The 69175-nt window shown below is 45.9% G+C and overlaps 2 protein-coding genes across 6 annotated transcripts in view; both read left to right on the top strand.

Annotated features, from left to right (window-relative positions):
• The first annotated feature begins 9703 nt into the window (after window positions 1–9703).
• Window positions 9704–16071, top strand: ZBTB42 (zinc finger and BTB domain containing 42). Of its 2 annotated transcripts, none has more exons than XM_085061211.1 (2): window positions 9704–9964; window positions 11333–16071. In XM_085061211.1, exon 2 carries the CDS (start codon window positions 11347–11349, stop codon window positions 12772–12774), a length of 1428 nt encoding a protein of 475 aa, XP_084917337.1. In that variant the 5' UTR covers window positions 9704–9964; window positions 11333–11346; the 3' UTR covers window positions 12775–16071. The 2 variants fall into 2 exon arrangements, with proteins under 2 accessions (XP_084917337.1, XP_084917335.1); XM_085061209.1 differs by lacking the exon at window positions 9704–9964 and adding an exon at window positions 10324–10605.
• A 34202-nt stretch (window positions 16072–50273) lies between these two features.
• Window positions 50274–69175, top strand: part of CEP170B (centrosomal protein 170B) — a 57666-nt gene continuing 38764 nt past the window's right edge. For all 4 annotated transcript variants that reach the window (XM_085061208.1, XM_085061206.1, XM_085061207.1 and 1 more), the window contains exons 1-4: window positions 50274–50374; window positions 51617–51752; window positions 63543–63632; window positions 66636–66716. In XM_085061208.1, coding sequence (XP_084917334.1) covers window positions 51648–51752; window positions 63543–63632; window positions 66636–66716 — 276 coding nt within the window. In that variant the 5' untranslated portion in view covers window positions 50274–50374; window positions 51617–51647. The remainder of the gene's footprint in view (window positions 50375–51616; window positions 51753–63542; window positions 63633–66635; window positions 66717–69175) is intronic.

The following is a 69175-nucleotide window of genomic DNA, read 5'->3' as shown; positions in this document are numbered from 1 at the left end:
CAGAGCAACAGCAAGCTTTCTTCCCTGTCTCAGGATAATAATATAAAAAGGCATCCTAGGGCAGACCAGAAGTACATCAACTCTAGTGTCTTCTCTCCAAAAAAGAGCAGCAGTGAGGTGGTGGGATGAATGTAAGAACAGAGAAGCTAATCAGTGATGCTTTGCCAGAATATTCTTCACACTGTCAGCAGTGTGTGGCTTTCTAAGCCCAAACCTGTGCATTGCATTTTGGTGAATTCATTGACCATGAAATTTTCTCATGGTCTTCCAAACCCATGCAGTCTTGGCACCCTGAAGGTGCTGTATCAAGGAGATGCACAGTTTAACTACAATCCCATAGAGAATCACCTCATTTAATTCATCCTAAACCCGCAATCTTGCTGAGTTTATCTACTGTTCCTGGTTCTTATCCTGGAAGAAAGGATGGAAGGCCTTATCTCCCCATAATGATCTGATTCTGCAGGCTGCTGCCACCCCTCCCTGAGTCACCTCTCTCCAAGGCTGCAAGAGCTGTCCCTCTGCAACCACCCTGGGACTACGTGGCCATGTCCACTAGGCAGAACAGCAAGTCTGGGATCTCAGACAGAAGCTCAAAGACAGTCTCTTGTCTGGTAAGATCTGAAGCCTCACTCAGGCAGTGTGGCTTAATTAATCAGCACTCACAAAGAGTGCAGGTACCCAAGTGCCAGGCATGAGAGCCAGCAGCATGGCAGCAGATGGAGCAGACGGTACTCCAGTCTCTGGATGTGTTTAGACAGACAGCACTGTTTTGCAACCATAATTTTTCCACAATTTGCCCAACCTTACCTCCTCTTTCCTTCCAGACTTTGAGGTAAGCAACCTTAAAAGCAGGTCCAGAAGTGGGCAGGGGCTAAAGAAGAAAGTCCCAGAAAAGGCATCTGGGTAGAGAGAGGTGGGAGGGAGGCACATGCCCATACCCACCGTCACCAGCCTGCCTGAAAAGAGAACTAATATCATTTGTGTGGGATTTTCCTCCCCCTCCTGCAGATCAAAAGGACAGCAGCAATGCAATCTGCTGTTTGTGTAGGAAATGTGTCAGAAGAAGGAAGGAGGGGATACACATGGGAACATCTGCTCTAAGAAGCCACTTGAAAATTAACCATTTAGGTCCTGATCCAGGGAGCACCTGCCTAGAGTTAAGCCTCAATGACACTGGGGCTGTGCATGTTCATGGCACCATCTTCAAAGTCCTGGAGGAGGGTGAGGGTGATAGGTTCTTCCTTAGATTGGGCTTATGTTGGCAGAGTGGAGCCCATCCTGGTGCTGCTGGGCAGGTAAATGGAGCATCACTGTGATGGCTCTGCTGAAGATGGGAGTAGAGCTCTAGCTGGCCAGAATTCTGCATCTCCATCAAGGAACACCTGGGCAAATGCAAAGTTTGCAACGTGGCTTCCTAAATCACTGGTGCCAAGTGCAGGGCACAGGGGAGACAGAACTTTTTATCTCATTTGTCTGTCAGGCTTTAAGCACCAAACTCTTCCCTTCTATTGCTCTACTTGTTTTCTCCCTCTTTCTGCATCAGCTGGAGCTGGCAGCCCACATAAGAACCCATTGCAGAAAATTAAATGTGGAAGCAGCGCATCTGTCTGTGATTATTACAAATGCCCTGGTCACTCACAGCTGCCCCTTGTGACCTTTGCACAAAAACTTGCCACTGGAATAAAGTATTTGCTGACCTGGCCTTGTAACACCACCACACATAAAGATAAGTACAGTGGAGAAACACAGAAGAAAAAAAAAAAAAGGAAAAGGTCAAATTCTTTCTTCCCTCTGCGTATAAAATTAAAAATCTCACATTGTCCCAGTGCAACAGCGTTGAGCACAAAAGGGAAAAAACAGCCCTGTGTTGTTCTAGGCCAGGTGCCAGAACAACTTGTGTGAGTTTGTGCTGGCAGCCGTGTCCTCCGGCTGAGGGTCTGCGCTCAGCCGCCACCGACCCTTCCTCCAGGTCACTGAGTCACCTTCCTGCCAGCCCCTGCCACCCCCAACCTCCCGTGAACTTAGGCAGAGGTTGCTTTTATTTTTTGTTGTTTGTTCATTTGTTTGGTGTGTGCTGTAAGACGTGTCCCATGATTGTCATTTACTAGCCCGGGTGGCATACGAAAGGCTGTCTGTGAAAACATCAACCTTAACCCAGCTTTGGATGCACTCCAACAGATCTTTTACCCACAGAAATACTTTTACACAAGTATTTAAGTCAACAGGAATCCTTGCATGAGTAAAAGATTGTGGGATTTTGCCTTTACCCATCTTTTTTCCCATTAAATAAAATGTACCTTTTTCAGCCTTTCTAGATAATGTCATCATTTTTATCCTTTCACTGTTCCTTGGTGTTTGCCTATTTCCCCAGAGTTCCCTATGATTTCAGACATCATTTACCTTGCAATTCCTTTCTTTCTCATCTCTGTTCTACGTAAATTTTGTTATTTTTGCCCACCTTACCTGTGTACATGAATCAAATGGGCAATCTGATCTCCAAGTTAGCAGAGAAAGATTGTTTGGATTTCAGCTTGTGCATCAGAGCCTACCTTCTCAGTGTTGACTCCACATCAAATGCAGTGCTGGAAGAGCTGGTGGAATTCAGGTAACTCCCAATAACAAAACAAAAGAAATTCCTCTTCAATTAAATTTTTGTTAGAATTGATCTTGAAAGGACCTCTGCTTTCCTTTTCTATCCCTGCCTTCTTAGGAGTCTTGTCTAAATGCATGTAGTCACAAATCCTCTCCCATATTCATCCCTAAGGTGCAGCAGAGAACCTGAGAGTATCCTGATTACAAAGGTGTAGTTTGAACATTGCTCTGGACTAGAGCTGGAGGCTATCTCTGCTTCACTTGGCTGAAAACACTTAGCCTTTTGGACTATGGAATTAAAGGCAGGCACGAGCAGCAGCAGCACATCACACCACGTACACTGCTGGCTACACAAACCTTGGCTCCTTCAGTCACCCCAGCACAATGGACCCTCTAGGCACATCATCAATTCTGGCTCCTGAAGGTCAGACAAAAAAAGTGAGGTGTAAAAACCACCGGGTTTTAGCCCAATGCTACTTCTTCTGCAACTCTCTCAGTCAATTTAGTTTTACTTTCAGTAGTTTTTACTTACCTTCTTTGTCTTCTGCAAAGATGCATTCCATCTTTGTGCCAGCTTCTACAAAACCCCTTTGCCTACTGAATGGTCAGCAGCACCATTTCCACAACACTGCTCCATTCATCCCATTCTGCTGTGACCAGGTGACATCCTACCAGTGACACCCACAGGTCCCCAGCAGGTGATCACCATTCCAGGTTGTTCCCTTCACTTATTAACTGTCATGGGCTGGCCTCCAGGTTAAGTGTAGTGCTGAGTGTCTTTTGCTCTTTAGCAAGTGTCACCAGGTTCACCAGATGAGAATGACACTTCGCACAAGCATCGGGAGTGATGCTTTTATGCTCTTAATGAGCCGGTGTTTTTTCCCAAGGCTTTGTACATTTTCTGACATCTGTACCATCCCACTTTATTTCCAGGAGCAAACGACTGAAATCCTTCTCCTCCCTGGCTGCAGGTGGAGCTCAGGCTGGTCACTGTGCTGCAAGAGGAACTCAGTAACACGATAGCCTGGATCTCAGCCTGCAGCCTGAACTTCCTGATGCAGTGAAGTCTGTTGCTTTGTTGAGAAGCTGTGATGCAGGAGCAAAGTGTTGAGTACACAAGAACGAGCTCTGAAATCAAAACTCTTGCACAAGCAGGGGTCTACCTGAAGCTAAATTCAAACCTACTCAGGTTTCAGGGAGTCTGTTCCCCCTCACTGCACCTTCTTCTCAGTACTAAGTGCTCATCTTCTCACAGACCCAGTCGGGTGACCAGGTATCCAACTCTGCAGCCACATTCTGGAGCTTAATGTTATTCACATCTTTCAGTGATTCATTAAAACAGGACTTAGACTGAAAGTCTAATTAAGACTGAAGTTCCACATTCATTTCCAGAGCAGTAAAAGGCAAGTTATGTAAACTCACAGCAAGTAATTCTTCTTTTACCAGAAGAGCAACATAAAAGTATATAATACATCCATAGGCAAAGCAGTAAAAGAGGGGAGTGAAGGTTTGGCAGACAGTACGTAAGAGAAGGAAGTCTAGAAAGATATTTTTATTTGCATTTCTTACATGACATTCTCTGGACTTCCCCTCCACCTGGAATACATCAGAGGGAAGTGGAGCAACCAGTGTGATGGCTACTGTACAGCCTGAGACAAAAGCTGTTCATTTTGACTAGAAAAAATGGCCTGTCTTGCTTTCCTCATCCCCAGCCTCCCATTTCTCTCTCCATACATGGGGCTGGACTGCTCTCAGAGGTACAGGCTTGGAATTCAGGCTTCCAAAGGAGTCAAGCAGAGACAGCCTGACGAGCCCAGCTTCTCTCTGCACAGAGCTCCCTGAGTCACCCCAAAATCTCCTATCCAGTGTCACCAAAATCTTCATCCCAGCTCCTCTGACTGGATTGTGAGCAAGGCTAGATTGGGATTGAGGCATGGCAAAGAGCAAGACAGGCCTGTGCTGAAGGGGCCAATATAACAGCACGAAAAAGATATGAGGGTGAGGGAAGAAGAAAACATCCCAGGAGGGTAGGGAATAGGATTGGAAGATGATGCCAGCGTGAGCACTCCAAGTTACAGAGGGTGTTGGAGGTGGGAACAGGGAGCTTGGTTTTGATTCAGTACCTGATGAAAGGGTAAAGGAATTGTGGAAGTGATTGCTGCAGCTATTGGGATGTGTTTGAGAGGGCTGGAATGGGTATCACCAAGGACACCAACAGATGCTGTAGTAATGACAGTCTGACCTGTGTAACACAGGGAGGTTTTAGTCTGGGCAATAGAGAAAAGTGAGATGTTTGGGATTTTCTTGTTATAACTGGTATCTGGGATGCTTGTTTGTTTCTACTCAGGCTGGGTTGATTTGGAAACCCCATGGAAAAGCAGAAGTCAAGAGAAGAATGATAGTATATACACCACACATGTGGGATAAGATAAACTCTTTTATGCTCTGAGATTGCTGATATATCTAATGAGAAACACAACATTTGTTCTAAGAACACGTTCAGCCAACACCACAAGTCCCAAGAGAGGAATGGATCCTGCATAAGAGACCTTTTGCAGATAGTAGGATAAACATGCCAGATCTCTGCCTTACAAAGCTCAGGGCAGTAGTTGGAGCTAAAATTGATTTGTCCTGGGATGAAATGTTTTCTGAGGAACTGCTGCTAAAGTTGTATCAGAACATCTCTAGTATGAAGCCCTTTATTCTAGGTAATATTTTTTGCTTAGCAAGTATTTTCATCCTGAGATTTCCCAGTCCTAATCTAGCAAAACACTTCTGCAGTATTTAGCTTTCTTCTGGGAGTTACCAAAATAAAGTGCATTGTTAACACAGTGCATTATTTGCTTACAAATAGAGCAACGCCAATTAAATTCTCTCCTTTAATAAGAAATTAGTAACTCTACACTGGACCCTTATTGAGGATACAGCAGCTTCTGATTTAAAGACTTTTGTCTGGGTCTGATAAATTTTATGTCTGGTCCCAAAGCAGACACCAATTTTGTGTCTTACTGTCCACTGGTATTTATAGCCTTTCACTGTCAATCTCTATATATCCTGCTATGAACTTTTCTATACACCTGTTATTTTATAATGTGGGTTCCTGGACATTGATAAATAAATAAAAAAATATTAAAGAGGAAGGAACATGCTTAATTGTGTTTGAATTTTAAAATTAATTTGGCAAAGAAAATCCAAGCAATGTAAAAATACAGCTGCCAGGGTGATAAACAAGGGTGAAAGGAGAAAAAAATCCCTCTGAAAGAAGGGTGTGCCTTATCAATGCCATGCAAATTTCCTTCACCATTGCAAAGCAAGAAGCGTGCTCTCTTTACTGAAAAAGCAATGGATTTATAAAGGCTGAAAAGGTACCTTCATTTACAACTTCTAGAAAAACAGAACACAGCAGATTGTAAAAAAAAAAAACCAAACCAAACCAAACCAGAAGTTAAGGGTTAGGCAAGCTGAGTGAAACTATGGAAGATGAATAACTAAGTGAAAGCTGCCTCCCAGACACTGACAGGGGAGCCAAGGTACAGGTGTGATGTTAAATGCCTGGCTGGCTCTGGCTCAGACAGGGATGTTGCAAGCTCTCACTGCAGAGTCGAATGTGACCTGTGCCAGGGGTACCTCTGCAGAGTCCTTTTTGATTTTAATGCATGTTCCGAGACTGATGCAGCCTCATTGCCAGCCACGTTAGGGCAATCAGAACAATATGTAATTTATACATGCAGCTGAGTGCCACCAGCCTCTCCACTTGGTAGGATGATTTGACAACAGCCCTGGCTGCTCCAATGTACACTCACAGATACTGCAGCACACGCAGGGTCTCGTTATCAGGGAGAAATCAGCAGGACAGCCATAAAACAAATACGACTCACAGAAGCACACTGCTGAGGAGACTGTCTGCAATATATGCTCTGATTAATGTGTGGAATGGCAGCAGTGCAAGTTAATGCTTTCTGGAGTCTTGGATGGCATGCTTGAAAAGATTTTTGGGAAAGTCGTGCCCACTTTTATGACTTGACTGCAAACTGAGCAATCCCCCAAATGCTGACCTTGGGTTTGGCTGTAGGGTAAGTGCTGGAGGAGATTGATAATTGGGGCAGCTCCTTGTCTTACCACCATCAGCTCTGCATCTTTTGGGGTTAAATTTCTCCCTGTTTCACAGGAGGGAATGAAGCATTCAGTCCTTCTAAAGCTCACTGCTGTCTGCAAGGGATAAAACAGCCTTTGAAAAAGTTTGGAAGAACTTCTGCAAATAAACCTCACTATGACCAATGCACTTAAAATAGCTTCAATCCTGCAAGTATTAGACTGTCTAAGGCCCTGACTCTCCCTCTGAAATGCAACTGGACTGTCACAAAGAAGATGCCCTATTAAAAAAATAAAAGAACATAAAAGCACTGAAATCGTGTAGAAACAAACACAAAGAGGCTTCTGCCCAATGTGGTGAGAGAGAAAACGATTAAATCACATGAAAAACCTGTTGCTACTGCTTCTGCATCTGGCCAACAAAGAGGGCTAGAGAGGCCCCACTCAGTAAATACCTACTCTTGTTGGATCAAAGGGGTAAGAATGGAAGCGAGTCCTCAGGCTTTATGGACCTGATCCAGTTGGTTTTTCTACTAATTTCTGTGGGCTTTGGCTGGTGTCCAGGCAGCAAAAACAACCAGGAGCAGGGCTAGCCTTGCCTGGCAAGTGGAAGCCCTGCCAGCACCACTGATTTTTACTCTCTCTGCCCTAAAGCCGGGTTTTCTGCTAAACTCTGGAAGGCTCCAGAGGCAGCAAAAGCCTTGTTGGAGCCCAGGAGGGTTTCAGGCAGACCCAGGAATGCACACAGCTGCCCAAGGATGCCCAGCATGGTTGCTCCCAACAGCTTCCATCAGTCCCCATTCCCATTCAGCCATCCTGAGGTTTGGAGGCACGGTGGCTGTGACTGGAGCAGGAGCACAAGTGACAAAGTTCTGTGTTGGCCAAGCAGCTCTGGCTGGCTCTGCTCCCTCGAGGAAGGACTGAAAACAGAGCCTGCTCTGGGCTGGCTGGGAGGGGAGCCCTCAGCCTGAGAAGGGCTCAGGGGCCAGGGAGATGAAAGCAGATAGTTTGCTTACCCTGCCGTGCTCTCACCAGGGCAGTCAGAAAGGCAGGAGCTCCCAGAATAAAGTTTCTGGGGCAGTTCTTCCTGTTGCCTTGCTTCCAGTAATGACTTTGTGCTTGTTTACATTAGAGAGTTGTACTACCAGTATTTTATACAACCGTGGCTAAATCAGTACAACACCTGTATTGTACCTAGCGTTGCCTTGGTGTGAAGGTGAGTATAGTATTTCTGAGACCTGAAAAAGCAAGGCAGAAACATGCCAAGTGGACACTTAGGGGAAATGGGAATGCTGTTGTATTTTCTGACATTTCAAACTCGATAATGACCACAGAGTTACTGTGAAATTGTAATTGGTTTCCTAAAAATAAGACACTGCTAGATTGCAGACAATTATACTTAGCTTACAGCACCCAAACAGGAATTTAAACCTTAGTTCTTTTTATAATCTTTTTTTTCTCCACTTATTTATTAAAGGGAAGAGAGTAAAATGAATTATTAATTACACAAAATAAGGGATTTCTGCCAAGAAGCCTAGTTCATATGAGTACAAAATTCTGCCTAACATTTCCAACGTACAAAGACAGCAAAACTCCACAAGTTAGCAAATCCATAGAGTAACTTCATGGAGATTGCTCTTGCACTTTGGGGAAGAAATTGCTCCACTTTTAGTAGAGCCTGTGCAGGCTGTGAGTGCAGGATGACACAGTCTTTGAAAGGACAGAGCTCCCCAGTTGTGTCTGCCATGGTGGACAAATAGATAAAGCTCTCAGCTTTACTGACCAATGACAGATTTAACCCCAGGACTTTTAACTCTTTCACTGGAGCTGGGCACCTCCACATTCTGGGCTGGAGTTTTCTAGTTTGAACCTTACAGCTGACAGTATCACCAAATACTGTTATTCTGAGAAGAGCTTTGTGACAATGCAATCATTGATGCTCAAAACCACCCAAATATCCTGGTGTTCACTGCCAATAAGGTTAAACAGTTGAGGTTCATGGGAGAAAAGTGCTGTTGGTGATGCAGACGCTGGCTCCATGACAAAGAACCTAAACATAACATATCATAGATCCAAATAAAATTAATTTAAATCTAAATTAAACCTGATGTTTTGAGGTACTAATGCTACCATTGCAGAAAATTGTGGGGGGAAATGGATTAATAAAAAAAAGTTGCTACTTTGCTTATATTACAATCTAGGCAAGGCAACCTGGAGGAAGGAAAGGAGTTTCCCTGCTGTACTTGTTGGAGGCTGAAGCACAGTCTGGAGACTCCAACAAGCACCACGCAGGGCGTTCGCAGGGGAGCTCTGAAGTACCCGCGGTGCTCCGCTACCCCTCCATCCCTCAAAAACCTCAACATCCACCTCCACCCGGAGCCCCAACCCACAGCCCCCTGTCTCTGCCGCTCCTCCCGGCGCTGCTGCAGCCCGGCGGCTCCGGGACAACCCACGGCACGACATCCCGGGCTGCTTCCAGGGGAGCCAGAGCCGCTCCGGCAGCCGCAGCTCCCCAGCGGGTTCCGGCCGCGTCTGCCGGGTCCCTCCCGGCTGGGAACCCCGGCGGGAACCCCGCGCCCCGCTCCTGGCAGGGCGCTCACTTCTGATGCGATTACAGCTAATTAAAATTTAAAATTCAAATCAACTATCGGAAAGGTCATCTTGAAAAATCCGCCGGCATTTGGTATTTATCAGCTGGCGCGCAACTACAAATAAACCCGGGGTGGGTGGGTGTGTGTGGGGGGCGTGGGGGGATCGCCGCGCCCCTCGCCCCATCCCCTCTCCCCATCCCCTCTCCCCATCCCCTCGCTCCATCCCCTCGCCCCATCCCCGCGGCCGCGCTGCCCCGGCTCCGCGGCACGTCGGGCTGCAGCGGCCGGGCGGGCGCGCCCTGTCCGCGGCGGCGCAGCGGAGTTGGGAGCGGGACGGCGGCGCTGCCAATGCAGCGGCCGGGAGGGGAGGGCGGCAGCAGCAGCAGCAGCAGCAGCAGCAGCAGCAGGAGGAGGAGGAGGAGGCGGCGAGGGGGAGGGCGCAGCCGGCAGCGCGCACCGGCCGGCGGCGGCGGGGCTGGCCGGGGCGGCGGGGCCATTGTGTGCTCCAGACGGGGACACGGCCGCTCGCTCCCGCACCCTCGCCCGCACCCGCGGCTCGCAGCAGCGAAAGTATCGCGAGAGCGGCCGGCCGACAACCTGCTCCGCCACAGCCCCGCGCCGCGCCCGCGGAGCGCCCGCGCCGCCGCTGCCGCGCACATGCGGACGCCGAGCGCCGCCGCCGCCCGCCGGTGAGTAGCGCGGGGAGAGCCGCGGAGCGGGGAGCGCGGGGAGAACCCTCCGCCACGCCACACCCCGGCGGGGGAAAGTCCTCCCCGCAAAGTTGGGGAGCGCGGCCGGCGAGGGGGGAGATCCCGAGAGCGGCTCCGCGGTGCTTCCCCCCGGCGCCCCCCCAGCGCTGCGCGGAGCCGGGCGCCGGCGAAGGTCACCGCGGCGGGCTGCGGGGAGCAACTTTGCGGCGGGAGGTGGGGTCCGGGCTGGGGGCCGGTGGTGCGAGATTGCCGGGGGGGAAGGGCTCGGGGCAAGTTTGTGGGATTTAATCGCGGGCTATAAATGGGGCTGCTGGAACTTTAAAAGGCAGCAAGCTGTGGTTGGCTGGTAGCGAGATTTGGAGTAACATATGGCATTAAAAGGCGCACAGCTGGAGGTAGCATTTCCATCGCAGTGAAGTCAGAGCAGCTGACTCTCCAGCTTGCGGTGTAATTAGCAAACCGAGCACTCCTCCTTCCCTCCCTCCTCCTCCTCCCTCCCGCCTGCCTCTCTCTCCTCTCCCCCTCCCTCCCTCCCGCCGCGCCTCGGTCGCACTCGCTCCGCGCTCCTGCTGCCCGCCCGGCTCCGCGCCCGCGGCCAGCCCCGCCGCGCCCCGCGCAAGGTAAGCGCCCGGCCGCCGCACGCAGCCGCCTGCAGCCCCAGCCCTGCCCTCCCGCCGGCCTTCCGCCGCTTATTTTCCTCCTTGGCTTTTAATAACTTCAAGGGAAACTTTCTTTTTCCTCCCCCCTTTATCCCCCCCGCCCTTCCCGCATGCGGGGCCGGGGCCTCTCCCCCTCTGCCCCTCTGCCCTCCCCGCAGAGCCGCCGCTCCCCCAGCGCCAGCCGCCGCTGTTTTGTTGTGATTCGGTGCATAACGACTGAGGATAAAGTTTAAATGTGCGTGTGTGTGTGTGTGCGTGCGTGACGCGGGGAATATGCTTTATTAAAAGATGCCCCAAGTTTGCGTTGCTGGGAAGACAGTCTGGGAGTTGATGCTCTTTTTCTTTTCGGGGGGGTGTGTGTGTGTGTGCTTTCCTCTGCTTAATTTTATTAAAGTGCTTAGTGGGAGAAACAAAGGTTGGAGGGGCTGCTGCTTTACTAGCTTTTGTTTACTTACAATCAAGTTTTTCCTGTTCGGAGCAGGTGCGAAAGGATGAGAAGCATGTTGTGTTGGTTTGGGTTTTTTTTCTCCTCCCCCCCCCTTAATAAAACTATTACAGACAATTAACAGTAAATGTTATCTCCAAGGCTGTTTCTTTGGCTTGGGTTACCAAAAAGCCGATCTGTTTGTTACAGCTGCTAGGAGGCTTTAGTTTACAGTAGCATTCAAGTTTTTCCTGTTTTGAACAGGTTATGAAGGAAGAATGGAGTTTCCAGACCATAGCCGCCAGTTGCTGCAGTGTCTGAGTCAGCAGCGTCACCAGGGCTTCCTGTGTGACTGTACTGTTTTAGTTGGAGAAGCTCAATTCAGAGCTCACAGAGCCGTTCTTGCCTCTTGCAGTATGTACTTCCATCTTTTCTACAGGGACCAGTTAGACAAAAGGGATATTGTGCATCTGAACAGTGACATTGTCACAGCCCCTGCCTTCAGCCTGCTGCTCGAATTCATGTACGAGGGAAAGCTGGAATTCAACAGTCTCCCGGTGGAAGATGTGCTGGCTGCGGCGAGCTACCTTCACATGTATGACATTGTGAAAGTCTGCAAGGGCAAGTTGAAAGATAAAGAATTATGTTCGGAAGAGAAGATTAATGATGAGGCGGCTAGTTTGGAGAAAGCAGAGCATTTTCTAGACGCCGGAGTGCCCCTGGTCCACGAGTTTGACCCAGGAAACAAACAAAAATTCAGCGTTGCAGAATACGAGAGAGCAGCAGGCAAAGAAAAGGTCAGCAGTCACCCCGCCTGGTCCTCTGATCATATAAGTGTCAGCTCTGTGCCGACAGAGGCAGAACCGTGCGCCACAGCAGCTGGAAAAACAAAGGCTAATGTCAATAGTTCCACAGGACCTTTGTCCCAAAGGTCTGTTAACCATCCCCTGGCTTCGAGTGATGTGGACTGCGCGCTGGATTTGTCTTTCAAGCCCGTGCCGGGGAGAGATTCCTTACACCCCTCCTATGTCTTTGGACAGCTGGCTTCCGACAGCCAGCAGCAGGGTACCGAGCCACTTGTTAAAGATGAACAAGACTTGCTGTCAGATCAGGAGGACAGCGAAGCCAGGAGTCCAGAGAGTCAGCATTTTGGGAATTCAGCCAAAAGCCTAGTGACAGGGTTAGGACACATGTTCGCGGGGAATGGCAGCTCTCATGCCCGAGAGGAGGATATAGATCAAGAGCGAGACGAGAGCGAGGACGACATGGATTCGTCGGACATCTCCTCGGGTGTCCTCGTGCCTCCTGGGCATATCTGCATTTGTCCCCTCTGTAGCAAGGTGTTCCCGAGCCCGCACATCCTTCAGCTGCACCTGAGCTCTCACTTCCGCGACAAGGACGGCTCGCGGACCCGCCTGTCCCCCGACGGCTCGGTCCCCACTTGCACCCTGTGCGGGAAGACTTTCTCCTGCATGTACACCCTAAAGAGGCACGAGAGGACTCACTCGGGGGAGAAGCCCTACACCTGCGGCCAGTGCGGGAAGAGCTTCCAGTATTCCCACAACCTCAGCCGCCACGCGGTTGTGCACACCAGGGAGAAACCCCACGGGTGCAAGTGGTGCGAGAGACGCTTCACGCAGTCTGGGGATTTGTACAGACACATCCGCAAATTTCATTGTGGCCTTGTAAAGTCCTTGGTTGTCTGAGATGTGTGACTTTTGTTTTGCTTTGGTTTTTTTTTTTTTTTAAAATATCTTCCCCCCCCCACACCCAACCCTTTCAAAACAAAACAGGAAAAAAAAAAGGCAGCATCTGAATTTTAATTTTTTTTTTCTCCCTTTCCTTTATTTTGTTTTGGTGATATTCACTTCAGGTATATGATATTTAAAAGATGCAGAGGTATACACTCCAGAGGCCTTTTAATGCAATCCTTCCACCTCTCCATCTCCCCACTTCCCCTGCCACCCTCCCTTCCTAGCACAGTCCTTTAGGTCTTCTCTTGTGCACCCATGTTACATTATTAATGTGAAATGACCTTAAGTAATTCTGCAATGATTTAGCATCAGTTTTCACACTGGAAGTACTTGCTTTGTGGTCAGGGTTTTCTTGGTTTCTTTTTTTTTTCTTTTTTAAAAAGATTATCAGCAAATTCTGGAGAAAAATTTGGCTTCCATTAAGCTCCCCAAATACCCTCTGTGTGTTGCAGAGAAACATCTAAAGCAATGAACTATGATTTAAATACATTTTGGTGTAGAGAAACCTGTCTGCACATTGCAGAGTGGGCAGATGTACTTTTATTTTATAGAACTAGATGACACATTGAATTGGCCCAAATTTTAAGGGGGTTGAGGATTCCTGGCTGACTCTTTGGTACTGGTCATTTTTTATTCTCTTTATTCCATTAATACTGTTCTGCAATTGGTCCTAAAATCTAAATGAGAAGTTTTTGCCTTGGGACTTGACTTAAATTTTCCCTTCCCACCCATCCTCCTCACTGGGCTGACCTGCTGAAAAGCTGCTTTTGAGCATAAAATGTGGATGGAAAAACACTTTCTGTCTGCAGCATATTCACTCCTGAAATGTTGAAGGATGCACGCTAGGACATACAAAAAAAATTGTATACTATGTGAATATTTGCATTCCCATATCAACATCCAGAGGCTGATCCATCCCCCTTGGAGGGACAGCAGCTGTACAGTGGCCAAATACCCCTCCTGATACCAGCTTTCTGGGGTTTTGTAGTTCAAGGTAAAACATACCTTGTGCATTAGGAGGTGCCCTGCTGTCTTGCCCAAAGAATTTGCTGCTATGCTAAAATCAGCAGCATGAAATTATATTTTCTTTTATTTTTATGAAGCTGGTGATTCCCTCTGAGCCAAATTTTGTGTAATTGCTGGTGTTTCCAAGGGGCAGCGTGAAGATGAACTGCTGGAGGGAAAGAATGGCCTAACTTTCTCCCCAAGTCCCACCTTTTCAGGGGAAGTTTTTGGGGGCAATTTTTTTTTTTTTTTTTAGTTTGTAACTGAGGCTGCCTGTAACTATAGCCAGTTTTACTCCAGATGATTCAGTTTCTTGCCTAATAGATCATCATTTGGTCTGTGCATGTCAGTGGATATCACTTTGTTCCCTTCCAGTCAAATTACCCATTCAAGGTACATGTACATGGGACTGAAATATAATATTAATAATATCTGAGGGGTTTGAATGTCCTTCTGCTGCATTAGCATTGCTTCACCAGCTTTCTTGACACTCCTGGAGTTGTTTGGTGAAACTTAAGCGTGTTTTAAAATGAATTTGAAGCACTGGGTTAGATTATCTTTAAAAGTTGTGCTTAAAATACTGTATTGCATTTTATGAAGAAAAAGCTTCCCAATGCCTTTCCCCTTCTGGTCCAAAAACTGAGCACTACCTACATAAATAATATGGGATTGACTTTTTTTTAAAAAATGAGTACTTCCTCTTTAAAGAAAATCAGGATATACTTGTTACAGCCTCTTATTATTCATCTCTTAAACTATGAATGTACATGTAATGTGAAATTTTGCTTTTATTTATAGTTTTGGGGTTTGTTTTCAGTTTAATTTCTCAACTGTAAAATATTTTTGCTGAACCTGTTACATATGAAAGTTGTGGGAGAGTACTGTATCTTGAACATAAGTGGCTTTGGTACTGTGGTCTTATTCTACTTAATCAGTTTTTTCTTTTTTTTTTTCTTTTTTTATTTTTGCTGTGATTGGAAATAGCACTGAACAAAATCTAGTAAAATTAAGTTATTTTTCTTTCTACTAAAATTAAGTTATTTTTTTCTCCTGAAGATACTTGATATAGTATTTATTAGATTTTTTTTTTGGTTTTGTTTTTGAAGTGGAATTATTACTGTTAATCTATTTCAAAACTAGTTAATTTACACTTTAAATTTTATAACAATGGGTTTTGCATGTTGAGCAACATGTAAAGAGTTTAATGTAGAGTCAGCATTACTGAAGCTGGTAATCTTAATTTTGCATTTTTGTGACACTTTTGTTTGCATTTCAGTCTTCAATTACTGTTTGTTTTTATTTTTTTTTTTAGAAGATCGTATAATAGGATGTGCCATAAGAACATCATTAGTGGATGGAGCAGGGAAAAGTTGAAACAAGTTTTTGTCTGATCTTAGTATAGAAATAATACATTAAACTGATGCTATGAGCATGCTCTGTGCTGCAGTGAATATGGGGCAAAAGTTGTTTTTGGGGTTTTTTTTTAAGTAAGGAAGAAAAAAAGACTTTCTCATTCTTGACTACATCATGAACACGCTGTTCTCACAGTCCGGTATTTGTGTTCCCACTCCTCATAGCTTGAATTTCTAAAGTAAAGAAATGTTTGCACTTATTTTTGTTCTTAAGGTGACTTTTTTTTGGCTATTTCTCTGTGTGTCTCTTATTTTTAAGTTGCAATAGCTCGGAGCATGTTTTCAAAATGGTCCATGGCTCTGCAGAGAAGTACTAAAACATGGCACACTTAATGCTTGTCTCTTCATAAACTATTTCTCTGTGGGGTGGTTGCTGTCTCCATAGGGAACAGTCCTGCTCTTCATTTTAAACACTGGATTTGTCTTCTACTACAAACAAATACTGTGAAGTTAATGTAAAAAAAAAAATTGATATTTTTAATTGTTTTTAATCTTGGTGCAGTTCAGATTAAATATGTATATTTAAAGACACTAATTTTTGTGGGAGAGTTTTATAGTATACAGTATGTAGAAAAGCTATTGGAATGGAATATATTTTATAAAAATGTTCTATCACTGTTTTATAGTGAACTATTTTTCCTTCAGTGTTAGTGTAATACTGTTAGTCTAGATACGACAATCGCAGGAAGAGTGATTCAGCCTACTGTTAGCGCTTAGTTTTGTGTGGAGTTCTGTTTGCAACTGTATTGGTATGTGCTGTACAATGTGACAATCGTGACTAGGATTGTTGTCTTTATAAATTTACATGAAATAAAACGTGCTAGAATTGTAAGCTTGAGCCTCCTACCCCCTTTAGCAGAAGGGGCGTGGTGTTTGGGATTTTTTTTATTGCTTACTGCTAATGATTATTTTAATTACAACTATTTTATAATTTGCCACTTAAAAGAAATATTCTTGTGTACTCTAATTTTTTTCTTTTTCAGGGCCATCTGGAATTTTAGGCGTGTAAGGAGCTGCTGTGTCTCAGTCAGAGCCTGACTGAGCATTTCCTTAGTGCCTGGGCTGAGCCTAACCCAGCACTTCTGCATTTTAACCAGGGTTGTTGGGCTGTTTGGAGGGGCTCAGCACTCCCTGGATGCTCCAGGGAGCCGTGGGCCAGCCCTGCCCCAGCGATGCTGCTGGTGGCCAGGTGACAAAGCTGTGAGTGCAGGGCTGGCAGGGTGTGCCCTCGAGGACAGCCTGGCACCCTCGGGCTGATCCAGCACAGCACTGGCTGGCATGAGGGATTCTCTGAAGTGCTCAATCTCTCCCAGCCTTGGGGAGCTGAGCTCTGACCCACTCCTGCTGCTTCCTGCCGTAATCCTTGGGCTGATTTTAGCAGGAACTGGGATTGGGAGTGAGAAGGCACAAGTTGTTCATGCTCGCTGCTCCTCAGGGGAGGGCAATAAGCTGGTGGGGAGGTTTGCACCTGGACCATGAGCATTGTGTCTTGTGTTTCTTAATTATTTGGAAGCAAAGGATCCTGGCAGAATTTGACTGCTTCGAGATGGTGCTGGTTAAAAGATGGGCAGGTTACAGTCAGTGCTGGTGTGGAGGCACAGCTCTCACTCCCCTCCTGCTACCACGTAGCTGCTTCTCTGCAATCATCTCAAAATAGGTGGGTATTTCTTGCCTTCAAGCATGTGTCCTTCCTTAGAGATCCTGTGCCTCCATCCCCATCTGTGGGGAGGGCTGAAAGCTGCTGAAGATACGTGGTGATCTGCTGCAATGTGGTGAAGTGTTAGAAACTATAAATATATATATTTCTTTTTTAGGGTATTTTTTTAAATTTCTACCACTGAGAGAGATGGGTGTCCCTGCACCTGCTTATTTGTGGCACTCTGTTTCCACTCTTTTCTGCTGTTGTGGATGTGTTGAAGAACATTGAAAGGTGTTTTATCTCACCCCTGCCCCTCCCAAAATTAAATAAATTTGCCCAAATCTGAGTGTGGTGCTGGGGAAGAAGGATGCAAAAGGCTTTTCTTTGAGGGAGAGGGTGCTTAGAAAGAAGCAAGCTTGAAGCTAAACCTGGGAGGTGGAAGGCTTGCAAACAGGCTATAAATAACCGTGAGTAGATTGAGGAGAGCAGCCCACATCTCCTCTGGCATGGGCATGCTGTGCCCATTTTCTTTGTTGATAGCAATTGCTAATGTGAATTCTGGCACTCCAAATCCCGATGCCTGTTGTTCTGATAACATAATTAAATCTTAGGAATGTGAAATATAAAAAGCTTTGAGAAGGAACCAGGCCACTAAGCGGATACTGGGAAGGGGGGGGTGCAGGCTGTGTATGTACCAAATAAGCAATGGGATTGCTCCAGGCAGGATTCCCTGCCTGCCAGCTCATGGCCACTCTGGGAATGATTCTGTGACCTGCAGGAAAGGGGGTGACCCCCAGGAGCATCTGCTGTCCTAATCCCATGCTGCAAGGACTGTCATCTTCCAGGATTACAGCATGTCATGGGCTCCTTAGGTTGGCAGGGGTCAGCCTTGCCCATGCCAGCAGCTTGGGTTCCTGCTGCCCTTGCAAAGCCTGCTTCTCCTTGGGATGAGTGTTGGGAAATGGTTTTGTTTATTTTTAGCTTTTATTTTGAAGTGCTAAGTGCCTCCTGGAAGTGGTCTGGCCTTGGTAGGCACAGGGGTGGCTGTGGCTATCCGGGTGCATCTGGCCATGTGTCACCAAATGCTGCTGTGCAGCTGCAGACCACAGAAAAATGGCTTTTTCCTGGATTAGGTGATGGGGTCTGGGTTTGGACCAAGTGCCTCCCAAGCACTGAGGAGACTTCATGCTGACCCATGAGAGTGTCCCTGGTGCTGCTATATTCTACACTGTGGGAAGCACTGTGTGGGTGGATCTCATTTATTGCTTAAATTGATTGAATTCTTGCATGAATTTAATGAGGGAGGTTCGCCATGAGAAGTAAATGGGGTAGAGAGAGCTTTGTATTGCCCAGCTGGTTGGTAGTGCTGTCACCTTCCAGCTTCTGCTGTGCTCGAGGTCAGATTGTGGCACCCCGATCTTTGCTTGCCCACGAGTGCCTTTCTGCAGCGTTGTGCTGAGCAAGGTGAACAGCAGAACATGAAACAGCAGCTGTTTTCTGAGGGAATCAATGGCAGGTGTGACCCAGCAAAACAGCCTATGTAGGACAAAGCTGGGCTCAAGTGAAATGGAGTCAAGCCTACGGTGCAGTTGGTGTGTGAAAATGCCTTGTCCTGGGAGGAGGAGGAATCAGGAGCGGAGCAGTGACCAACTGCCTGGAGAACACTTTATCTCAAATTACTTGGTGTTTTGTACAGGGGAGACCCGGCTGGAAGTGCTGCAGGTTGAGCAGCTTTGTGCAAGGAAATGTCTCCTGCCGACCAGACCGAGGGATTCCAGGCTCTTCCTTTCCAGAGGTGGGATGATGCTGCAGAGGGATGCCAAGCGCTTTCCAAGCAGGCACCCTCTGTATGTGCTCTGCTCTTCCTGACATGCTCTTTTCATCCCAATTAAAAAAAATAAATGAAAAATTGCTGTTTAACAGGAGGAGAGTGAGCAAACACATGGGTTATTGTTACCTGTTTCCTGTTTGTTGTTCTCTCTCGTACAGCTGCTCGCTTCTGTACACAGCTGGCTCCCCTGCCCTTTCAAAATGATCTGTTGCAGAAAACTGAAGTATTTGCCAACCTGGCTCTAAAAAAACCCTCAAACAATGAAACCCAACCACCTCTCCTAAAGCCTGCTTAAAATTCTTGGGCCTTTGTGCATCATCCTGCTCTGTGCCTTGCCCCAGCTAGAGGAGCTTGGTACAGGTGGGGATGAAGGCTGATGCTCCCAACAGCAAAGCAACCTGGGCCAGCCAGTGCTGCCAGCGTTTTCCAGTGGCAAACGGTGGGCTGTGGCATCCCAATGGGTTTGGAAGGCTTTTCCCAAGGCGGTTTTAAACAATACGTGTTGTAGATATCAGGATAGAATTGCTAGGAAATGGATGTTCCCAGTCTTAATAACACAGGAATTCGGGAAAACAAAAGTTCAAATGCCGACCTTATCCACAGGTTCCTTATCCCCCGGGATAACTCAGCCCACACACTAGGTACTCTCTGTTCCCCAACCTTCTTTATCTCCCTCTCTCTTTCTGCGCTATCCAGGTGGTGTTACGAACCATCTGCTGCAGTGATTCAGCAGAATCCATTTAGCGCTTTCCCAGAGAGGCCAGCATCTGCCAGGCAAGGGGGAGACCGTGGGGAAGCCCGGCACATCTGCCACCGTGTCTGCGAGCGAGGGTCGGGGTCAGCCGCTCCTCCTCGGGCTCTGTGGCTGTGCGAGCCTCACCGCCCCGTCGGGGCTCGTCTGCCTCGGCCCGGGTGGTTAATTATCAAATGGCTGGTGTGGCTTTGGGAGGGAAGGACTCGCCTTGCGCTTTGCGATGTTCTGAGGTGTCTGGCCCGGCGCTTGGCAGGCGCTGGACTTCCTGGCTGGCACAAGATGGGAACGAGACGGTGCCGTTTGCGTTCCCAAGGTCATGCTGAGAGTGCTCGGACTGAAAAGCAGCAGTGTGTGAAGCTCTCCGAGGTGGGGGCAATAAGGGGATGAATTCCTCTCTGGGGCAATAAGGCAGGTCCAGCCCTGAAGGATTTTGCAGAACAAATGCTGTGTGGGGCAGGAGGGGTGATGCCAGCTCTGCCTTGGGTATCACAAATTCCTTGGGGTAAGAATTTGCCTTGGGGTAGGTCTTCAAGTGTGAGAATCACTCGAATTTTACTCTGGGATGGGGGGAAGATGATCTTTCAGACAACGTGAAGAATTTAATTAGCAGTGCTGACTTCCCAACCTATTGGTAAAAGTCAAGTAATGCTCGGCAGCGACTGCCAGCAAATTCTGAGTCAGTATAAAAAGTAACTACCTGGCAACGTGTTTTCAATGCCTGTACGTATTTGAGCCTCTGGCAGGAAACATAATAGACCTTGTGTTCAAAAATCCATCACATCTGTGCAATAGGTTATGGCAACCAGCACTGAAAAAGGACAAGGAACATTAAATTTCTCATGTACAGGAAGAAGTCTTTAGCTCATGGAGGGCCAGTGACATTTGGGGAAGCAGAATCTGCTCTCTTCCTTGCTCTGTAAATTAAATAAAAATATCTTTGTTTTAGTAGACTAGGAGTAGTCACACTGACTGGGGTTTCAACCCTTCTGATGTCTAATCAGCTGTCAGAAGAAGCTGCTTTCCTTTTAATCATTTCCTCAGAGAGGTTTTTATACATCCAACGGTTTTGTTTCTGAAAATGTTTTGTAAGCAAACCCTTTCACCATGTTGCTGTCAAAGGATAGACACAAAATCCTTGGAACAGGATTTTGGAACAGGAGGGGAAAAGACCATATCTGGGAATCTGGTCTGCCCTGCTCCTGGTCAGAGGCAACTCAGCGTTAGTTTTACCTGAGGAATATGTGTCTAATCTGCTTGTAGAAACCTCCTTGGGCAGCCTGTCATGATACTCACCTCTATCTTAACTTAGAAAGCCTTTTTTTCTCACCCTAATATCTAGTGCAGGTAATATGCTCTGATGTTTTACCTTTTTAGGTGGATAAAGAGGCAGGCTCTACTGGCAGTGTGATGACTGAGGTGTAAAAATGGTCTGTGTGGGGGACTGACCCAGTTTATAAACTAGACCTGGATGCAATCTTGGGCAAAGTAGCTGAACAGCAGAATGGGCTTATTCTGAAGCCCCCTGAGTGTTTTATTTCACAGCCAGGAAGATGCAGGAGGCCCCAGGGCATAAGCTGCTGTCTGTAGGTGGCCAGCAGGAGAAGCAGGCTGTTGGGTTAGTGCCTGCACAAGTGACTTCTGCAAAACATGCAAGGCTAAGGCTGCATTTGTTCTGCAGGACACTCTTGGGGACTGACCCCTGCTTGGCCAGCAGTAGCCTGTGTTCTTCTGGGCCTTGTCTTAGGCTTTGGCTTAAGGTAGAATTTTGATCTCTTTTTAATGAACACAAATTCTTAGAGGTATAGGGGGGGAAACCCCAAGTGAGGTTATCTTCCCTTTCTTCAAACTGATCCTCTGGTTCTGACTTCAGAAATAACCTCATTAGCCTCTTACTAATGAAAGTAATTTCTCCTGCATTAATTCAAAAGGAGGGTATTCAGATAAACCGTGCTAGGAAAAGGGGGACAGGGACCAGGTTACACCAGGGGTTATTAACCTTGTGAGACCCACTGGGCTGGGGCTGAACCAGTGTGGGACAGTGTAGCCTCTGGTGGTATTGGCAAGTGAATGAGGTAGTGAATGTGAGGGTCCTTCCTGCCTTTGGCCTGGTATGATCTGAATGCTTCAGCTGGCGAGAGTGTGGTGGAAAAACTCAGTGCTGGAGGGAAAAGGATCTGGGGCTGCTGGGGGAATGAAGAGCAACACCTGGTCTGTGAGACCTGGAGCTGCAGGTGGCTGTATCCCTGCTCTGCTGTGGGCTGATGGAAGGGTGAAGCAGGATTTGTCAGTCCTGCTCAGTCATCCCCTGGTTTGGGCAGCACTTTGTCTCCTGGTGCTTCTCCTACACCTGGCAGAAAACTTTCAGCTCCATGCCTCTCAGGGAATGTGGGAATTTTGCTTAAGCTCAGTTTGCCCAGAGGATGGAGTTTTGCTTTAGGTGTGAAACAGTTCTGAGGGAGCTCTGTTGAGCCACTCAGCTGAAATCCAATCCTAGTTTCAGTGCCGTGAAAGTGGAGCACTGAATTCTATTCAGCTCCATGTATCCAGAGGTGGTACAGCCTCGAGCATTTGATATTGTCTTGTCTGGACCTTTTCAGAGCTGGGGAAGGAAACGAGATAGAGTCAGTGATGCCATTCAGTGCAACAAGCCTGGGATGTCAGCACTTGCCCAGGAGGGATGCAGGCAGACTTTTAGCCTTTCACAGCCTTTTGGAACTTGACCTTGATGTTCTCAACCTTACCGAGTGCCTCATTGCCTGGGTGCAGCCATCAGTGTCTGCAGGTGGTTCTCCATCCCCTCTTGCAAGGACAAGATTTGTCCAAAGAGACAGAGCAGAAGAGAGCTGGGCTCTGCACCCATCAGATGAGAACAATTTTGGGGAGGTCACAGTCTGAGGCTGCGGACTTGAAGAGAAAAGGTGTGATCATTTTTGGAGCAAAGAGCAGGGCTCTGACCCTATAATTATGGTGATAGTGCTGCTGTTTCTTGTTGCTGCTGTAGCAGGACTGAGGTGCTCTGGCTCCCAGTGGCCCCAAATTCCAGCAGGGCAGAGAAACTGCAATGCTTCCAAATGCTGCAGTTAACTCTTCACCATCAGCAGAATCAGAAACTCTTCTTTCCCCTAAAATTAGGCTAAAAAGTCACCCGTGACTTCCAACAAAAAAACCACCTGTTTTATTGGGCTCAGCTTTTCTGAGCCTGGCTGCTTGTAAAACCAGAATTTAAAAGATCAGACAGCACTTTGTTCTACAGTATTTTCAAACATCAAAAGATGCCCAAACTTACTGAGCCCTGCTCCGAAGTTCTGTATGAGCACAGTGACTTCCTTGTGGTGTTCACTGTGCCTCCAGTAGCATTCTGGCAAGTTCTTGCAATGCTTTATATTCACTTTCAAACCAGAAGTTCTAGCTTTTTGTTTCATTTATTTCAAACTCAACAAAAAATGTCAACCGCTTTTGGAATATGGAAATGTAGGAGATTTATCTGGGAGATGATTTTTCGAAACATGCCTTTTAGTGTGTGCTTTTCTCTGCTTACTGGGTCTTCAGGGTATGCAATGTGGTTTTGCACAGCTGATGGAGCACAGGGGAGTGCGGGGAGGTATCAGGAATGTAACTACAAAACCCGAATTTGTCCCCCAGGATGATCTCATGCACAGTCATGATATCTGGATCTCTTAATTCTCCTCTCAAGCTGACATATCTAAAAGCCTTGTTGCTAAAATGTCAGTGCCGGGAGTTTCCCTGGGAGAGCCTGTCTCCACATCATGACCTGGCACAAACTCCCTTAGCTTTTACAACTGTGTGGTGTTAACGGGTTCTGTGGAAGGAAAATAGATGTAGTGAGAGCTCTTATTGCATTGCTGGCTTCTGGCACTGCAGCAAAAGCTGACTGATTCAGTCGGTTTTAAAAAATGGATTGAAGTCTGATTTTTTTTTTAAAAGATTTTTTTTTTCCCTTTTAAATTTGCTAAGGAAAGTATTAGATTGGCAGCCTTTCAGTTAAAAGCCTCCAGGTTTGCCATCCCCACAGATTCTCACATGTGGAGGTATCAAATTGCAGAAAATAGCAAGTGCCTGCATTGCTGGCTGTATCCTGCGAGGCTCAGCCCCGGCAGGGCAAACTCCAGCTCAGTGGTGCAGAATTTTGCCCACGAGAGGCTGCTGAACGGGCTCTGGTGTTGCACAAGGTCCGAGCAGGCAGTACCTGCAGCCTCTCCCTCTTCCTTGTGTACTTTGAAACCCCGAGGGAGGGAGAGCGGGGAATGAGTAAGTCATTGGGAACAGATGTTGCACAGTAGCAGCGAAACAAATATTTTGTGTTTATGCTACTTCCATTCGAGGGTAATGCTAACACCGATGTGTCTGTGTTAACTTGCCCTTTTCTCAGCAGAATCTCAGCAGACCATCAGGATTGGCTCCTAATAAAAGTCTGCTTGGAGCAGGGTGAGTGCTGGGCTCCTGAATGGATGTGTTTGGTTCCTAGTTCTGCAAAGCATGTTGCTTATTCCCTTCTATGTGTCATTTCTTCCCCTGCCTGACCTGTTTGCTCTCCCCCTGCTGCCAGTGGCAGTTTGCTTTGCATAAGGAGGAAAGGCACTACCCAGAAGGGCTCCAATTTTTTCCCCCAGCTTTTATTTATTTTTTTCCCAATGGAGTTTCTGTGTAAGAAGCAGATACCCTGGTGGGTTTTGTTTTTCTTCTTTTTATTTTTTTTTCTGAAGAGACCTGCCTGTTCCTCTCGAGGCTTTTTCATGTAGATATGATGGGCTTGGGGTGCACAGCTGCCCCACCATCCCCTTGTTCTCAGCTCAGAAGGCTGGGAAGTGCCTGGCTCCCCAGCCCTGGAGGATATTATCCCCGTGGCAGCATCTGGCTCTTGGCAGGCTCTGTGGGCAGCCGCACTGGCAGGGTTTGGAGTTCCCTTTTAGCTTTGTCGTGTGGTAATCTGTCAGTTGGCTCTTCGGGCTCCCTTGTTCTCTTGTGTGCCTTTTCTTTTTGACAAACCTCTTCATTCAGAGCTGGTCAATGAGAGTTCTGAGAATGCTCCCTGGAATTGCTATCCACAAGGCATTTCTTTTACTTTGCTCCAAAGAGGGTATTTTGGCAAATCTTTGTTTTATTATAACAGTAGAGAGAGGGAAAAAAGGCTGATCAAGTTCCTGGTAGCTCGTGGAATCTGTTAGTGTCAGTGGACAGGATAATTTGCTCAGCTGACTGATTATTTACAGTAACCCTAAAAGCATTGCCTCCTTCCCCAGGAAGGACGCACTGATGGTTTTAAACAGCAAGAAAAGCCTTTAAACAAACCAAGAGTAAAAAACAAAATGACAGTTCTGTTGCTCCTCTTGAAAATAAGTGGTTTTGAGGATGGATCCTCAGCTGAAGTAAATCCCACCTGTCCCTTGGATTGTGTCACTGTGCACTGTTTAAAAACCGTCCCCCAAGGATATTATTATTATTTTCTCCATGTATGAATAAGCCACTTACAAGGCATAGCTGCTATATTACAATTTCCTAAGAGGTGCTGGCATCTGGAGAGATTACATTCCACTGGCACCTGGGATGGAAAGAATGAGTACAAGAACAAAGAATGAAACTCTCACTTCTGCACTCAGAAATCCAATATTCACTGAAGGGTAGGGGTGAGCCAGTAACCAGACCTCGATATTACCACTGCTTGGTGCAACCTTCCTCTTTCCTGCCAAAACCCAGGCTGCACTGAACCATCCATAAACTTAAGCTTAACACTACCCAGGCTGAACTTGGTGGGTTGCAGGGGGGGGAGGAGAAAAAGAAAAAAATCCTCTTTGTGGTGAACTTTGCGACACACCGCAGTGTGTAGGATTAGCAGCTCGGCGCTCCGGTGTCTATTTGCAGGACTGGCACGGTTCACGCCGTGGTCTTGGCAGGCGAGGCGCAGCCCCGGCACCTTGCTCTGCAGAGACACCTCTCCGGGTGGGAGGAGGATGCTGAGCGCCTGGCTGCCTGCCAGCCCGCGTCGAACCGCCACGCAAATTGCAGTGGAGCTGCAAAGGAACGGAGATCGCCCACTCTGAGCAGTCTGTGCCATCGGCTGTCTGGCAGGATTGATGGTTGTCACTACCGAACGCTGCTGAGCTGGAGCCAAAATCAAATGAGTGGATGTCCTCGTGAGCCTGCTTGGGGGAGAAATAAAAAAAAAAAGAAAAGGCAACTTAAACTAAGAAGTTCTTTTCAGTTTAGAAACTGAGCTAAAGAGGCTTGTTCCACTTTATAATAGCTTAGCTGAGGAGAAGGGCTGGGAAACCTTCCGGCTGCATGCGGAATTGGAAGGCCACAGGTTTTCAGCTGTCTTTCCTTGGTACTGATTTGTAGCAGAGGAGACTCTGTCAGGAAAGAGGGAGCATCTCATCTCATCTCATCTCACGTTAAACTGTCCATAGGACACAGAGGAATGTTTAACCAGGGCCAGCCCTGATCTTGACAGCTGTGGTGTAACATTGATTGTGGCAACAGGGGATGGGCTGATGTCCTTTAATGGTTTGCCCTGTTCCCACATGGACAACCAGCCCTGGGCATGCTCTGGGTCATGATTGTAGCAGTGGCTGATGCATGATGATGGTGAAGCCATTGGTATAACCTCCTTGGCAAATCATAGCATAGTTTGTGTTGGAAGGTAACTTTAAAGATCATTCAGTCCAACTGTCCAGCAATGAGCAGAGACATCTTCACAGAATGGTTGGGGTTGGAAGTGACCTTAAAGATCATCCAGTTCCAACCCCACTGCCATGGGCAGGGACACCTTCCACCACACCAGGTTGCTCCAAGCCCCATCCAGCCTGGCCTTGAACACTGCCAGGAATGGAGCATCCACAGCTTCTCTGGGCAACCTGTGCCAGGGCCTCACCGCCCTCACAGTAAGGAATTTCTTCCCAATATCTGATCTAAACCTGTCCTCTGTCAGTTTAAAACCACACCTCCTGTTTTTCCTATTGCTATGTGCCCTTTTATCTGATCTTCAGCTAAGTCAGGTTGCTCAGAGCCCCATCCCAACTGACCTTCAATGTTTTCCAGCCAAAAAGAGGGGACTTAGTTTCCTGAATAACACCTGAGAGGTGTTACCAAAGGAATTTTAGAAAATCATGGTAGAAACTCAGTGCTAGAGCTTGGTTTGCCTGTAATGGCTGAATTGAGCCAGATTTACACCAGGAAAGCAGAGATAAGGCCCTACCCCTAGCATGGGGTCTGCTCACCTGTCAGTCTTCAAATGGACAAAGAAGCATCTGGACTAACATATCCTAAGGGATAAGAACAACTTGGAAAATGGAATGCATTAATCTCTGCTCCTTCACCTCTTGAGAGAAGGACAAAAGGAAGGAAAGCAAGCCAGAAAGGAAAGAGTTGTGTTTCCTTTTCTCCTCTATGTTGGAAAAAAAAAGCATACTCTTCTGCCTGCTTCCTCTTTCCTTCCCTCATGTCCTTAGTGTGGTAAGACAGACAAAATGAAGTGTTTTCCTTGACCATTTGTGTCAACTCCCTCTCCTGGGATGGAGGTGCTGTGGTGCTGCTACTCCCTGGGGTGATGAGTGCTGGGTCTGGTCCTGCCTCTATTGCTGTTCCTACTGGTACTGGTAATTTATTTTTGGGGAGTAGATCTGAACTATCCAAATTAAATCAATTGGCCCTGCTAGAAAAAGGTGTAACACATTCTTGAATTAAATCAACAGATGTGATGCTGAAGGGTATCTCTGAGCCTGCTTGAGCTCAGGAAAAGCCTCCTGCCTGGTGGCCTCTCCAGGATGTATTCTTTTGTTTTCCTCTGGTGTGACTTGAAGGGACTGATTCTGACAGGGAGGTACTGCTGTGGGGAAATCCTTGTGCCTGCGGTGGGGAGCAGTGGGGGACAGAGTGCACCTCCTTCTGTGGCATCAGCAGTGCTCACATTGCTCATTCCTGGAGGGACACCAAGCTGCAGAGCCAAAATGCATGGTAAATACTGGCTTGGCACATAGCAAGACTGTGGCTACAGTGAGGTGAACCTCTTCTTTTCCTCAGAGCTCATGCCCTGATGGCCAGCAAACTCCACTCTTCAGATGGGCTATAAATATTTAAAGAAGGAAGCAGAGGAGCCTGGCCATGCCAGGCCATCACTTCCATGACTTACAAACCTAAATTACTCACCTAAGCTGAGTTCTTGGTTTGGAGGGTACCCAAAGAGCGTAGTCAAACACTTCCCACCTCCCTGAGCAGGCACTTTCTCTCTCTTTTGGCTTCAGGAAGGATGCTCACCCCACACCATCTCCTTCCTCACTCTGGTCCCAGGTTCAGCCTGGCTTTGCAACCCTGCAGACACCTTCAGCCTGAGGAATCCTTCCATCTCGTCTTTGCTTCAAAGAAAACCAAGTCCAAGTGTTGTGCCTGTCCCTGGGCAGGCTTGTGGAGGATTAACTGGCCACTTGTTTGTGTCTGGTCAAGGATGTTACTTGGTTTGATTCTTTCTTCCTCCCTTTTCCCTGTTAGCCCAATGGTACCTTTATATTAAGCAGCACAAGAGAAGAATAAAGATTTAAGCTCATTTAACCTTGAACGCAGCCATTAGTTAAGCAATTAAAATTAAAGGGTGAGTTAATGGGCAGTGTCAAACATTCGGAGAAACATCTGTTGTAATAGAAGTCTGCCTTTTAGTTGATGAATAATTGATCCTCTGTTTGTCAGCACCTAAACCCAGGCGAGGCAGGAGCACTGGCACTGCGACAGCATCTCCAGTGCCCCCCACCCCAGGCTCCAGGAGAGAAGGAGGACCAAACCACCACCACTAGGAGGTACATTGGGAAAACCACCTGCATTGCACCCCCTGTGCTGAGGTTGTCCCTGCTGGGTCTCTTGCTTAACTAGAATCAGACATGTTATTTCAGGTCTAGAGGAATTGATGGTCTATTTTTAAGTCTTTATTAATGCATGTGTGGCTGGATGTGGTGTCTGGACACCCATAGCCAGGGATGTAGATGACTCAAACCGCTTTGAATTGAATCACTGAGTTAAATTTACTTGCTTTTTGGCAAGCAGTGGCTGTGAGAGAATGTCTTCACTAATGCATTGAGGGCAGTACTATGAATACAATCCAGAATTCAAGGGGTAAAGAGTAAAAAGTGTTTGTCTCTTGGCTGTGGTAGAGCCAGCATTGCTGGAGTCACTTCTGCAGCACTGCCATCTCCCACAGACATCCCTCTTTCCCAGAATGGAGAACAGCAAAAGATATTTGGGTGAAATCTTGGGTCCTGTGAGAATGCAGGAGAATTCTGCTATTCCCAGCAGCAGGGTGGCCTTGGTGCCTGGCCCAGCACACCCACCTGGAAAGCACTTCCCAGCCAAAGCAGCCTCCATGTGGGGCTGGGGGTGCCTCAGCAGGGTGGGGTGATGGAGCAGGGTCTGGTCCCTGTGCTGAGCTCCTCATGGCTGGGGCTGGGAGAAGTGCCAGAGCGACCCAGAAACCAAATTGAGGACATGAAACATTTGCAGCGTGGGATGTGGGAGAGGAAACCTGGGTCACAGAGGATTCTTGACGTGTTGTTTTCCATATTACCTCTCAATGCCTTTGAAAAAATCAAACTGAGCCTGTTGTGCAATTTCCCACGATGTGAATGTGCAAAACTGTGCAACAAACTGAACTAAATCAAAGCCACTGTCCCAGTCCAGCATAGAAGGGACAGTGGGTTTTTAGCAAGCCCAGGTGAGCCCCTCCACCCCCATATGGGGGATGCCATGAGTCCAGGCCCCTCTATAAAAAAAAAAAAAAAAAGCAGTGGGAAGGCAGCAGAAGAAGCAGAAGGAAATTATTTTGAAGGTACCTCAGAGATGGAAGTTGTCAAAATGTGGGTTCTCCCCCTGCCTCAAGCTGTGTAAAGCCAAGTTTTTACCCTTTGAGGTGCAGAATAATATCCATCTGGCTCTTTGTTAGAGAGAAACAGAACCAAATGACCTCCACCATCCTAAAGACACCAATTGTATAAACATTTGGGTTTCATACACTTATCTTTTTTTTTTCCAAACTATCTGTAAGACTTGAATTTATGCAAGAGTTCAGGATTTGTTTAAAATTGTGTTAATCGGTATGTACATCATAAGCATAACAAAAGGGAAATAAACTGGGATGGGAAAATTATCAGTGTGTCTTCTGCTGGTTTTTGCTGACAACAAACAGAACCTGTAGCTCAGTTTCTTCCCCCATCTCCCCCTCTGCATGTAGAGGTTGCCTTAGCATTTGTCTGCACTTTTGCTGCTGCTTACACTTCCTTCTCCTTTATGGTAGAGCAGCTCTCTTTTAATTTGATACTGAAATTTCTATTTCAATGTAAAACTGTCTCTGCATTATTGTTGAGTGTTTGATGCTTCTCTCCACTTCTACCTTTCATTAACTCGTCAATATTGCCTTTCATGCAAACAGACCTTGCTCTGAGGTCTGTGTACAGCAGGCAACAAATGTGGCTGTTCCAGAGCTCTTCAGACAAATTGGTCGTAAGCAAAATTTTGACTGCTGAGGTTATGGACATGCAAAACAGCCCATCTGACTGTGTGTGGGACGTGCACAGAAGAGATGCTCTTGTTGAACTTAACATGGAAGCTTTTTAAAAGCAGACATAGCTGTGAGGCTGGATGAAGTAGAGATTCTTTTTTCATCCTAGATGAACTTTGTTTGAGAAAATGAGACCAGTTATTAAGGAGATTGTATTCAAAACTGTAATTCAGCCATTTACAAACATGAACAGCAAAAAAACCCCCTCAGACACTTAAAAAAAAAAATCTCATAACTCTGACTTTTCAAATGTACTTATTTCTATGTTTGGCTATATTGTAAAGCCAAATGTGTGTTTTCTAACTTTCCCCCAAAATTGCATGTTTATAGCTTTGCCTCAACCCCAACTTTGACATTGTGATACAAGTGACACTATTTCCATTTATAATAACCTGGTTACATTTTCCTGGCCACAAACCTACACAAATCATAATTGTACTTTCTTTCACCCAAATATTTTGCAAGAGGGATCTGTAAAAAAATCTCTGCTACATAGTTTAGCTGAAGTTCATATTTATTGACTTAAATGGAAGCAGATTTGAGCCTTGGGAAGGCTTCTGCCCTTCAGATAACTTCCCAAAACACCACTTTTTCATGTGTGGTAGCCAAGTACTTTCTGAGCTGACTTCTTTCCAGTCCTTCTGTTTACATCCACAGACAATAAAAGGGATTTACCCCAGAGCTTTCTTACCTCTGATGAGCATTTGTCCCCTGCACACCACATCTTCTCAGGAAGGGAGCAAAGCAGTGCTGATTTATCTGAGGATGCAGGTTAGAAGAACAGCTGTTTTGAAAAGTGGAGTTGATGCACGTGAATAGGGGATAGCTGGGAGCTGCTGACTAATCTGCTGTAAGCTTACCCTATACATTGTTACAGCAACAGATTTGGGTGGAAATGCTTGATTTTTAATTGCATTTTCATTTGGATTATCAGCTAGTTATTTCACCCCTGTTGGTAGTGTCTGGGCTGGGAGGGAGGTACAAGGACATCCTCTGCCTTGCCTGGTCCAGCCAAATCCTGTGTCACTCTCCCAGCAGGGGCAAACTCAGTGCCTCTGCAGAGCCCAGACACAGAAGCCCTCATCCAAAGGGATGAAACTTTCCAGGAGCCCTGCAGATGCTTGGGAGGACAAAGTGAAGTTGGGGATGAAGGAGGAAACATCTTGACATTGCAAAGACCTCCCAGAGTCATACAATCATCAAGGCTGGAAAAGAGCTCCAAGACCATTGAGTCCAGCCTTTGACCCAACACCACCTTGTCAACTAAACCACAGCACTGAGTGCCACATCCAGTCATTTCAGGGATGGTGACTTCACCACCTCCCTGGGCAGCCCATTCCAGTGCTTAACCAACCACTCTTTCAGCAAAAAACTTCTTCCTGATGTCCAACCTGAACCTCCCCTCTAGAGCTTGAGGCCAATTCCTCTCATCCTGTCACTGGCAGCCTAGGAGAAAAACTGACCCTCACCTGGGTCCTGTCAGGAAGTTGTAGAGAGTGAGAAGGTCTCCACTGAGCCTCCTTTTGTCCAGGCTAAACACCCCCAGCTGCCTCAGCAGCTCCTCATACTACTTATTCTCATACTAGCATCTTCCTCCCTAGAGATGCTGCTGAGGCAAGTCAGAATAACTACTGCTTTGTTTCAAAATAATAGATGATTGATTTGGCATTTTCTTCTGAAAAGCTGCTTGCAGTGTTAGCAACTACCCAGGCAAAACAGAGGAGAAAGGTGCAGCTTCCCAAGGCCTGGGTGTTCTCCCCCAGCCAGTGACTGACAGCTCCGCTCTGCCTGTCATCTGCAAACGAGCTGAATTCCTCACCATAACAACAGTTGGAAGAATCTGTTTTTCTAGCCTAGAAATAGGGGTTTGGCCTTGGCCTTTTTGGGTAATCTGTTTGGAATTTGGTGGTGGTGGTGATGATCAACAGTTGTTTAAAGCTGCTGGCAGCCCACTGGTCTTCACACAGCGACTCGGAGGTCTTGGGCTCTTTCCAGCTCTGTGCATTAAACATTGCTTTCCCATGATGCAAGGAAAAGGGTGCAGTCGATGCTAAAAGGCAGAAAATTTAAATCTGATGAAAGGAAATGCTTTTCCACACAATTAGCCTTTGGGATTTGTTACCACATGGAGCTGCTTAGGCCAAACATTTCACATGTCTTTGGGGGGAGGAAAGGGTGTCTGGGGATTTATATGGAAAGCAGATTTTCCAAGCAAAAAGGTTCATGTTTGAATGAGGGGTCTGAAGTTCAGAGCAGGAGTTTTAGCTTCAGTTTGAGTGATTAAGATGCTCTCTGGACTGTAGCAAGGTCTTGAATTGCAACCTGCAGTCCCAAGTGAGCATCATGACTACTGGTTTCATTGCCAACCTGCTTTTATAATTGGTTTTCCTACCACCAGTTCACCCAGCAGCACAAACTTCCCCATTAGAGGAATTTCAGCAGTGGTACAGTTTGTTACCTTCCTCCTCAGGGCCATACCAGCCCTACGATGGACTAGGCTTGATGGTTTTGTGTTTGGGCAGCATTGGTGGCTTTCCTCATCACTGCAGCTGATGGGTGACTTTGTGCTGTGGGAGAGCTCAAAATGAGCCTTCCCTTCAGACAGGAGCAAAGTACAGGAAGTTTTCTGTATGAAATAAGCTCTGCTGGGTGGACTGGCAAAGCTGAAGGCTGGAGCAAGCCTTGTTCCTGGGGAAGGTTTCTCCTGGCTGCAGCCTTGCAGTTGCTGGGCCCCTGAAAAATCAACTGAGCTTGAATTTTAGTATAGTTATGATGGACATGGCCTCGTGTTGCATCATGTTGAAATTAATGTGGTTTTTTTATGGTAAGTTTTCTTTCACTTTTGTTTTGAGAATGCCAGGACCATTTTTAAAAACAAAAAAATTCCCCCCTGGGTTTTCCAACTCCCTCTGAAAAAGCAAGCTCTTCGTTTAAAATGCATTTTTATTATTAGTTTGAATCTCACTGCACAGTCTCAATTTGCATCCAGGTGTTTTGCTAGACTGGATTTGTTCCTGTGTCCCACAATGGATTTCATCCTGCAAAATGAGGCAGTTTGCAGAAAAGAGGGGTTTTAGAGGAAGTCTATCAAAACAGAAAAATGAAACCATGGCAGAGCAAGGGACTATTGCCATTCTAACCAAATGTTTGGTACAAACACAAACCTCTGCAGAAGTTCCCTTGTACCAGGGGGAATGGGCTGAAATTCAGGATATTTACTGAGCTTTGGGAGGTCCTGCCTGTTGGGAGATGGGTGGGGTGGGTGCATCTGCACAGTGCTAGAGAAATGCATAACAACCCCAAATTTCCTCATTTCCTTCCTTCTTGTCTACGATAAAAGGACAAGAGGATTTAGAATTGTGCTTTAATTTGCCCCTTATTCGCTGTAAAAATCATAGAATCACAGAATGGTTTGGGTTGGAAGGGACCTTAAAGATCATTTAATTCCAACCATGCTGCCACAGGCAGGGACATCTCCCACTTGACCAGATTGCTCCAAGCCCCATCCAGCCTGGCCTTGAACACTGCCAGGAATGGAGCATCCACAGCTTCTCTGGGCAACCTGTGCTCTCACAGTCGAGATTTTCTTCCCAATATCTGATCTATACCTGCCCTCTTTCACTCTAAAGCCATTCCCCCTTATCCAGTCACTACCTGTCCATGGGAAAAGTCCCTCTCCTACTTCCCTGTAGGCTCCTTTAGATACTGGAGGCTCTCTGTGGAGCCTTCTATTACATCCCACATAAAGTATAACACATAGGTGTTTGAGAAAAAACCCCAGGAAACACCTATTGGCCTTACCTAAGTCCCTACCTGCCTCCATGCTGATTTTAAATGTATATTGAGCAGTAATAGCATTGCAAAAGCAGGGTAAGTAGTTTTTGTCACTACTTTGCCACTTGCATTACACTTTTGTCCGTGTGAACATTTTCTTCTTATCTTTTTAAGCCTTGAAACGCCGCCTAAGCCTTGGCTAAGCCTTGAAATACTTTCTGAGCCTTGAAGCCTTGCGGATTGAGAGGGAGAGAGGAGCGGTTTGTCTCTCACTGCTGACCCAAGAGCATCCTCTAGTGTGTATGTAAGGTAATACTTACACCTCGCCTCGGGAAAAAACTGCACAGACAGAGCAAAGGAGCAAAAACACAGCTCCAAGTTCGTGGTAAAAGGCAGCACAAGGGAGGGAATGCAAACACAGGCAGTGGGTGCTTGTTGCCATTCAAGGCTGGCTCCAGGAGAGCTGACAGCAGCAAAACCCCCATGGGATGAGCCTGGGAGGTGGTTGGGTAACTCTCATCTACTAATCCTGGGTGAAACTGAGCTCCATTTCATAATGTCAAATGTATTGATATGGCCAGGTACATCAGAAATGGAAGACTTGCTGCAGACAAGCACCTTAAAATAATTTAAAATACATATTATGCACTTATAGATTACAGCAGTGTCTGTAAGGGGCATGTTTTGAGTATAAATATATTTTGCTAAAAAAGGTAAGTGAAACCACCTCTGAGGCTGTGGGATTTTTGCTTTTTCTGTGAAAACCTATTTTATATTTTCAGTAACAGTAAGCAATTGCTGTGCACTGAGCAACCAAAACCACATTTTGATTTTCACTGTACTGCAAAGATGTGCCTCCACTGAGAGCAGGAGGACTGAGATCCACCAGCTGCCATGGTCTTGAAGGTGGTGTGTCCACACCTAGGGTCTAAGGGGATGTATTTCCAGTGGACAGAAGTTGGCATAAATAATAAAGGATGCAACTAAAAATTTTAAAACTACCATTACAGGGCTATTCTATGTATTTATGCTATGATGGTATTCTGTGGCACAAATCTAGTCCCCCTGTGCCTTATTTTTTGTTCTGTAAAGTGGAAAAAATGAGTTTAATTTCACTGCCTTAGGAAAGGATAAACCTACTACCCTGAGTGTGCATCTAAAAGGTGATGGGGAGCTGTATCATTATTACAGGTGAGTGGACACATGGCCAATGACAAGGTGTTGTTACCTTCCAAAGTCTGAATGGGAGAAACGATGCCATGCTTTCCTTCCCTGCCTCACTGCACCTTGGAATCATAGAATCATAGATTGGTTTGGGTTGGAAGGAACCTTAAAAATCACCTCATTCCAAACCCCTTGCCATGGGCAGGGACACCTTCCACCAGACCAGGTTGCTCAAAGCCCCATCCAGCCTGGCTTTGAACACTTCCAATCACAACCTTTCTGGGCAACCTTTGCCAGTGCCCCACCACCCTCACAGTAAAGAATTTCTTCCTGATATCTAATCTAAATCTACCTTCTTTCAGTTTAAAACCTCTACCCTTTATTGTGTTCCTACACTCCCTGATAAAGAGTACCTCTCCATCTTTCCTCTAGTCCATCTTTAAGCACTGGAACCATCCTGTTATCAGGGTGGTTGGGTTTTTTTAGTTGTTGCTGTTGTTTGCTAAAAGCCTGCAGTGAAACACTGCTGAAACCTTCTACAAGAAGCAAGGCAGCACACAGGCTCTGACCTGGAGAAGCTCATATACACAAGTTACACACTCCATCTGTGCACAAATTTGGAAGAAGCAGAGAGGAAGGGTGAGATCAGGACAGCCACAGGTTGGAGTAATCTCACCTCGGTGGGATGAAAGGCTTTGAAAGAAGCTTTGAAGGGATAAGTACTTATCCAACATGGGAGCAAACAGAAAACGAGATAACATCCAATAGAGCTTACCCAAAGTCCGCCATGCCAGCCTAACCTGTTAGCTTCCTTTGATAAGAGAACTGATCTTCCAGATAAGATCTATTGCATCCATAGACTACTTGCCTTGTCTCTCAGAGCAATTGATAAAGTGCCATTTGGGAAATTATGCACCAAGATGGGAAGTGGTAGAAATGTTGTGGTAAGGCAAAGAACTGGCCAGGGCAATGTGAGTAGCAGGGAAGGCCTTGGGGGAAGCTGCTGAAGACATTCCACAAGGAGATTGGGAAATCATGGCCAGTACAGGGAAGATGGTGTGTCCTGGTGTGTCCCAGTAGGGCACAGATGGAAAGAGTAGAAGGGAAGGAAATTCAGTTGCTGTGAGCATGAGCTCATGGAGTAACAACAGAGTTTCTGCCATGAAACAGGTACTCAGGGCTTGGGAATGACTGGGAAGAACACATCAGTGCCTCCACTGACAGCAGGAGGACTGAGATCCACCAGCTGCCACGGCCCTGATGGTCCACTCCTAGGGGGTAAGGGCTGAGCATGGATTTCCAGCAGATAGAAGACAGGATAAAGGCCATAGTACAGAGGTTGGTGAGACTTCACCTGGGATATTCTGCTCAGTCTGGTCCTCTGTGTGAGCTACTGGGCATATCTACTAGACTAGGCAGGTGGCTTGGGGAGAGCATCCACAGCTTTTTATAGGTAAATATTGATGCTGGACTAGATGATCATTGCAGATCCTTTCCAACTGGAATTATTCCATTCTATTCTAACACCTTAAAGAGAACTGCTGGGCATACCCCAAAATTTTGAGCTTGCTTCTTTTGATGACCTGTGATGTAATTAGATCATAGAGCTAAACACAAGATAAACAAGTTCAAGCAACACAGATCTTGAAAAATGAAAGCAGAAATGTTAATACTACCAAGGTCACTCTGGATTATGCCTGTTCAAGGTGCTGAATTTCAGGCTGACGACTTTTGTTGACTGATGCCTTCCCTTCTGCAGCTGAGGTGGTTCTGTGCATTGGGAATGTGTGTGTGGATATTCGTCCATGGACTTGCTGGACTAATTGCTCACTTCCTGCCCTGCCTTGCTCCTGTGTCCTCTGAGTAACTTACTGCAATCCCACCTCGAGAGCACACCTGCAACATTCATTTTATGTTGGCAGTGGCTTCAGAGGGATGGTATGGACAGTAGAAGCATTGCAACAAACAGATAGCATGAATAGACACAGGTGGGGCCAAATGATGTGTCATTTGGTCAATAAAAACCCTCTTAATAATACTCTAGGTTGTAGAGCCACTGCATAGCAGTGGCGAGGGGAGGTGTTGCCAAAATTATTCATCCAATCTTATGCAAAATCTTGCAACCCCCTGCCCTGTTCCATCATGCCCTGCTGAAAAGAGCAGCAGCTTAGCTCCTGATTGGAATGAGCATTGGATTGGGTGTTGAGATATGCTGTGTATTCTTCCATTCTGTTTTAACTGGCAATGCCACCTGCAGCACTGACTGCCAGGTTCCTCCCTAGATACCAAGTGATGCTGCCCCTGGTGCCTTCTTGGTATCTCTCTGCCTTCTCTTCTGTCTTTCTAACCAGGTTTTCACTCATTCACCCAGCCTATACTATTTGCCTCACACCCACTTCAGGAAGACGGGCTCTGGAGTCACTTCTGTGCTGTTATTTTGCTCTTTGGCTTCTGTCATTTTTGTGGAAATCTATCCTACGTTCCCAACATCCAGTCCTGCCCCCCAAACACAGCCTTCTAGCTATGCCATTTCCCTTCAAGTACAGAAGCTGCTTTTCACCAGCAAAAGAGCCAAGGCTGATTTATAAAGTCTATGGTTCTGATCAGTGCAGACAACTGTTTAACCTCTTTTAAGCCTCCCTCCTTCCCTAGAAGGTTTAGCAGCTGCAAGATCCTTTGTATTCAGCTCAGGATGTGCTGAGCACACTGACTGTGGTGGGAAGCCCTCCGGAGCCACACTGCCTTGTGCATGACTCAACTCAGGTGAATCACTAAAGCTCAGTGCCAAGAAATCACAGTAATTGCACAGAGGCCTGAAGAAAAACCTCTGTGCAAGCTGATCTATAACAGCTTCCAAATGCACTGAGCCCCTCCAGTACAGATGTCCTAAATCCCCTCTGCCTCTGCCAGTATTGGGGAGCCTGCTGTGCCCTGGTAAAGGAAAGCAGAACATGGCCTCATGAGCCTTGTATTTCTTTGGTGTAATTTACATTGCAAATAATAAAAATTATTGTGATTTTAAGGAGAGGCTTGGCAAATCCAAAAAGGTTGTTTAGCTGTGGGGAAATCACACAGTCCTCAGGGAGGCCCTGGCAGCCAGGCCATACCCAGGGCAAGAAGGTATTTTTGCATTTTCCTCCAGGAATTCACTTTGACTGTGGCCAGGGAGGCACAGGATACAGCCATTAACAGGAAAGCCATCACCTCCCTGACCACCTGTGAATTCTTGTGTCTCATCACACACAGGTTCTGCCTGAGCATGGCTGCCCTCAGAGGGAACAGGGACCCCAGCTATTGGGAGCTGTCATAGTCTAGACCTTCCTGCTTCACATCAAGAGCAAAGCAAAAGCTGATGTGCTGCCTGAAATGAAGTTGGCAGTGCTAATTCTGGCTCAAGAACTTTCAGTTTCTCTTCAAATAGCAAAGACTGCAGTTTAAACCTTTCCCTGAGCACAGGGTGATGTGTGTCCCTGACAGACAAGGACACAGCACGTGAAAGGTTTCCTTGCTGAAGTCATCAGGAATTTACCCATTCACATGAATGAGGGGCTTTTCTGGCCACCCCCCACCTTCCTATTGCAAAGGAACAGAGGGATGTGGTGCCACACAGCAGTTTCCAGTCAGCAAATCCTCCCATTGGGAGCAGTGAGTTTATGAATTTTCATGATATCCATTAGTAGTAAGCAGAAGTTGCCTTGAGACAGACTTTTTGTTAATTAACTTTCTGAACACGCACTTTTGTTTCTAACTGGTGAATGAATTTGGTGTTCAAAGTCTTTCTCACATGCCCAGGCTTTTGTCTTTTTCTCTTCCAGGTTAATGGCTTTATAATTCTTCATGGATAGTAAAATAATTACCAAAAGGCAGGAGCAGTAATTACACAGAGATGAATAAATGGACATGGTCACAACCTCTGCTAACGCAAGAAGATTTTGTGGGATCTATTCCTACTAGATGAGAGTGTTCAAAGATTTTCCTGCCCTTCTTCCTCCCCAGAAGAGCAGTTTGGGGTGTAAGTTCTCAGGGATGTGAAATCATGCTGTGTAAGGATGTCAGCATCTTCAGATTTACTTCTCAGCTTTTTAGCTTTACGCTGTCTAAGAAAAGCAGTCAGAGCACAGATGAAACACTCAGCAGTGCTACATACCACCAGCACAATTGCTTTGGTGACTGAAATCCAGAATCCCAAGCACTGAACCTCTTGCACCCCAGTGGGTCCATGATGCTGGACAGTGGCACAGGGGGCTGGGAGGTTTCCAGGAGCAATGCAGGGGAGGACATGACCCATATCCAGCCAGTGAGTGATTTCCTGAGCCAAGAGGGTTGGAGGGGTATCTGGAGGCTCTGCATGGGCACAAAAGTGGAGCAGTTCAGATCAGCTTGCTTCTCTGTCCCACCAGCTCTTGTCCCTTCTGCTATAGCCCAGAGAGAGGCCCTAGGGCTGAGCTCCTGTCCTGCACCACTCTGGATTTCCTAAACCCTGAGGGACCAGCAGCAGCCCAGTTATACAGTGGTATTTATTTCATAGCCAGTAGCAGAGAAGGCAGTGGTACAAAACTGGCTTCAGCTGGCACTCCTACAAACCAAGATATTCCCATTTTTTTAACAAAACCATACACCTTAGAAGGAGCGGCAGGGTGATGCTGGCTGCAGTATGCAGACCTGGTTACACTCTGTTTCTCACTGAGTCTTTACTGAGGTCTGTATTTCACTCAAGATTGCCAGTTTGTCAGATCTTAATTCACCTACCTTAATGCTATTACGTACTGTGATAATTTATGAGAGTATTGAAAACAATAAAGCAGTCTACAAAAGGCAACTATCTTATATCTATTTAGAAGCTGTTATCAACCAGGCCAATAATTTAGTGAAAAGAGAAAATCAAGTCTCTTTCACAAGACTTTTTCCCTGTAAATCATGCCAACCCCTATTATTTCCACTGACATTGTTTATTGCTGACTTCCACACTAATATTTAATCACTTTGCCCAGAATGGCTGGCTGGATGTCTTGGAATTACTGACATTGCCCTAGTGATTTTTTTAATGATTTACCCAAAATGCACCATTCCACCCATCCTCTAAAACATTTGCAATCCTCCAAGATTAAGTAGGAGTGGGTCAAAGATCCCTTGAGCCAATTCATTTCAGTTGTGAAGATGACAGTTGTCTGGACCTGTTAAGGTAATAATGTTTATCTCCAGTAAAGCTGTTTAATAGCCTCCTTGGTTACTAATGGGATGGAAAGTGCATTGTCCTCATGACATTTGTGCATGATTCTTCTTGTTTCCAAATTCAGAACAAAAATATTTATTGAACACCTCAGTCCTTTTCACATCATCATCAACAATTTTACCATTTCCACCTCGTGATTCAAGTGTTTTTGAAGTGAGCATCATCTTTAATGTAAACAAGAGCCAAATGCCAGCTTATTGCCCTGTTCTATTTAATGCACTTGTGACTGTTTAGGACGTGATTGTTCAAGACTGCAGCAATATGAAAATCCCACTGAAATCCTAGAGGATCTTCAGGGGTGAACTCAGCCTCCCAGATACTATTGGCTGCCAAAATAACTTCAAAGATTAAAATGGGCAGTGACTGACACAGCATACCAATTGGCCTTATCGATTTTGTTAAAGCTAAAAATGGCTACAATTCAAGTTTTAAATTAGTCTGAAAGGCAGCACGATATTTTTCTTAAGCCAATGACATCCTTAAATTTATTTTGCAACAGCAGGCATCTTTCACGTAATGTTTTTAAAAGCTATGCACCATTTTTTTTAAAGTGTTTCTAATGTTAAAAAATTAACCAGCTGTAGCTCAGAGAGGGAAGAAAATTGCTTAACTGTGATAGCTCAGCACAGAAGTGGCACAGAGCTACAAAAGTGCACTGTAAGAAGTGTCCCCTGGCCAGTGACATCATTGCTGCTGCTGTTGACATCTGCAGTCTGTGACCCAATCTGTGACTAGGGCTGAGAAGGGACTGAAATGCCTTCATGTGGGTTATATTTTATCAGGTAAACTTCTCTCTTCCTGGGCACTTCTGGGCTCAAGCTCCCTGCTGCTGTGAATGCTCCCCACCAGCACAAAACCTCTCCTGCTATTCACTGTGCAAAGGGCTCAGTGGGCTCTAGGACTGATACAGTCCCTCTGGTCCTCCAATTCCATCCCCCTTTTCTGTAAGGAAATATAAAATGTTTTAAAGGATAGATATTTGGGGGATTTGGTTGGGGCTTGGGTATTTGGGTTTGGGTTTTTCCTTGGTTGGATGGATGGTTAGTTGGTTTGGAAGGCTGTTTCTTGTTGGTTTTTTTTGGTTTTTTTTTTTTTTTAAAGCAGGAAATGCCATCTCTTTGAAAGCTGTCGTGCCCATTTCTGTTTGCAAAGGCAGATCTGTAGGGGCAAGGAAGTCTAAGCCATACCTGCGTGATCTTTTATCCTTCAGGGTGGAACAAAGTAACCTGGAAAATTATTGGCCAACGCTCTAGGCAGAGTTCAAAATGCTTTCAAGTATTAACTGGAAGTTTCGAAAGTCCTTTTGTGCCACCAGTACAGTATTGTATTGCTTATTTTCCTCCCTTGAAAGACTTGCAAAAGGCATTTGCATAGGGTGTGCTGAGCTCACTGTGAGAGGGCATGGTGAGCTCTCCACAGTGTGTTAACCTCAGCTCCTCTCCTTGTCCAGACGTGTCCCCAGCAATCAGCTTATGGCTCAACAACAGATCACAGGACCAGTCAAACTACACACTGGAGGATTTCCTTTTCATCTTCTCCTAGTGCTAATAAGATGACTTATTATAAATGTGATCATTTTTCTGCTCAGCTATTACCAGTCCAACAAAGAAAGAAATTACAGACCATGTCATCAGCCTTAACTATTATCACCAATTCTCTCCCCTCCTCACTTTATTGTCTTCTTACTTAAATTCCTATGAGACATTATCTCTGGTTTACCTTGGGTCTTTAAGGGATCTGATTTGCAGCCTTGCCAGGTATACACCAGCTTCTGTTAAATGATTATTTGTATTAGAGGGGTGCTGAGAAGCTTAACATATTGTACAAAAAAAGTATTTAACACAGTCCCTGATTCAAAATGGTTGCAGTCTACTAAGAACCAAAGACCAGAGGCAAAGCTGTAAAGTGGGACAATTCTCATGTCCCACCTGTTGTTGCTGCCTCTCAGTCTCACACAAGACCTACATGTACTATCCTCAGGATTTTACTTGTTCTCCTTGCATTTTCTTTTGCACTTGAGTTTTCCTGACCATCCAGTCTCAACCACACCATTTGGAGAACCTCTTGATGGCATCTCTCTGCTGTGCTGGCTCCTCTGTTCTCCACCATGTGGCTGAGCTGATGCATATGCAGGCCCAGGTACTGAGAAATGTCTCTTGTAGAGTGGGGAAAATAACCCCCAGGAATGAATGAGAAATTAAGATAAAATACAGTGCTAATGAATGTTTCTGCATTCAAAGTTAACTTAGGGTGAGTGGGTGGAAAGCTCTAGGTTATTTCTTCAAGATCCCAGGAGAAGGAATTTGACCTGTAGCAGCTAGTGGCAAAGGCAAGATGAGGCTAGGCATGACTGAGATGGGGATGAGCTGTGCTGTGCCCACTGATGTGATGCAGAACCTATTCTGCATTTCCCAGGACAAAAAAGAAGATGGCTAAAATCCTTTAGTGAGATTTAGTAGTATAATCTGTTCTCATCCCTAAGTACCCAGCCTGCGGGCAGGTGTGACCAGCATTGACTGGTGTGGCAGTCACTGTTTTTTCCTAGAGACACTGCTTGCTGGTGTTATCTACCTCCTTTTCTCTCTGGAACTGCTGCCAGGGAGGAGCATGAGTCTTTGAAAAAAGGAGAAACCTGCACAGATCTGTGCTGCCCCAAGGAAAGAAGAGGTATCAGTCAAAGCTGGTGACTGGACCCTCCTCCAAGAGCTCCTGTGCCCTCTGATATTCTATCTGGCCAGAGAGCTCCATGGTCCCTCTGCCTGCAGTGGCCTGATGTGATCAGCTCAGAGTTGTCTCTGCTAAAGCTTTCCCTGCAGAAAATGCAATTCAACCCCAAACACTGAAGGTGATTATTAACATAGGCAGTTGTACGGTGCCATTATCTCCCAGCACACATCCATCCCATAGCTATAGATATTGAAAGGACCAAGAATTTTATTAATCTCAAAAAAATTGTGCAAGATGGGGAAACTCAGTAGAGGTGAGAGGCATTCTGAGTCTCTTCTGGACAATATACAGAAAGCAGCCTGTGTGTGCAGGAAGTGAACAGTTGCTTCATGCTTGGCAGATAACCAAGGTTGTGCTACCTCTCTTTTTCCTTCAGATGTCACTTAGCCTCCCTCAATCAACTTTCTCACCTCCCACAATCCATTCTTGGGAATTAATTTCACCAGCATGGAAATACCCTGGAACTTGAGCCTCACCAGGAGTGTTGCAATGATACAGAGATCCGTGTCCAGCTTGCCTGAGAGCTTGTTTCAGTCATGATCACTCTGTTTACCTGAAATGAATGGAGTTTCTAGTTAGAAACTGTGTGGTGAGAAGGACAGCCCCAAGCCATGTGTGTGCAGTCAGGAAATGTGCATATTTCGCAGGGTTTTAAGACGATTTAATGAATGTGGAACACATGGCAGTTCATGCACCTGCCGACTAAAGAAGATTATTCTGAAGTATCCTGAAGCTTTTAAGAATCAGCATGTAATGAAGCCAACACTACATCTTGAAAATACTGCTCTGTTGGTCTCCTGCTTGTGGCTTTTATTCTCCAATGGTGCTGGTAATACAACTGTTTCCCCAAAGAAATAAATATTTCTCTGATGAGCTCTCATAAAATGCCTGACAAGCATATAAATCTCCAGCTGATGGCTTGTATGCTATAAATTACTAAGGCTGCCCCTACAGTTGACCCCATCAAAGCAGGCTGGTTCCTCCTGACACTGCTGACCTTTTCTTTCACATTCATAGCATTTTTCCACCATTCTCAAGTGAAGAAAGAGCATCACTGAAGATCAACACAGTGGAGTATGAGTTTAACTTCACAGGGCAGAAAATACGTGAATCTCCAAGTGGTTCAATAAATTACTCCCTGCAGGGCAGCAAATTATGAATCTTCTCTTCCTGTAAGGCCTTTGCCACTGCACTGGGTATTACTGAAGACATATTCTTCAATTTAAAGAGAACTATACATATTTTTTTTTACATGCACCTATTAAATATTTCATCAAAGCTTTTCATCTTGCAGGCAAAAATGATAATGCAAGAAATCAAGAGGATAGTGGCAAGCAGAGCTGACATTTTCATTAAACCAGAGTGGCATGATCTAGTGTCAGTCAGCAAAGCAAACAGAGGCAATGTCTGTCTACAGAGGCAATAATAATGACTGCTTTAGAGATACAATTATACTGTAACCTAAAATATTCTTATTTATTTTTCTTCTTTATAACATCAGCAAAGAAAGTTTACTGGTCTTGGATTTCCAGTAAAATGCATGAATTTGCTAAAAACATACAGGAATGACTTCCAAAAGTGCTCATTCACCCATTGCCAAGTCTCTAAGTCTTGCCTTAATAAGTCTCTTAGGCAAGGAGCAACCTTGTATAGCTCTATAATCAGTGAGATCCTGTTGGATGACAATCTTGGATTTCCTTAGTGTAAACTGATGTTTCATTTTGAACTAGGATTTTTATAATCCTCATGAATTTTAATCAAACAGCCCTAGTGAACTAAATATGAAGAGGATTTTCCTAAAAATGCACAAAATTGATCCAATGAGAGAAGTTCTCTAAAGAATCTTCTGACTAAGTAGACCCTTGGGAAAGGGTGGCAGAGGATCACCTGTGTGGAACAGAGTCTGCAATGAATGTACTTCCAAACTAAACCTTGGGCTGGGGTTGAAAATGTGCAAGTACACAAGTGGAGTACAGGGGAAGAGGAAAGAAAAGAAAAAGAGGTGGTTATTGCAGCAAAACTGCTTAAGGAAATCCTGTATTTCTGGCATTCAACCAAATATTCCTGCCTTAGCATTACACTAACAACCATAGAGGAAGAGGAGAAAGGATTTGTTCATGGTTGGGAGGGCAAAGTACAGCCCTCTGGCCGTGTGTGTTGTGTTGGGTTCTCCAGGCCATGTGAAATCATTTCTCTGTTTAAGTAGGCTTGCAACCTTTCTCATAAGAAATACTCACATACATGAAAATTAATTGAACGAATAAGAGGAAAAAAATCTGAAATAGAGACGATCTCAAGCTGCCTGTTGTTCCCATTCTCCCACACAGGAGGCCTCAAAACCCTGCTGCTTCTCTTATGAAACCAATCAACTTTCCCTGAGAAGCTATTTCTTTAAATGTGATATTGAAATTGTTCCGACTTGCCATAAGGTGATTCCCATTTAAGATGCCACACCACACAACTATGTAAAATCTGACCTAATCTCATCAGACAGCACGACATCATCATTGCTGAGCTTTTACTAATTAAGCCCCCCCAAAATGAGATCACTTAAGCGTATGTTTTAATTCTTTCAGCGAAGTTTTATACCACACAGATCCTAGATGAGACATTCTGACAATGTTCGCACTAAACCAGCTCCATTCTTTTATTGCACTGATAATTCTTCCCGCTCCCCTGCCACAAGTTATGAGGGTCATAAATTAAAAATAGTTGTACAAATTCCCCTCCATAATAAAAATACAATATTTTTTGTGGGTTAGCTGGGGAATAAAAGAGGGTGACTGGAGAAGGCCACACTGCACATTCTGAAAAGAAGTGTTAACATAAATAGGGTTTTATTTTAGTAAATTCCATAGTAGTAGAAATTAAATCTCATGTTGGTACATAGGACTGTGTTGTGAGTAAAAAAAAAATACAAGAAAAATTCTCCAGCTAGTATAAAAACAAGATGCCAAACTAAAGCTGTTTTGAGCAATGCTATTACACTCCACCTAAGAATCTGTCTCTACAGCTGGTTAATAAACAGGTTAAAAACATGACTATCGTAAAAAGCCATCTTGTAGACCATCTAAACGACAGAAGCCTGTCCCAGTCACACTGTATCTCTCTAAACACTTATGCCAGGGAATAACCATGCACATGAATGGTCTTATTGTTTTCCAGTTGACTGGGCAGGGTTGGGGCCTGTTCCTGGCTGTACAGGAGACAAGAATGTTGGCAACCAGCACAACCGAGGTACTGGGCAGAGAGAAGGATTGGTGCTTAGATAGAGAGGAGGGGCAGATTGCTTTTGCTGGTCTAAACTCAGTTCAGCAAGGTTGCTACACCAGGCTAACTAAAATTAAGAAAAACATCCATTTAAAAATAATATAAATTATTTTTAGGCATTTAAAAATCACCAATCAGCAAGAAAAGATCAGACAAAAAAGAAACAAGGGAAATATTTTCAAAATGATACTTAAAATAGTATATTCAGATGGGGAATTATTTACATTTTATGCTGATCCAGCTCATGCTGATACCCAGAACAACTGATGAAAAGCTTTGGTCTCAGGCTCCATAGGAAAGGGCTCAATCCTGCCCTTTCTGCTGGCAGCCAACAGTACCATTATCTGTGAAGTACACAAGTCCAGACCTGCAGCACTGTCTTGTGAAAGTCAACAGATTTTTCCTCACATTAAAGATCCAGGCAGAAATCCTGACCTGAAGTGAGAATGCTGCAGGCACACATCTCCCTGCAGCAAGGCCCAAAGAACTGGCATGGGTCCAACTTTGGCTTTCTGGGAAAGAAAGTAGTCACTGAGGAGCAGAATCAATTAGAATGAAGAAGTGGTTAAAAAACCCTACATGACCTACTTGTGAACCTCTGCTGATGCATCTCAAAGTGAGTTAACAAAGAACAAATGAAATGATCTCAGGGAACAGTGCCTCACAACTACCTCTACAGCCCTTGGATGCAAAGTAGTCAGGAATTCATGAGCTGCACAAGTGCTCATGAATGTGTGTCCATGCAGCTGTGCACACTGGATTTCAGCCAGCCTGCAAGGAGTTAATTGGGCCACAGTCCTGTGGCTTTTATTTATAAGCAGTCCTGTACACCTTTATTTATAAGCTACCTACCATGTCAATATCTAAGCAATAACCAGAATTATATCTTTCCTTTAGCTTATGGACAGGGAAAACTGCCCTTCAGAGGGGAAGCCACACAGGACATCTGGATCAGGCTATGATCAGTCTGGAACAGAAACCTCCTCTGCAGCAAGATGCAGCTCTTGTTTGGGAACGCTGTCAAAAATCTCCTTCACATCAGAGCCTGCCAGGAAGAGCTTGATTTAGTTCAGCTCCTTTGGGGATGGTGGGATCTTTGTTTTGAAGCAGGGATCTAAAGTGGTTCTGCTCCAAGTCATGATAGCTGTGGGTTCAGGGTGTCAGACAGAAGGTATTTCAGTGGAGCAGATGACCTGATTCAACAGCTCTGGATACAGATTGCCCTGTGACCTGTTATTCTTCTGCCTGGACATTTTAGCCTGCCTTCAATCTCCTTGTTTACTGAGGATATGAGTGCTCTGGGACAGAGACTGGTCAATATTCTGCATCTGCACAATGTACAGAGCAGTGAACCTTCTGCCACCTGGGTCATGCAGGTTAAGACAGCTGTGAGCATGTCCCGTGTAGCTGAAGGTGACAATGCTGTAGATGAATGTAGAGAGATTTGCATGATAAACACGTGCCCCAAATTTAGTGTGAGCCACATTGTGCTGCTGCTACACCCAACTTTGTGAGGTCTTTCCCAGGCCTTTCCTTGCCCCAGCAGGAAGAGGTGGTTTTAAGCCACTTTTATAGTATTATATTTTCAAAGACAGATGTGTGTTTGGTTAGCCTGGGGGGTTGAGCAGCCCAAGGGTTACACTGCCTGCCAAAACGGCTTGTTTCAATACAAAAAAAATGTAAAACCCAAAGTACAGCAGTGCAACAGCTTATCTTGCCCATGGACACATGCTCTGACTGGGATTTAAAGATGACAGGACAGCAGCAGGAAATGCTGCCCACACACTCTTTTTGGAGGGGTGAGGGGTGAGGAGAGAGGAGAAAGAAAGACTCCACTTATCTTTTTTATTCCTTTTAGATCACTGGAATAAAATAAAGAGGCTGCAATGCAGCATTCAGCCAGGCCCAAGGTATTGGCCCAAACTGCATCTTCAATCAGGTCAGAAGACACGTGGCAGGAACTATTTTTCTTCCCTATAAATGCTGAAGTACTGACTGACTGCTCAAATAAATACACACGGAAAAATGAATGGCAAAACTGGGCTTAAAGAGAGACTAAAGCAAACACTAACCTTTTTATAGTAACTTATAACAAAGATTTGCCTAGATGGCAGGCTTGTATAAAGAAGTAAATTATCCTACTTCCTTAGAGCAGTATAGAGATGCTCTATATTAGTTCATAGAGCAGCCTCTCCAGTAAATAGGTGTAGTTCAGAAAGAAGTGGATAATATTTATAAAAACTTAAGCTATAGGTCAGTTAAATCAATAATGAAACATCACTCAATGACAGGATGAGCTGGCAAATAGGGTAGAAGTCCACTTTTATTTATAAAGGATTTCTATTACTTCATGGCAGTGCTCAATGCAAAAGCCTTCAAAGTGCCCTGGAAGTGGCAGCTGCTCCCTCCACCCGCCTGCCTGGTGTGTGAGGGACATGGCATGCTGCAAGGGTGTGGTGCTCTGCTCCAAGGAAAGACCAAGAGCACTCCAATAAAACACAGATGCTGCAGCTCAGCCAGCTTCGAAGACTTTGAAGATAATGATACCCTGAAATCACCCCGAGGCATGACGTATTTGCCAAGGAAGAAGTCAAATGTTGATTAAAGAAGGCAATAATACTATTAATTAAATAATAAAAAAGTCCTACTGCTCTTCAGAAAGAGGAGGAAAAAGAAGAAATGCTGTTTTCCTTCCGTACTCCAGTTCTGCCGCAGCTCACTTTGCCCTCCCTGGCTCCTCAGCCTTGCAGCAAAAGTATAAACCAGGAGTAAGCCCATGGAGTGAGGTGGCTGTAGGACCATCCCCAGTGAGTGGTGTGCCAGACCTGTGGTTTCCATGCCATTAGACTTATATTAAGATTACATCCTGAGCCAAAATTCTAAAGGACACCACTGGGGACAAGAAGAAAAGTTCTCGCAGGTGACTGAGAAATGATACTCAAACCAAAATACACAGTGTACAAATGCAAAGCTGTCTTTCCAGCTGGAATATGGGCCTGGGGAAACATCACTATGAACTTGATGTCTTCCTATAGTCTTCCCTTAGCAGCCTGTGTCAGCTGGAGCCAGAGAGCCAATGTCAAGCTGCTGCTGTTTGCAGCTTCACTGACATCTGCAGGAGCTGGGGCTCTCTTAAAAAAGCTTTTCCATGATACTGAGTGTTCCTCACAATAGGAGAAAAAGCGGTCATTGCTCGCTGTACTTAGTGCTCTTCAGAATTTTCTAGTGACCTACAACAGAGAAGAACCCATAAAATGGCATGTGCTTTCACAGCACCCATTTCAGGCTCTTCTTCCATGGTCAGATGCTCGAGATTAGCTCAGTCCTGCCAACTGCATTTAGGTACTGCCCTGCAGGAGGACGAGGACTGTATGTGGTGATGGATGTCAGCTTGCTCCCTGAAGCCTGATGGAGAGTTGAGACTCGTTCTGAGGCTCACTTGGGTGGCTGGAGAGGCTGTGTTGGGGCTTGGGCTGGAGAAAAGGCTGGCGTTGGACTCACTTGGGTAGAAGACAAGGCTGGTGTTGGGGCTCACTTGGGCTGCTGATGGGGCTGGCTCCAGTGTCTAGCAGAGCCAGAACCTTCAGTCCCATGGCACCAATCTTGCATGCTGAGCCTTGCCAGGGCAGGGACAGCTGCACCCTGGTCAGAGAGGGGTCAGAGAGGGGTCAGAGGCTCCACTCACCATTCGCTGAACCCCTCTGAAAGCCTGAAATGAGGACTACCCCCTCGTCTCAGTGCACGGCACTGGCACAGGTTGCCCAGAGAAGCTGTGGATGCTCCTCCCCTGGAGGTGTTCAAGGCCAGGCTGGATGCGGCTTTGAGCAACCCGGTCTGGCGGCTGGCATCCCTGCCCACGGTGGCAGGGTAGCACTAGATGACCTCCACGGCCCCTTCCAACCCAAACCATGCCATGTTCGTGTCCCTGCAGCGATGACACTCGGCCCAAAGCCCCGCCGGCACCTGCCGCCCAGGTGCCCCGCGAGCCCCGGCGAACCGGGAGCGGGCCCGGCCGCAGCACCGCCGCCTCCCCCGGCCGGGCCCGGCAGGGCTGGAGCCGCCTCCTGACGTCGGGAACCTGCGGCGCGGGGGCGGAGCGGGGCGGGCGCCGGGAGCGGCCCGCGGGGCAGGCAGAGCCGGCTGGCGGGGCGCGGCGCCCGGCTGCCACCGCGCCGAGGGCCGCTGCAGGTAGGGCGGGCGGCGGGCGGGTCCGGGGGGCTGCGGGGCCGCCACACAAAGGGCCGCGCCGGCGGCTCCCGGCTCCCCTCCCCGGGCGCTTTGTCGGGGCCGCGGTGCGTCGGGGCCGCTCGCATGTCGTGCCACGGGCGCGGCAGCCCGGAGCGGCGGCTCCCGGAGCGGCGGCGGGGGCGTGCGGACTGTCGCTTCCCCCGCGGAGCTCGCTCATCCCCACCTGCGCGCCCCGGGCCGCCCGGGCCGTGAGGCGGCGGTGGGGCCGGGAGCGCCGCGCAGCCCGGGTAAAATGGAGATCTCCTTCCCTCGGTGCGCTTAGGAATGCAGCTGGGAGCCGGGGAGGTGGGTGAGGGGAAGGCGAGAGCCCGCCGTGTGCCACCGAATCCTTCCTCCCTTCAGCCGGGGAGCGGAAAATGGGATGTTGTGGGAGAGGCGGGCGGAGAGGCCGCAGGAGCAGGCTGCCCGCAGCCGGGCTGTAGCAGCGACAACAAACAGGTGTGGCCGGGAGAGAGCCCGGTGAGTGCCGCACGCAGGTCACACTGCCGCCCCTCCGCCTGCCGAGCACCGAAACCCCCGGTGGGAATCGCAGCCTGTGTTTCCTGTCCTGGGCTAGCAGAGCGGTTTGGTGTTTGGACCATCCATCCCGCGGGGGAGGAAGGAAGGAAGGATTTGTGGGCTCCCAACTTACATCAGTGTGGAAATGGGATGAGCAATAAGGAGGCAGGTCTCCTCCCTCCCAGCGCTGGTGTAAGCGCTCCTGGGAATGCGCTGTGAAAGGTTGGAGGAGCCACGTTATGTCATCTCACTGATGTGCTGGTCCACATCTTTGATGGTGGGGGAAGCTGTGTGGAACTGTGGTGGCGATGAGGAAATGCTCTGGAAAAGAGATGTTTCTTGTTTCCTCTTTTTCTTTTCCCACCATGTTTCATCATTTCATTGATTGGATTCAGCTGGATGCTTCAATTTTTTAAATAATCCTTTCTTCAGACCCGTAGTCTTACTTTGCCATGGGAATATTTGCACTGCTGCAGAGCTCCTACACATGGCACGTGGGCAGCAGGTCCTGGCAGACACTTCACAAGTGCTTGTTGTCACCAGAGATTTAAGATAGGAACACAAGTGCATGAAGCAGCGTTGGCTCCCATGGTAGAGGGAAATTTGGGAACTGTGGCTACTCACTGGTGTGCTTGACCACTTCATTAATAGCTCACTGTGTCTTATGGTTTTTTTTGTGTTTAGGATGTATAAAGGTTAAGTGCCAAGCGCCAAAATGAGCGTGACTTCGTGGTTCTTGGTGAGCAGCACTGGCATTCGCCATCGGCTCCCTCGGGAGATGATATTTGTTGGCAGAGATGACTGTGAACTGATGCTCCAGGTAACATGGCTTTGGTTTTTTTTCTTGATTATTTCTCCTGAAGATGCAGTAGATGTGTATGTAATGCTGGGGATCTGTAGAGATGTTTGATGCTTTCTTCAAGTGACACCTTTTGAAAGGAACTTCCTCTTTTCATCCTGTGTCTGTGTTTCCTGTGAAGACTTCATGTTTGTGACAGCGCAAGTGAGGCTTTCAAATTGCCATGTCATCAGACGGATAGGATCCGTAGTGGTGGGAGATTAATCAAATAGATTAACTGTCTTGATGCTACTAGAAGCAGTAAACAAAGACATACCATTCTGTCCTGATCTGTGATTATGCTGCTGGTTATTTTAGCTTTTAATACATGCACTGTTTACATGTGATTTGAATGCAGGCAGGGTTTTTTGTTTACCTGCTTTCCCCTTTATGTTTGAATTATTTATGCTGGTGTTTATCATTTAGGTGTTTTTATCATGGTAGAAAATACTGATGTTTAGGACAGAAAATCTGTTTTGTTAGGGTGAGTAGGGTGGTGACCTCTTCCCAAAGTAATTGTGTTACTTGGGCAAACTTGCAGCTTCTGCTAGTACTTTCCACACCAGCACGTGTCTCTGCTGGACCTAATCCAGCATGTCTGAAGTGTTGACTGTGGTCTGATGTTTGACAGCATAATGTAGTAGATGTCACTCCAGACAAATGGAGCTGGAATCTTGCAAAGAGCTTTTGACAGGAGCAGTTTAGCTCAGGAATTTGTAGAAGCTCAGAATTAAATTAGTGCTTCTGCTAAGACCCATGCCATGAGTACTTAAATGCATGCAAAATGTTTGATTGCACCTGCCTGTCCCCCTTCTGCCCCTTTGTGAAGGTGGCAACCCTTCCTCTTGGTGGCAAAATTAGGGAGCTGCCTGCACAGTGGAGACTCCCTCCTCATAATTTCCACTGCTGACCTGAGCACAGGTATGTCCTAAATGCTGTGCTGAAGACCTATGGAGCAGGCTGTGTTTGTAATTGCTGCAGGGATTTTATATGATATATTAGTAGGAGGTCTGTTTAGGGAGGTAGACGTTCTTGTATGAGGTGTGCTTGGAGGGCAAGGTGCTGTCTAGCTGAAATAAAATATCAGTGTCCACAAAAGGAGAGCTTGCAGTGTTCTGCTCTGCCTGCTGGCAGTGAATGGCATGGCTGTGCTGCAGTGGTGGAGTCGGAAGCTCCTGTTCCACAGCAGATTGTTTGTTTGGGTTCTCCAGTGAACCACACTATCTCTTATTTCATGTTGCTACGTGTCTGACTGGTGAGGCATGTAAAGGTGAGACATTCCTAGTATTTTCTGTGTGTCTGCATTTGGCTGCTCAGAAATCTGATTGCTGTCTTCTATCATGACTTGAAGACAGAAGATGCACAGTGGCCTTGGTTTCCAGAAATGGTCTGAGTTTTAGGCTGCCCATCTTTATGTCCTGTGAAGGTACTTGAGGGTTGGTTTGTATTTTTTACTGTCAGGTTTCAGTACTCTGACAATCATGTCTCAGGCTGTGCACTCTAAAATAAAAATATCCAAATAACAGTTATGCTTAAAATGCATAGCTTGTTTCTCTGGTTGCTTATGGGGTTAATTGGATGTTGTGGATTGTGAGCCACTCCATACCAACCAGAGTATTTCATGTTTCTTTGCAAGTCTGAGCTGGCTTGTCAGTGTTGCTTGTGGAGTATCCAACCTTGTGATGCTCTTTGTTTGCCATGCACTTTTCTACAAGGTAAATGAGTTGAGATTCCTGAAGGAGCCAGGAGTATCTGTAAATAAATGGTTGTATTTGGGGGCTCATAGGTGGTGGGTGGTATTAAAAGAGGTTTTTATTATTTCACCAGAGTGAAGGCCCTGGATTATCTATAAAAGCCAGAAGCTTGTGTTCATGGGGTGAGCTACATGTGACCCTTTATAGACATACTAGTCTGCTATCTCCATTAATAAAGCTTTTTCTAGGCTCACATGTAAGGTCTTGTTTTGAACAGCACAGCACATTGTTTTCCTAGCAATTTGCTTATAAAGATGTTTCCCAGGGCTACCTGGGGCTCCAGATGAGATGTTTGCAGTAAGACTGAGTGCAGAAGAGAAACTGTGAACAGAGAGACTTGATATCCAAGCAGAATTGTGTGTGAGCAGATGGAGGATGAGATCTAAAAATAGGCTTTTTCCCTACTGTGACTGTCCATGTCACAAAATCGTTGGGCAGACTGGCACAATCATGTGTCTTGGGGGAAGCTTACGAAGCAGGGCAGTTACCAGAGCAGATGGACAGAGCCCTTGTGGCAGTTGTTTGCACCTTGTAGTATTTCTGTGGTACTGACCCTGAAACTCTATATTCACTGCACGGTTATTTTGCATCTATGTTTCAAGATATTGGCATTTAATCCTTTAAAGTGCACAGCTGGGAACAGACTGGCAGTGACTGGGTGACCTGATCAGTGTTTTTTCATCTCTAAGGCTGTTGCTGCTTATTGATTCCATCGTGATATGGTTTGTGGTTCCCTGTTGAGACCATGTGTATAACACAGTGCTGAAACATTCAACATGGAGATAATCCTTGTCCTGGAGACCTGCAGTCTTGCCTTTCTCATCCTACTGTTTCAGGAGTGTCTTGTCTTTCGATATTTTCTTGGAATGTGTTGTCTCAAGGTATCAGACCTCTAAACAGCAAAAAAGGATGGCTTTGTCACCAAACAATCAAGCTTTAGTTTCGCCTGGTTTTATTATTTAATAATACAAGTAGTGGATTTGCTTTCTGAGTAACAAAGAGGTGAAGAAACCCCGAGTCTTTAAGCTTAAAATTAAGTAGGTCTGATAGTGGGGAAACATAATCTACCTTGATATCTTCTGTACCTCCTAAGAGGATTAGAAATATTTTAAATGTTTTTGCAGCCCTCTAAAGCTTCTAGTACAAGTAAATGCGAGATTTACATAGGGTTTGAATGTTAATGCATGGGTGAAAATGCCATGTAGTGTAGCTGTAGCTTGGCATGCAGTGTTGCTACCAGACCCAAGTGCTCAATTCTGCCCTTTTTCTAAGAAAAGTGCTTGATTTCTTCAACAGCCTTGCTGTTTCCTTCAGGTAGCACTCAGCAAACTGCAGGAGTGTGGCAATCTGGACCTTCACTATCTTGCATTGGTGACTGTCTTGAAGAAAGTAATTTTTTCCTCCCCCCAACATCCTTCTTGGGAAATGTAGCTGCCATTTTTATCAGCTTTGATCACTTGCTTAATGTGGTGTGTATTTACTCTGGGGACAAACGTTTTGCAAACTCAAAATTTTCACTTAACCATTAAAACATTCCCCTCTGCTCCCAAACAAAACATTTTTTTGCATTTTTGCTAAATGTAAATATTTAATAGAACAGAAAACAGGGTCATGATTTCCCTGTTTTTGAGAGTGATGTTTACTGGAAAATTTGGGTAATTAAAATCTTTAACCAGTGCTCCCCTGAGTATTTCCCTCCCTTTAGAGTGATGCTCTGGGCATGTGATTGTCCTATGCCAGGTGAATTTGTACACGAGTGTGAGTTACAGCCAGAGTAGGTGCAGGCAGCCTGGTGCTGTTTTATGCCTGTTATTCTGTGTGCCTTTTGAGACAGCCTGACATTTCCTATCTGGAGACACTGTTTGCAATTGCTTATAACTCTGTTAAACTTTGTAGCTGTTTGGGATGAGAGTTTATTTTCCAGGCGTCTGTTTTAGGCAGTGTGTTCTGGATGCAATTATTTATCTCCCTTCTTTGGGCTTTGCTGTGAGCAGCTCTGAGAAAAACGCTGTTTTCTTCAGGTCAGTTATGTAAAAGTATATTTAACCTGTTCTTTGAAGTTCTTGCATAGTAGAGCTGGGGCAGCAAAGCTTTTCAAGAGTGAATGCCTAGGTTGGAGGTGGTAGTTGGTTGGTTTTTTTTCCCTAATCAATAATCTAAATGTGTTTGACCAAGTTCCAAACCCTTGAATAAAAGCTGGAGTTTGAATGTGATCAGCAGGGACTTATTTGATACTATTGTATTAAGTCATTTCATCTGGGAGTGAGATTGGCAAGGGGATGGGGTGAAGTGTTACAAGTTGGGCAAAGAAGAACTGGGTGCAGGGATTCACAAGGCTGGGGTGTAGATATAAGAGCAACTGTGCTAGATTAGATCAAGGTGCACTTAACTTGGTATCCTGACTCAGACAGTGGTCAAAGCAGCTGTCGAGGAAAGGGCAAGGAAAAGCCAAGAATGTAATGATACTTCCCGAGTGCTTGTACAACCTCTTCACCTGTGTTTCAGGAAGCCAGAGGTCAGATCTTTCCATCTAGTGGTTGGATTTCTCTATAAAGCTTCAGCAAGAGATGAAGATTTGTCCAAGTGAGGAAATACAGCAAGGATTCTCTTTGTGCAGAGTGAGAGGAGGAGCAGTAGGACTTGAAAAAGTGGAGAGGGTGGTGCACATAGGGCAGAAGCTGCTCGGTGTGGGCAAAGCGGGCATTACAGGATGTGGCTGCTGAGCAGCATCACCCTTAGGGCCTGAGATGGGTCAAGACTTGCTATTATTCTGGTGTCAGCAGAGAGCTGTGAAAGCTCCTAGCCAAGCATCTGTCACTGGTCCAGATGGGGCATTGCATGCTGCTTATGATACCAATTAGTCAGTTCAGGTGGTAGGGCCTTGTGAGCTGAACATAAAAGTTTGTTCATCTGGTGAGTCACATAAAGGTAACAATGCTGTTTTCCTCTTTTTGGTTTGCTTTGTTAAAAACTTAGGGAATGACAAGCATTCTAGGCACTGAAGGAGTACCCTATGGCTGCTAAGTCAAGTGTTTATAACTGCAGAGCAGTTACAACACACTAGTGTGGAGGCTGCTGAAGGCTGCCTGTGTAATCCTGCCTCTGCCCCTGTGTACATAGGCATGAAGATGCAATCTGTTATTGTGTCGTTCCTGGATATTTTTCCCCGCAGGATCTGTTCTGTGTCTGGTATGCAGGGTGCACGGCGTGCTCCACAAATAATACAGTGCAAAGATGAACTCTGCCTGTGTGTGACATCTGGTCAAATTAAGGTTTCATTGACCTGATGTATCCTGCCTTCCCTGGGCCATACTTGGATAATACGATGTCTCTCCTATGTAGTTTAGTAACTGCATACATAAACAAGTGTGGATAGGTGTGGTGTAGGTTGTCTACAGCATTATGCTGGCAAGAAGCAGATGGTGTGAACTTGGTGGATGATCTTTTTCCTGGTCCTTTTCCTTTTAGGTGAATTCACTACAGTGCACTGCTCATGTATTTTCCAGCACTGGGAGCTCCCAGAAAAAGCCACGGGGAATCTCTGCTATTTTTTTGTCTGGACATCCTTCCCAATGGCAGTGCAGGGTTGAAGTGAGAAACTGTAGTCAGGACAGGGAGTTACCTAACTCATGCTTTTTTTTTTTTTTCATCCCAGTTATCTGGAGGTGTGACCTAGCACCTAAGTTAGTCCCTGGGTGTTGGGAATTGCCCAGAGTGATTCGGTAGGTGTTACAAAGGAAGTGTTTTACAGACAGAAGGGAATGGATCTAGCCTTGGGAAGGTGCTGCTTTTTGACAGGTAGTGTTTCCAGGTGCTGGGAGAACATCTGTGGGAGGAAGGATGCTCATCCTGTATTTCCAGGCCTAGAGTTGTTTTTTTGGCTCTTCCTCGTCCCATTGTGTTCTGTTAATGTGCAGTTGATGGGAGGAGGTTACGATGCCTGATGAGATGTGGGTGTAAGAGCTGGAGGCATGGCAGGATCAGCAAACCTGGGAGGGGAGTTCATTGCTGGAGGCACGATAGGGAGAGAGGTGATAGTGGCACTGGAGGCAGGTAGTTCTTAGGGTTGAGAGGCCTTCATGCAGCTGACAAGAAGCTGGAAGCGTGGATTGCCAGGGGAGGGTTTGTCCCACTCTGGATTGGACAGAGAGAAAAGGGAGCCCTTCCTTGTGTGAGATCTTTATCTGGGCAGTAGCAGCTCAGCTGCACTATGAAAATTCAGGCTTCTGTCCCACCTAAAATGGTGCTTTTCCATGCCTCCTGGGTGGCCGTGTAAAACAAAGGGAAAGCTGGTGCATCTGTGGGCAGCATGTTCCCTGCCTGTGGTCAGGATCTGACCCTGGGTCACTTGAACCAGTTGACTTTGGGAGTGGGGAACCAGCATGCAAAAACCCATTTTACCCCAAAATAACGGGTTAAGTTTTTATGGGAACCATGCCAGCCTCCAAATCCCTTTGCCAAGCTGTGGGGATTACAGTTTCATTTTCCTGGGGGATTTCTCTCTTTTGTTCAGTGCCTTATTTTTTGCATGAATACTCACTCAGGCCCTGATTCAGCCACAGATCTGCAAAGCCCATGATCTTGGCTGCAGCAAAGCTGAAGGCAGAAGCCTCTGCAGCCTGGGAGCTGTAAAGTGAGTCCAGCCCCAGGATGAGGTGGCTACACTTGCTGAAGAGATTTGTCTGCCGAGGCAGAGTCATTAGAAGCTGGCAGCACATGCCCTTGGGAGCAATCGGGCTGCCAAAGGGGTGGCACACTTGCAGCCAGCCTGGGGCAGGATGGAGCATTCACTGATATTCCGGAAAAGTACTGAAGGGGCCAATGCACACAACACTGTGAAAGCTTTGTGGTGAAAGAGGGAGACCTGGTGTTCACATCTGTCATTAAATGTTATCCAACTTCTTGCTTTTGAGGAGCAAGATAAACGTTTCAGGCCAGAATGTAAGGGATTTTTATTTTTTTTTAATTTGGTTTTGTCTGTCTCCATTCTAAAGTGGCACACCAGCAGAGGTTTGTATTTCCTTACTGGGACACTTGTGCAGAGCACAGTACTGGCAGAAATGTAACCTGTTCACTATGGAAAATATTTGAGCAACTGTTTTATTGCATGCTGCCACCAGAACGCTGCAGCTATTTTGTGCCAGACATGCACAGAAGACTGCAGTGAGGAACGGGGAAACTGCTCATGTTTGTTTATTTTATCTCCAATACCACGATGCCTCGCGGCACTGGCAGGGCTGAGGTCCAAATCTCAACCCCAACCAGTAGGTTTTCACCCAGGGTAATTCTCCTGAGAAAAAAGTAGCATCTGTATCTGCACAGACAGCTGAGCTGCGTCTGCTCCCCAGCCCTGTGGGGAAACGCAGGCTGTCTGGCTGTGCTTCTCCTCCTGCCTTCCTAAGCAGGTCTTTTTTCCTTGTGGATTGTGCTTGGCGTCTCTGCAGCTTGTGCTTTCATCCCGAGTGCCCTGTTCTGTGGATCAGACCCTTCACCAAACACAAAGCTGTAGGGTATGTGCAGCACACACAGCCAGTGTGATTTGTGCCTCCATGGAGATTCCTGCTGCTTTTGAAGCTGATGTTGCTGATTTGATGATGTGTGCAGTTTTGAGAATCACAAGTGAGCTGCCTGGTTGCACAGCTGATTGGAGACTGGTGATGCAAGGTGTTGGTACCACTGTGGGACTGGCAGACCCACAAGTGCCATTCCTGTGTTTTGGACTATCTGCTTAATATGACCTTGGAAGAAAGAAGAGCTATAAAGTACTTCCATCCTCAGTTATATGCTGTGTGTGCGTTTTGTCTACTAGGTATTTAAAACATGGTGCATGGTAGATAGTATGACAGAAGAGCAGCACAACCTTATATTAGGAAGTGATTTGAATGTCTGGAAATTCCAGCCCTGGATGAGGGCTGAGTGTAGTAACAAATCAGTGTCCATGTTTTCTCGGTAGAGAAGTGTAAATGTTCTTAATCAGAAAAGCACTCGTGTTTTCCTGAGAGTTGTTTTCATTTGATAACAAGTCCAGTGTTGGGACATGGTGAGAATACTATGTTCTTCCTCATTCCCAACCTCGTGGAGTGTAGCCTTGTTTCCTGGCTACAGATCATCAGTGCTTCAGAGGATACATTCACCTCCTTGCCTTCTTTTCCCCTTCTCAGCCTCCTCTGAGGTGCTCCAGCTCCTGTTTGGTTGTTTGGATCTCTTACCCATAGCTCAGGAGTGCTGTTCACCCTATCACTAGTGCTTTTCTGGTGAAACAGATTAACTGTGAGGACGTACTGATTATTTTCTGCTTTTGACATCTGGATATAGATAATTGGGGTTTCCTAACACTTGATTGGAAATTCTGTTCTGGTGGTTTGGTTTTTTGGGCCCTTGTGTCTACTCCTGACAGATGGATCAATTTTGCTTTTTGTTGTGGAGGTCTTGGCTGTTATTGAGTCCAGCAAGACTCAGTATTTGGTGCACGTGTTCATTTAGGCTAGAAAGTCCTCTTATATTAGTGATTCAGTCAACTTAATTGCAGGTTTTCAATGTATAGATGCCTAAAGTCTTTCCACTGAAGTTGCAGATGGTTAGGAGCTCTACACCCATGGGCAGCTCTGTAACGTGTTGACTCAGGCTTTTAAAGTCACTTTCTATGATTCAGTGGGTCACTCCTTAGAAACCACTGGGCTGAAGTGACTTCTGCAGGACTGTCCTTGGGTTCTCAGCTGTTAGCAGCATGGAAACTGGTTGGTCTTCTCTTGGGAAGTGGGATTGAGGCAGCTTGCTCCTCTCTGACACAAAGGCACCGTCAGCCGCCGGGTTACTGCTGTCACTGCACACAAGAGCAGTTTATGTTAAATGTGACTGATGTTGAAATAAACCACACCTCGGTTCTCAAGTAAGAGTGACCTTTGGCAAGTCTGCATCAAAATAAATAAGGTGTGATTTGAGTTATTTTAAGTTGAGTTTCCGTGGAGACAAGCCCCTAGGATCTCCTGCTGCTAGTTTCTGTGATGTTTGCTAGCTTAACATAAACAAAACTAAGAAAATTCCTCTCTTCTCCACAAAAGCATGAAATTTCACAGGAGTGCAATCTGGGTAACAGTTTGTCTCATTCCTGATGTGCTCTTAAAGAGATGCTGAGAGGTTGTATGAAGTCTGGGTCAGATTTTGCATGTTGTTTTGACTCCTTTTGCCATGGGCTTTCTTGAACACAGCGGAAACTTCCTTGGAAAACAGGGTGGCATAAATTGGTTCCTTTGGTGACCTCTTTCTGCATTTATGTAGGGGAGTATCATGTTGCTAGAATACATCTCTGCTCCCCTGAGATGACCCTCATCTGATTGGGGACCCCTGAGTGGCTGAAGTCAGCTGTTGCAGAACACAGCAGACCAAAGGCTATTCTCACTTACATCAGGGTCAGATGCAGGGCAAATCGAATTTTTCAGAGACAGCTGATTCCCAAAAATAAACTTCTTTTTAAATGACCTGTGATTCGTTTAAAATCAGTTACCAGATGAAATCTACCCCAATTACTTGTCTGGGTTAACATTTTGGGGTGGAAGCCTTTCTGCCCTTGGAAGGGGGCTAAATGGTTTGTTCTGCTTTAAAATCTGTTAATCTTTGAATGAGTCTCCATGACATGCTGTAAAAAGCTAAAGCAAACACTGCTGCACCAGTTAATCAGCATTCCTTTGCATCTTGTTGGGAACAGTGTTGTCCACAATTTTGAGTATCAGAGGGATCACAGGGAAGACAGACCACTTCTGTGCTGTGCAGCCATGGTACCCTGTGCATGGTTGTCTTTGACTCCAGCAGGATGAAGCACAGAACATAAATGTCCAGGGACAGGAGGAGGGGATGGTCTTCCCCCTCTGCTTTGTAGGTGAGGTGTGGTGAGCCCTCCAGCAGCCCCAGTGCAGGTGCAGTGTTCACACAGCCAGATCGTTGTGAGGACAGACTCTGGGCTTGCATCCCTCCAAAGGGTGTGAGGGACCATGGGACAGGTCAGGAACAACCCCAGCTTGTGTAGCATCAGCTGTTGTGATACCTGAGGCTGTGACTGGGGGCATTGCTGTCCTCAGGGCTGTAGGCTCAGGTGCAGGCCCTGGGCAGCCTCCCTCGACTGTTCTTCCCTGGACCATCCTTACCTTGCACTGCACACACCTGCCACAGCCGCTTGGGTCATTGAAAATGGACTGAGGGGCTGCATCTGGTGTGAATAATAAGAGAGAGAAGCTGCAGCTTCACACTGAAGATGCTTAAGATTTGCCCTGCCTTGATGTCAGGGGTCAGACACCAGTTGTGGGGATGGCATGGGGCGAGGGGTTTGCATGTGCCCCTCCTGGGAGGGCATTGCTGAGTGTTGCTTCTCATGTTTAGTGCTCAGCATAGCAGGAGACACAGGTGGGGTGTCCCCAAGCACATTGTCTCTGCCTGTCCCACCAGCTGTTGTTTGTGTCTCTAGGGGGGTGATTGCTGTCCGAGCAGCAAAGCATGAAGTGCTTCCTTGTAAGTCCAGCAGCATGTAGATAACTGGAGGGAGCTGGAGGCATGGGGTCACTTGTCCCTCACTTGTCCTCACTGCCTCTGCTTGGGGTGGCATGTCGTGAATGGTGTGAGGGACTTTGTAAGGTGGAAGGGTAATCTTCTGGCCAGGTATGTCCTTGCTTCATGTTGGTACTTCAGGGTTACTCTGGAGGATGTAACCTCCAGTCTCCTGGGCTGATGGATGCTCAGTAGGGGAAGGAGGTGCCATTTCTCAGGTGTTGTGGTATTTCTGATGTGCTTGACATTGGCAAGGCTAGAAGAAATTCCTGCAAATAGTAGCAGTTGGCCTGAAAAAAGCCTCTTTTGTTTTCACCAAGGAATTCAATGAAACAATCTTTGCCTCTGCATGCTTGCAAGAAGCCAGATAATGGCTTGCTGAGAGTGGTGCTGTGGAAACCAGCATGTCTATACTTGGCAAAAGGGAAAGACTTTTCACCAAGAACTTGTTGTTTGGTGCCCAGGAAGATGAGGATTAGCTGACTTGGAGCCTGGCTGGTCTCCCTGCTCTGGGAGCATGCCCTCCCCTCCCCTGGCCTGAGATACCAGGGAGGCCTCAGTGCTGCATGTACGTGCTGATGGAGCGACTGCTTCCAGTGTCTGCCTGAGGTCAACTGCAGCAAGGATTCAAGTTATGAGAGGCAGCAGGACTAAATACAGACAGTCTGGTGTCTTTATAGCTGTAACACGCCAGATTTCAAAATTATTCATAGATCTTGTTCTAGCACTTCTTCCTCAGAAGTCTGACACGATGCCTGCTGAAGTGTCATACTCTGTTTTGAAGACAAGGTGCATTACTTGTGCATTGTGACAAAGCCAGTGGCTCCAGATCACTGTCAAGTTCAGTGTTCTCAAACCCAGCTTACAATTTAAACTTTCCTGGAGTTGCTTTCTCTCTTGCTCTAGGTTTACTAACCTTTCTCTAACTTGGAACACATCCTAGAATTTAAATCAATTCCAGGACATAATCCTAGGAACAGTATAAATTCTTGGGAATAGGTTTGCTTTGTACCTTTAGAAAATATTTTTTTCTCTTCGAAAAGTAGAAAGAAAGGATCCCAAGTGGAAGCATCGCTAGTGATGAGGCCATTGGCCTCAGCAGTTGAAAAATGGAGTTCTTCTAGCTCATGCTGGCTCTGATCCTGACCCCCAGGCTTTCAGTTTGACTGGTTTTGTTCAGTGTGTATTGATATAATTTATTGAAATCATGGCATAGTCTTGACAGCCTTCAGCAATTTTTAAAAAACTTTTTCTTTTCCCTTCTCCATGCAAATAGTGTATTGTCTTCAAACTCTTCAAACAACCATGGAAGCATTTACTGCTTATCCTTCAATTATTTACAAGAGTAAATAGTATTTAATCCTTCCTGCTTTCCCCTTCTCTCCCCCCAGCCCATATCAAGTCAGTTTAATGTCTCAATGTTGCTCTGATTAACAGTGTCTCTTATGCCTGACCGATCTCACTGTGCTTCCATTGCCAGTCCCGCAGTGTGGATAAGCAGCACGCTGTAATCAACTATGACAAGGAGAAGGATGAGCACTGGGTGAAGGATCTCGGGAGCTTAAATGGGGTAAGTAGCAAGCCTCCCAGCTGGCAGAGGTGGCCTTGCACTGTGCTGAGTCTGCAGGCACTCGTGTGCTCACTGAATCCTGCTCTCAGACCCTTTTGGGTCAGTGCAGCTGTTGGCATGAGTTAAGCCAAACATGCATCATTATTTGTGAGGTCTGAGGTGGAGGTCATGTAGCATCTCGTCTTGGGAGGGGAAAGCTTTGGTGAATATTGTATTGCTTCTTCCCTCTCTACTGGTGTCTGTGCAGAACGCTTCAGGGCTCACAAAATCCTAAAGCTGCTTGCAAAAGGGGAGGAAATAAATTCAGTTTCGTGTTGGGGATGTTAGCTTTAAACTGGTGGAGATTCTGGAGCAGCTGTTCAGCATGAGCAGGGTGACCTTTCAGTGGTTCAATTGTCAGTGCATGGAGTGATTTATGGGAGGATGAGACATTTAATTTTGTTGCAGAGAAACTACTTAAAACCACCTCTTCTTTTTTCTAAAAAATAAAAATTGCTCTTTTTCCTGCCTTAAGCCTGGTGTGCTTGAAGACCAAGGAATAATGTGAGCACAGAAGAGGGAGCTAAGCCTGGTTGAATCTTAACCCTTGGTCTGGTCCGACTCATTCAGTGCTGTTAAGACACCTGAATTCTATGATATTTAAATAAACCATTGTTAAAAATGTCCTAATGTCATAGCATGCCTTTGTTTTGGCAGTTTCTTCATACAAGTGAAGCTATTCCTCTGCTGGAGCAGGCCTAAGCTAAATTCACATAATTGTCTTCCCAGTGGGGGTTTTACTGCAGCCATTGTTTTGGACTTAGAAACAGAAGCCCTCCACCATCACAACCACAAAACCACAAGATGAGCCCAGAAACTTGTACAAAAACAGTGGCTAAAGCAGCCCTCAACTGTTCTGCCTCTTCTGGCATCTGAACACAGCAAGAATGAGTGCTAATCCTTCTCAGCCTAATAGCTGAAGGCACAGAGCCCTGCTGAAATGGGAATATTTCCAGTAACTGGTCTGGACTCTAGCAGGATCCCTGATTCAAAACCTGTGCTATTTAACTCATAGTGGCAAAACAGCAGTTGAAAATTCTGCTTGCAAGGGAGGGAAGACTTGTACCGCTAATTCTTTTCTATCTTCACATGCTAAAGCATATGAGTCTACAACATTTTAATAGTAGAGTTATGCTTAGAGGGGCAGTGGAGTAAAAGGAATTACAGCACTGCCTGTCTTCTGCAGCTGACCAAGCACTTCTGTTGAAAAATATTGTTGTGGCTAAACCAAATTTTGCATGCAAGAAACATGTCTTTATTTGAAAATTGTCAGAAAAACTTGTTTTCCACTCTGGAACTAAAGAAATCATTTTTGAGGACCTTGATTTTAAATCCATTTTGAGAATTTATTTTTATTTTGTATTTAGCTTTGAGTTGTCAGCAATGCATTGTACGACTTTGCTGGATAATCTGGTTCATATTAATTATCAAAGTGTTTTTTATTGTTTTTATTATAATGCTCAGGTAATTCTGCAGTCTCTGTTCAGAGGGTTTTGTTTTTAAAGGTAGCATTTTTATCTGCATTAAGCATTTTACTGAGGTTATTTTATCTGAAGTAATCATGGGCAAATAGGTAACTATGAAAATGGGTTCTCGCAACTCTTGTTTTGCAGAAAATTCAGCAATTATTCCTGTTCCAGCTGTGACTGTTGTGGGTTTTTTAAATATTAAAAACTGTAATGCAAATTGGAATTCTGTGCCTTTTAACTAGCTTCACTGTTTTTATTCTGAAATTACAGGCCTGTTTCTCAGCTCTTCTATGAATTGGCAGGAAACTGGGGGCTGTTGTCTGCTGAAGTTCTGTTTTCCTGCTCTAGCATTTATTTTTCCTCTGTGGTTAATACTAGGTCTTATCATGCATGTTTGGCTTGGCTGAGGTGAGAAGGCAGAAGGAAAAGACTGTGCTGCAGTCATAAAAGCATGTAAATTCATTTCCTAGCATAATTTTGTTTCCTCAGCTGCATTTGCATTAATGGTACAAAGTCCCAGCAGCAGGTTCCTGGTCTGAGAGGCTGAGTGAATCCCACCTTGCCAAGTAGGGTAACTCCTGGTGTCTGTGCCTTCCCTGGATCCAGCTGAGTGCCTCATCCCCATCAGCACCCTGGGGCTTCTTCAGCCCCTTCTTATTTTTATTTGGCCCAGGTCATTGCAAAAGTACATGGGTTTATTTGTGAAAGATGTCCACACATGCTTGATTTGATCCTCGGTTGGTCTGAGAATTGTTTCATAGTGAGTCCCCTCAGAAAGCAGAGACATCAAAGACATTTATTCACAGCTGTGAAATACATTTCTTGCACCTTTAGAAGGATGTTAGTTTCTTTCGGCCTCAATTAACTGCCTGGAGCATGGGAAAAAGGAGTGTGTGAATTTTTAGTAGAAAGGGTTTGGTTATCTTGGACAGTGTGGCCTCAGGTTTCACAGTGATACTGCTAAAATTTTTTTCCCATTTCCCTGTGCGTTTTCATTTCCCCCTCGTCTGTGATAGGCTTTGCTTGTTAAATTATCAGGCCTTGGGGCTGACACCAGTCTTATTTGCCATCCAGCAGAAAGCTGATTCCTAGCTCAGTAATTAAGAGCATGAGTTGCAACTGTTTGCTGGTTGAAATGGGTGTAGGAGAGCCGAGAGCATTTGAAGTTCCTAACTTCAGGCACCTCATTTACCTGTTTGAGTCGGGAACTAAAATTGCATTTGCAGTTGGTGCAAAGGTAAATCTCCCTAGAGGTCCCTTCACATCACCTTGCTTTGAAGCATAATTGAGGTGCTCTGACTTGCCCATGGGAGCTACTTGCTGGTGTTGATTTTTCCAGGGAACTTAGCTCCTAGCTCCTGACTTGGTGCTGGCACACCCTGACTATGTGAGCAGTCAGCAGATGGACATGGGTGCCCTCCAGGAGCACTGTCCCTCTGAGATCCATCACCCTGATACCTCAGTCAAAACCCATTCCTGTGCTTCTCTCCTGCAGACATTCGTGAATGATGTGAGGATTCCTGACCAGAAGTACATCACCCTGAAACTGAATGATGTCATTCGCTTCGGATATGATATCCTTTCTGAAGAGGAGTGCAACTCAGGCTTTGTTAGGGTTTTGTGCTGTTTGCTGCATGAAGAGCTATCAGGGCTACTTGTGACTACTGAGTAAGGTGTTTCTTGCCTCTTGGAGTCTGTGGATGGATCATAAACTGTGTTTCTCCACCATGAACCTGATTCAGAGCACATTAATCATGGTGCCTGCTATTTAATTGGATTTTGAATCAGGCCCTGCACTGGCAGTAGTGACTATGGAAGTGCTTCTTCAGTCTTCTCCTAAGGAAGGGTTGCATTTTTTTATTTGGGTTGCAACTGTAGCTGGTACCAGCTGGGAGGAAACACTGTTCATATATTTTTGTATGAACTAACATCTTCCTATTTTTTTTTCATTCAACTTGCGTTGTTTTGTTAGCCATTTCACCCACATGCTTTCTTTCAGGCAATTTTCAGGCCTGCAACCTTAAACATTTAGCTGTGGAGCTTGTGGCCAGACCCTTTACTCTGTATTGATTAAAGTTTGCCTGTGCAAATTGCTTCTGCCACAAAATGCAAGAGTAAATCTCTTTACCAATAGCACATTTCACCTCTAGCAAGGGAAGCTAGGCTGCAGTTACTGCTTTATTTACAGACCCACAAATCCTGCTGATGTCTGCTGAAACACCTTTCCTTTTTTTTATCCTGATGTGGCTGTAAACTGGCTATAAGCATAGATGTTGGCATGCCTTTCTGATCCTGCAGAGCAATAGTGGTAAGTAGAGGCTCCTATTGCTGCCTTTTCATGTAATCTAATACTTTTGCCTTTTTTTTCAGTTGCTTCTATCTGCCAAACTTTGCCCACTCAAGCTGAATTTAGAAGTAGCAAGTGTCTTTTCTAGGTTTTTTTTTTTTTTTCTTTCCTGGGGAAATGTCAGTTAAAACAGTCCAGACATTTCTGAGAATAGAGGCAGAGACTAAGTTTTACCATTTGGTGGGGGGAAGTGTTTGGCTGGAAAACTCTTGTTCATCCTTGACCTCAAGGCCACATTCTTCTGCCTTTTGCTGTCCCAATGATAATCAGTTTGTTCTTGGCCATGCTTTAGTCCTTGAAATACTCCAAACCTTGAGCCTCACTGGTCTTCCAGGGAACTGGGTACTTCAGCTCTCAGCAGTGACAGTGCAGGAGGACTCACTGTTGCAACCAGGATTGCTTAAACTTATGTGGGAGCCATCCTGGATCTGCAGAAGAAGAGGGTTTTCTGTGCTATGGATCATAATTTGGGTCTTGATCACTGTCATCTGGGATCTTGTCATTAAAGCTGGTGTCTTGCTGCACACATGATGAAATCTGTTACAGTCCCATAGGCAACCTTTGTTGTAGCTTTTCTTGACTTTGCAAATGCTTTTTTTGACGTAGCTGCTTCTGTATGTTGTGGTCTCTTGATGTGTGGGGAAATTCACAGAAGACTTGCTGTGAACTCCAGTCTTGGGAAGGCAAAAACCAGTGCCTGCAGCATGGCTGGGTTTTAATGGCTGTGATACAGGTTTAAACTTTTAATAGAAAACAATTTTCAGCAATGAGCAGCTGAGTTAAGTATTTAGTCCTGCAGCCCTTACATGGATATTCAAGTGAAATGAATGATTATACTTATGAGTTGTAGAATGTATTGCCCTCAATAGGAAAATTTTAAAGAATGCAGGTTTTAGAGTAATCTTTGTGCTACAGCATAGTTGCTATGGCAGTTATAATGTCTTCCTCTGCTTTGCAGCTTCGGTGCCACTCTGTTTAGCAGAGCTTTCTGTGCACTCTGCAGTCAGTTTGGTGTGAATTGCAGCATCTCCTGAGGTCTCCCAGTCAGCTGTGTCCTGTTGAACAAGAGCATTTCTCTTTTCCATTTACAGTTTCACTTACAGGCTCTGCAGAGTTTCCCTGCTAGGGCCTGTATCACTTGGTTTATTTTTAGTCTAACATTTTCCATCTTTCCTTTTTCCTCCCCTTTGCTTTCTACTGTGCTGATTGGGTTGTTCATGGTGACATTCCAGATGCTAGCTTTTTTTTTTTTTTAATACAGTGTTGCTGAGGATTATTGCCTGGGCTCAACCATGTGAATGCCTCCCTTCCTAAGAGGTCACAGCAGCTCATGACCTGATTTACTTTTCATCTAGAAAATTGCAGAGACTGAAAGGCCTTGACAGGGCAAGAGAGCACCATAGTTACAGGCATTTGGGCAGGGAGCTGAACTCTCCTGTTCCCTTATCCAGAGTGTGAGATTGGCCCATCTTGGCCAGGATGCTGAGTGGTCTGTCTGAAGCTGACAGCCAGGTGGAGAGGAGCAGGATGTGATTTGAGCTGGGGCTCTGGTTGCTCCCCCAGGTCCTGCACAGAGTTGCTCTTCCAGGCTTCTCCTGCTCAGGTCCCCATGTGTGCTGCCCCTCAGTTGCTGTGGGTCTGGCCAGCAAACATGATTGCACACTGCCTCACAAACTATGCACGACAAG

This window comes from Lichenostomus cassidix, chromosome 5 (genome assembly GCF_008360975.1).
Source record: "Lichenostomus cassidix isolate B80296 chromosome 5, HeHo_3.0, whole genome shotgun sequence".
NCBI classification, from domain to species: Eukaryota; Metazoa; Chordata; class Aves; order Passeriformes; family Meliphagidae; genus Lichenostomus; species Lichenostomus cassidix.
The sequence above is the reverse complement of the archived record's forward strand: the minus strand, read 5'-3'. Positions and strand labels throughout refer to the sequence as shown.

Bases quoted from the DNA above. Each gene is read 5' to 3' on its own strand.
- ZBTB42 (XM_085061211.1), top strand. From the start codon at position 11,347: ATGGAGTTTCCAGACCATAGCCGCCAGTTGCTGCAGTGTCTGAGTCAG.